At 41.4% G+C, this 72089-nt stretch overlaps 3 protein-coding genes and 1 pseudogene across 11 annotated transcripts; 3 read left to right on the forward strand and 1 right to left on the reverse strand.

The window, feature by feature from the left end:
* The first annotated feature begins 15176 nt into the window (after positions 1-15176).
* Positions 15177-21076, forward strand: LOC145093627 (potassium transporter 10-like). 7 transcript variants are annotated; one of them, XM_079031823.1, is made up of 10 exons: positions 15177-15343; positions 15500-15549; positions 15725-15913; positions 16403-16628; positions 17658-17903; positions 18469-18519; positions 18623-18883; positions 18979-19146; positions 19366-19620; positions 20044-21076. In XM_079031823.1, the coding sequence occupies exons 3-10, from the start codon at positions 15800-15802 to the stop codon at positions 21036-21038; spliced, it is 2316 nt and encodes a 771-aa protein (XP_078887949.1). In that variant the 5' UTR covers positions 15177-15343; positions 15500-15549; positions 15725-15799; the 3' UTR covers positions 21039-21076. The 7 variants fall into 7 exon arrangements, with proteins under 7 accessions (XP_078887949.1, XP_078887951.1, XP_078887947.1 ...); XM_079031825.1 differs by having other exon boundaries at positions 15733-15913; XM_079031821.1 differs by having other exon boundaries at positions 15177-15650.
* A 508-nt stretch (positions 21077-21584) lies between these two features.
* Positions 21585-31259, forward strand: LOC145093629 (protein CHROMATIN REMODELING 4-like). 3 transcript variants are annotated; one of them, XM_079031830.1, is made up of 12 exons: positions 21585-21709; positions 21784-22344; positions 22906-23197; positions 23566-23667; positions 23785-24228; positions 24425-26971; positions 28241-28398; positions 28488-28596; positions 28857-28945; positions 29097-29280; positions 29395-29568; positions 29689-31259. In XM_079031830.1, the coding sequence occupies exons 3-12, from the start codon at positions 22961-22963 to the stop codon at positions 31051-31053; spliced, it is 5409 nt and encodes a 1802-aa protein (XP_078887956.1). In that variant the 5' UTR covers positions 21585-21709; positions 21784-22344; positions 22906-22960; the 3' UTR covers positions 31054-31259. The 3 variants fall into 3 exon arrangements, with proteins under 3 accessions (XP_078887956.1, XP_078887957.1, XP_078887955.1); XM_079031831.1 differs by having other exon boundaries at positions 21590-21709; positions 21833-22344; XM_079031829.1 differs by adding an exon at positions 22544-22626 and having other exon boundaries at positions 21594-22344.
* A 129-nt stretch (positions 31260-31388) lies between these two features.
* Positions 31389-32235, reverse strand: LOC145096057 (protein phosphatase 2C and cyclic nucleotide-binding/kinase domain-containing protein pseudogene; annotated as a pseudogene).
* Positions 32236-66354: 34119 nt separating this feature from the next.
* Positions 66355-67870, forward strand: LOC145096058 (uncharacterized). Its single transcript, XM_079033832.1, has 5 exons — positions 66355-66553; positions 66798-66853; positions 66929-67398; positions 67471-67559; positions 67608-67870. Exons 1-5 carry the CDS (start codon positions 66355-66357, stop codon positions 67868-67870), a joined length of 1077 nt encoding a protein of 358 aa, XP_078889958.1.
* The last annotated feature ends 4219 nt before the right edge of the window (positions 67871-72089 follow it).

Raw genomic sequence — 72089 nt, forward strand, 5'->3', positions numbered from 1 at the left:
ATTTCCGGGTTGACCTTCTTGAGCTTTTCATCAAGGACATACTCTTTATCCTCGTAGCGTGCAATGGTGCGAATGTATCTTATCCATTCGCTAAAGTTTGTACCATCGAAGGTCACCTTTTGGCAAAGACTCATTAACGTTAATGAGTTAGCAGCAGCGTTGTTTGTGTTCGACATCTACAAATAGAAAGGACAAAGTTTGATTAGAATTAAGTCCCTAATTAAACACCCAAAATGAAAAATTAGGGCTAGGACCCAACAACATTATTTACATATTAGAAAAGGGATGTCGTAATCCAACACGCAAATAATTTAAAGGTAAGTGAATGACGATTCACTAATTCTTCACCTTGAAAACATAACCTTAAGTTTTAAACGCATTGAGAATTCCTAGATTTTCTTTGAGATTCATTGAACCTTTCAATGGCATGTTTAAATCTCAATATGCCCCTCTCGTTTGTGACTGGGATGCCGAGGATCACAAAGTGGGTGTGAATAACCATGCAAATCTACATGGTGCCTTCATTGTTACAATCATCTATTCGATGAGCCGATAAACCACACACGCTCCATCGAACTATGATAAACAATGAATCACCCTTTGCCACCTTTTCTTAGAACCAATTAGTGTGCCCGTAAACCACACACGCTCCACTAACTTCTTAGCAAGGGTGCAAAGTGAAATTTCATGGGATTGCATCAATTCACTTTTGCCTAAAGTAACTAGGATTGGGAATTTGAAAAAATTTAGTTACTTTATATATTTATTATACTTATTAATGAGGAGAGAGAGTTGCCCTATCCTACCCGTTCGGCTAACGACCCTCCACCAGTCAAGCAAGCGGTCGGTGTGAGTGTACACCCATTAAGCGCCATTTTATAGGCAGCAACCTTATACCCACCTTATAGACCGGCTTCGTGAATGAGGCCTACTAACAGTAAGACTAGCATTTAATTTTACTTATATATATATATATATATATATATAAAGCTTTTAATAATATAATAGTATAGGGTTGAATTTTAAACTTGTAAAACTCTAGGGGTTGAAATTTAAATTCTTCTAAATTAAACTATTAATCACAAAATTCAAATTTCAAAACTTCGGGATAAATTTTGAACTTTTCAAAACAATAGGGATCAAATAACAAATAATTCAAATTAAACAATTAATTTCATAATTATCTATATTTGACTTAATCCACTTTTAGTAATTAGATAATTACCAAATAATATTAAATAGTCCATATTTATCACATAAATAATCAATATTTAAAAGATTTGAAATTATTTGTATTTATGTCAAAGATAATCATTAAATTAAGTTAAAATTCGGATTTTTACATAATAAAACGATTTAGGTATCAATCCAAGACAAAACAACAATAAAATCCCGAATTATCCTCTGTCTGACGCTGGGACTCGCCGAGTAGGGCCAACTCGCCGAGTCCAAACACTGACTCGCCGAGTTGGGTCGAACAGAGGTGAAGAAAAACGATTTTCAGCAAGCAAAACAGTTAAGCATCACATTCAATTGAAACCAATCATGTCTCTGATACCACTGATGGGTTTTAGACATAAGAACTTTCCTATGTGCACATACAAACCTTAAAGCTTGGATCTAGGTTTCTCTAATTGAACATGCAATATATCCAAGACTTTCATGGCTAGATCTAACAATAAGACATATGAAAAACAGATCTAGAATAATACTTTGAGTTATTTGCTTGAAACCTTCTTCTTCTTGGAGCTTAGAGTCACAATTGTCACTCCTCTAATGGCTTACAAACACCAACTAGCAAGAAGATGATTTGAGAGAGGTAAGGAAGAGGGAAATCGGCTCTAGGGTTACTCCAATAACAAGGGTGCTGATTTCCACAACCCCAAGGGTCTATTTATACTTGTGAGCTCCTAGGGTTTCACCCTAAAACCCTAATTGGATAACTTAGCCTCAAAGCAATCCAACATCCCTTCTTGATAAGGCCTTGGACGATTTCTAGGTGATCCACATCCCTAAAATCGTCCACCCCATATCCATAAGGATTCCTAGCTCAAAATACCACTATCACACATTTGACAGTTTATGTCCCTTTATTCAATTTTTAATCTCTTTAAGTCACCAGATTAATTTCTAATTAATTTATGACTTATATTAATCAAATAATATTATTATTCATTTAACATATTATTCTTATAATACATTAATAATAATATCTCTTCTCTCTTAATCACCCTGTCAAGTTGCTATGGTGAAGGCAACCCAAAAGGACCATGCACAATCGGGTCAAGTACTTACCAAATATAGTTACAACCTTAGACACTAATCCAACAGTATTTTATTCCAACTAAGTTTAATAAGAGAAGGAAAAAAAATTAAAAACACCCCCACTCCCAACATACCCTAACAACATATATTTATATTAGTTCCATCCCTTATTCTCTTTGCTTCGATCCTCTCCATCGTTACCTATGCCTTCCACCACTACCATTTTCTTTATTCACCGTCCATTTTAATCATATATCTTCCATAATTTTCAACTTTTCAGATAAAAAAAACACGTACAAATACTACACACACCATTAAACACATACATATCTAATACACAAATAAAGATTGAAGACATATGGAAATTAGAGCAATGTTGAAGGAACACTTAGAAACGACAAAGGAATCTTTATCTCGCAAGGGAAAATTAAAACCAAGTTTGAAGACACTAACATAAAAAAAAACTAAATCTAAACCGAAATATTAAACTCGAATAACAACTATCACAAGGGGAATTGATTTTTTATATTATATTCTAACAAAGATTAACTAAATTTGCCTTGATGCCATGAGTTATCGAAATACTATAAATTTTTTTGAATAGAAATATAGGCGAGTTACGGGAAAACCACAGAAAAAACTAAAACCACAATAAAGAGCAACTAGGGTTTGGACCGTCCGCGCGATGCTGCGGAAACCCAGTATGTTAAAAAACACAACTCGACATGGATAAGGTTTTTGGAAGAAATTTATGCGCGTTCAGCGGAAAACTTCGTTATAAAGTTAATCATAAAAGTATAAAATAATTGTAACGACGAAATTTTCAAAACAATTTTTCATTTTTCAACAACCAAATTTATATTTAACATTCTCAAAACATATGTTCCACAATAGTTATCGTAATAGCACATATCCCAAGATCACAAGTAAAATCCCATGACTGTGTGTACGGATCACGCTGACGCCTTCCCACGGTCCTCGCTAGTACCTGAAACACATAACACAACAACTGTAAGCATAAATGCTTAGTGAGTTCCCAAAAATACCAAATACAACACATACGCCTTTCCAGGCCATAACTCTGTGGGACCTTCTGGTCCAAGTGTCTCAGGGGACTTCCGTCCCAAATCCCGGTATACCTTCCGGTTCTACCCATATTGACCTTCCGATCCGTAACCTCTTGACCTTCCAGCCCATGTCCTCTTGACCTTCCGGTCCATATCATCTTGACCTTCCGGTCCTTTTCATACATAGCATACATAACACATACATATCACATATCAACATATATAACACATATAAGACCTTCCGGTCACACATAAGTACCCTTCCAGGTACAGTATAGTGAGAAGACTCACCTCGGGTATCTCGGATAGTCTCGCACTCGAACACACTGGTCTAGCCCCCGTCTCAGGAAGAAGCTCCAACCTCTGAAAAGCTCGGATCTACTATTTCCCACAATCTTCTAGCTTCCAAAATGGCCTCTTCTTCTCTTCCACCACCTTGAAATGACACTTTGAAGCTTAGAACACCAACACACTAGCTAGAAACAAAGGAGGACTCTCTATTAGGGTTTCACTCTCTAGAATGGTGGCTGAGGTCAAGGCCATATCATTCCTTTTATAGTGCACAATCCCCAAATTAGGGTTTTCATCTGGGCTCGCGACGCCCAGCGTAACCCTGGGTACGCCCATCGTACCCAGGCGAGCCCGCGTCCAAATTAAGCACGCGAGTATGCGGTGTACTCCTCAGTACGCCCAACGTACTCACTAGCCTAACATTTTACTTAAGGGACTTAATTTGACAACTCGAGAAAAGAAGAAGGGTTAAATAACTTTACCTGAATTTCAGAATGTTACAATTCTCCCCCACTAGAACCAGACTTCGCCCTCGAAGTCTCATGCCGAGGACAACTCCGGATGCTGCTCTCCCATCTCCGACTCTGGCTCCCAAGTCAGCTCGGACCCCCTCCGATGCTTCCACTGGACCTGAACCAAGGGCACCTCCTTGTTCCTCAAAACCTTGATCTTCCGATCCAAGATTGAGATCGACCTCTCAACATAATTCAAATTCGCGTCCACTTGGATATCTTCCAACGGTACCACTGCTGACTCGTCGGCTATACACTTCTTTAGCTGAGACACATGGAAGGTATTATGTATCTGGCTCAACTCCGTAGGTAGCTCCAAACGATATGCTACCCTGCCCACCCTCGCGATCACCCTAAACGGCCCAATATACCGGGGTCCCAGCTTGCCCCTCTTCCTGAACCGAATCACTCCTTTCCAAGGAGACACTTTCAGGACTACAAAATCCCCGACCTGAAACTCGAGCTCGGATCTTCGCCTATCCGCATAACTTTTTTGGCGACTCTGAGCTGTCAACAACCTCTGCCTGACCTGTTATATCTGCTCTGTCATCTAAAGCACTATCTCAGTGCTGCCCTATCTCTCCCCAACAGATGGGAGTCTGACACCTCCTCCCATACAACAACTCAAAAGGAGGCATACCAATGCTCGAATGGTGGCTGTTGTTATAAGAAAACTCAGCCAATGGCAAATACGTGTCCCAACTCCCTTCGAAGTCCAACACACATGCCCGAAGCATGTCTTCGAGCGTCTGAATCGTCCGCTCACTCTGTCCATCCGATTGTGGGTGGTAAGCGGTACTGAAATGCAGCCTCGTGCCCAACTCCTCGTGGAACTTCTTCCAGAACCTGAAAGTAAAACGTACATCCCAATCTGATACAATCAAGTTCGGCACTCCATGCCGCGATACCACCTCCCTCACATACAACTCTGCCAGCCTCTCAGTAGAGGAGCTCTCATTGATAGCAAGAAAGTGAGCGTTCTTCGTCAGCCGGTCGACGATCACCCAAATTGCGTCGACACCCCTCGCGGTCCTCAGCAATATGGTGATGAAATCCATAGAAATATGTTCCCACTTCCATTGGGGAACCTCAAGTGGCTGCAACATGCCATGCGGTCGCTGGTGCTCGGCCTTAACCCTGCGACAGGTTAAGCACCTCTCAACAAACCATGCTACATCCCTCTTCATACATGGCCACCAATAATCCTTCTTCAAATCCAAATACAGATTTTGGTGGCCCCGGGATGGATCGAAAATCTCTATCTATGCGCCTCCTCCATCAAGGTGATGCGCGTCCCGCCTGTATACAACACCCAAATCCGACCCTGAAGGGTCATCAGCCCGCGACTATCGGTAATGAACTCTGACACCTGCCCAATCACCCGCTCTCTCTTATGGTTCTCCGGTCTCATGGCCTCTCCCTGGGCCTCCCGAATGGTGTCCAAAACCATAGTCATCACTGTCAACCGCATACAAATGTCTCGAATCGGGGCGCTCTCCACCCTACGGCTCAGGGCATCAGCTACGACATTAGCCTTGCCCGGGTGGTACAGAATCTCACAATCGTAATCCTTTACCACATCCAACCATCTCCTCTGGCGCATATTCAGATTGGGCTGGTCCATCAAATATTTCAAACTCTTGTGGTCTGTGTAGATGGTACACCGAACCCCATACAAATAGTGATGCCAGATCTTGAGGGCGAACACCACTACCCCCAACTCCAAATCGTGGGTGGGATACCTCGTCTCATGAGGCTTCAGCTACCTCGACGCATATGCTCTCACATGCCCCCTCTGCATAAGTACTGCACCCAACCCCGATATCGATGCGTCACAATACACCACAAAATCCTCCATCCTTTCCGGGAGGGCTAGCACCGGGGCTTCGTAGAATATCTGGCGAAGTGTCTCAAACGAGGTCTGCTGCTTCGGACCCCATGAAAAAGCAACACCCTTCCGGGTCAACCTGGTGAGAGGCACGTCGATCTTGGAGAAATCCCTGATAAATCTCCGATAATAGCTGGCCAATCCTAGAAAACTTCTAATCTCGGTGGGTGATCTTGGCACCTCCCATCTCATAACCGCCTCAATCTTGGCCGGATCGACCAATATCCCTTCCTGGTTAACGAGGTGTCCCAAGAACTGGACCTCTCGTAACCAAAAATCACACTTGGAGAATTTGTCGAAAAATCTCTTCGACCACAATACCCCAAGAATCTCTCTCAGATGCTCCTCGTGCTGCTCTCTAGATCTCGAATACACCAAAATATCATCAATGAACATGATCACCGACCGATCCAGCATCGGCCTGCACACCTTGTTCATGAGATCCGTGAACGCTATCGGTGCATTAATGAGCCCAAAAGGCATCACCACGAACTCGTAATGCCCATAACGAGTTCTGAACGCCGTCTTCTGGATATCTTCATCCCGAACCCTCATCTGATGATATCCCGACCTCAAGTCTATCTTGGAGAACCAAGACGTCCCCTGCAACTGATCGAACATATCGTTGATCCTCGGTAACGGATAACGGTTCTTGACCGTCAACTTGTTCAACTCCCGGTAATCAATGCACATCCGGTGTGAGCCATCTTTTTTCTTGAAAAAAAGGATCGACGCTCCCCAAGGTGAGCTACTCGGTCTAATAAACCCTTTCCCCAGTAGCTCCTGAAGCTGTGAGGATAACTCATGCATCTCTGGTGGCGCAAGGCGATAAGGCGCCTTGGCGATAGGTGATGCTCCCGGAACCAAATCGATACGGAACTCCACTTGCCTCTCGGGAGGCACACCTGGTAGTTCCTCGGGAAAAAATCCTGAAAATCACACACTATCGGAACCTCATCAATCGAACTTGGCCTCCCAGCGGCCACTCGTGTGTCCATCACATAGGCTACGAATCCACTGCAGCCTTGCTGCAAACTCTGTCTCGCCCTGGCAGCCGAACAAAACGCTGACCCACATCAGGTCCCCTCGCCATACACCGTAAGCACTCCCCCACTGGGGTCTCGTATCGTCACCAACTGACGCTCGCAGTCTATAACAGCTCCAAATCGGCTCAACCAATCCATGCCCACTATAACACACACGTCCCCCATCGCAATCGGGACCAGATCTATTGGGAACTCCACACCAAAAATCTCAAGGATACATCCTCGAATCACATCCGTGCATACACCGCTCGCTAGTCAGCTATGGAAACTCGCAGAGGTCGACTCAACACCTCTCGTCAGATACTGATGTACTGACTAAATGCCATGGAAACAAATGACCGACTCGCACCCGAGTCAAATAACACCAAAGCAGGTATAGAATTCACAAGAAAAATACCTACTCATATCATAATATAAGTACAACACCTCAGACTCAACATAAATAAATGAAAGAATACATACCAGCCACAACATTGGGCGCTGCACGGACCTCCTCCGCTGTCAACTGGAAGACTCTCCCGCGAGCCTTCGGTGCCTCGGCCTTCACCGGCCGAACCTCAGTAACGCGCACGGCGGCAGGGGCAGATCCCTGCTGTGCTCCCTGTGCTGTCCCCCGTAGCTGTGGACACTCGGCCTTCCGATTGCCCGTCTGGTTGTAATGAAAACAAACCATGAATCCCTTAGGGAAATCCTTGGCTATATGCCCCTCCTTGCCACATTTGTAGCAAGCACCTGATCGACAAACCCCATTGTGTCCCTTGCCGCACTTTCCGCAAGTGCGACCCTTCTGGCCTCCAAATCTCGAATCGGCGGGCTTTGCCCGCTTGGTTGCCGGTTGAGACTGTGTCGGCCGCCTATCCATCCCCTGAGACTCGGCCTCCTCCCTAGCGTGAGTCTACAACTCAATCTCTCTCTTCCGGGCATTTTCTTGAAGCTCAGCAAATTTCCGGTAAGTCGATTTCGATACAAACTCCCGAATATCCCTCCTCGGGATGCTTAAATATCGGCTCATGCATGCCTGCTCGGTAGACACCTGCTCAAGGCAGAACATCGCCCTCTCATGAAACTTCTTGGTAATCAATGTAACCGAATCAGTACCCTGCTTGAGGGTCAAGAACTCCTGAGCTAACCGCTCCCTCTCCACTGGGGGAACATACTAGTCTCTGAACATGGTGGTAAACCTCTCCCAGGTCACCTCAGAAATCTCGGCAAGAGTGAAGCTCGCCGTCACGAACTTCCACCAGTCCTTCGCTCCCAAGCGAAGCTGGTTCAGCGCGAACCATATCCTCGGATGCTCTGGAAATCAACACGTGTAGAAGCATCCCTCGATATCAGAAATCCATCTCATCGTAGAGATCGGTCATGCGTCCCATCAAACTCCGGTGGCTTCGTGTTGCTAAACTCCCGAAACAACAACGAGTCACCTCCATGAGGCCTGGCATCAGCAACGGCAGCAGTAGCTGCAGCAGCCGCAGCCTCAGTCATTGCTGTGTACCTCTCATCAAAAGTCTCAATCAATGTGGTCTTGATAGACCCAAACATCTCTGGAATCTCGACTCGGATGGCAACAGCCACCTCCTCATGAATCAACCTACAGATCTCCTCCTCGCTAACACCATTGCTCTCAAGTGTGTGGCGTGTCCCAACCATGATGTCTCTCTGAAATACAACATAAAATATCAGAGACCCACTCGAGCATACTCGCACTCGATAACACATCCCTACTTGTTCCCTAGTAACCTAAGGATTCTTACTTGGACTGCGCACTGATACGGTGTCTTCGGTAGTACGGGCCCTTATACTACCGCCCACACCGCATCAGTGTTCACCCCAAGTCATCCTCCTTGGATCCCAGATCACAAGTACTCTACACCTCGCTAGCATAGGCTACCCTTCGGTAGATCTCTCATAAGCTCCTCACTGCTATCTACTCACTCTCAAGCAGTAGAAATCTTCCTAGGCTAAGGCATCACAAATCAGGCCACTCTAGTCCTAATATGAATACCTAGCCTACTCTATCATGCATATCATCTCATAACATATCTCATAACACATAATGTAAGGGTATTTTGGGAAATCACCGTTCGAGCGCTGACTGATCGTACACACTGCTCCGTTATGCCTTTTTTCCAAAATCCTTTACTCTTAGAAAAATTGTTTATTCTATGAAAAACTTTCTCAAATCCTCAGTTTGAGTTCAGATACATCCAAAGTTGCACCAGAATCCCTCAAACCAAGACTCTGATACCAACTTGTAACGACGTAAATTTTCAAAACAATTTTTCATTTTTCAACAACCAAATTTATATTTAACATTCTCAAAACATATGTTCCACAATAGTTATCGTAATAGCACATATCCCAAGATCACAAGTAAAATCCCATGACTGTGTGTACGGATCACGCTGACGCCTTCCCACGGTCCTCGCTAGTACCTGAAACACATAACACAACAACTGTAAGCATAAATGCTTAGTGAGTTCCCAAAAATACCAAATACAACACATACGCCTTTCCAGGCCATAACTCTGTGGGACCTTCTGGTCCAAGTGTCTCAGGGGACTTCCGTCCCAAATCCCGGTATACCTTCCGGTTCTACCCATATTGACCTTCCGATCCGTAACCTCTTGACCTTCCAGCCCATGTCCTCTTGACCTTCCGGTCCATATCATCTTGACCTTCCGGTCCTTTTCATACATAGCATACATAACACATACATATCACATATCAACATATATAACACATATAAGACCTTCCGGTCACACATAAGTACCCTTCCAGGTACAGTATAGTGAGAAGACTCACCTTGGGTATCTCGGATAGTCTCGCACTCGAACACACTGGTCTAGCCCTCGTCTCAGGAAGAAGCTCCAACCTCTGAAAAGCTCGGATCTACTATTTCCCACAATCTTCTAGCTTCCAAAATGGCCTCTTCTTCTCTTCCACCACCTTGAAATGACACTTTGAAGCTTAGAACACCAACACACTAGCTAGAAACAAAGGAGGACTCTCTATTAGGGTTTCACTCTCTAGAATGGTGGCTGAGGTCAAGGCCATATCATTCCTTTTATAGTGCACAATCCCCAAATTAGGGTTTTCATATGGGCTCGCGACGCCCAGCGTAACCCTGGGTACGCCCATCGTACCCAGGCGAGCCCGCGTCCAAATTAAGCACGCGAGTATGCGGTGTACTCCTCAGTACGCCCAACGTACTCACTAGCCTAACATTTTACTTAAGGGACTTAATTTGACAACTCGAGAAAAGAAGAAGGGTTAAATAACTTTACCTGAATTTCAGGATGTTACAAAGGTTTCAAAGCAAACAATTATATATGGATAAGGCGTACAAAATAAAATTTGAAAACGTATCTTAAATCAACTACATTTAATTAAACAAACATATTAAATAATGAATTTGTTGTGTAACATCCCAAAAATACGGGCCAAAAAGTTCATTTTTAATTAGTGATTTGCAAAACATTTGTAACAAAATGTCAGTCAACCATATCATATAATAAAACATGTCTCGTGTCTGTAAACCAAAATGTAAAACATAATAACGTTAGAGTACAAATCCCAGAATTTCTCATAGTGCGGAAAACAAAGAGCGTGTGTGTGATGCGCCGCTACCGCGCCAGCTCCTTCCCATTGACAGAAGAGGTACCTGAAACAACAACTAAAAACCGTAAGCACGAAGCTTAGTGAGTTCCCCCACTGTACCACATACCATATAACCACATAACATACATATATTGTCAGGCATATCTGGGTGCCCGACCAACCCCTTCGGTCCTCTCGACCGGATACTAACTAGCATATTTGGGTGCTGGCCTCCCCTTCGGTCCTCTCGACCGGATACTGACTAGCATATCTGGGTGTTGGTCTCCCCTTCGGTCCTCTCAACCGGATGCTGGGGACTATTTCACCCCTACCACTACCACATAACATATATCATATAATCTATCTAGCATGGCTGGGCATGACTGCCCCTTCGACCCTATCGACCGGTAATCTGGGGACTATCTCCCCTACTGTCACTAGCACATAGCATCATATCATACTAGCACATAAACATATCATAGGTAGTAGCAACCCTAGATGAATATCACAGAGACGATCATCTAATCATACAACTCCTACTGGTGGGCCGACATTGTGGCCGTAGGCCCACTGCTACTAGAAGGTAACTCACCTCGAAAAGTAGCTGCTGACAATCTGCTTGCTAAGCGCCTGACAGCTGAACCGGTAATCCTCCGGCTATAATCATGAACATAGATTAGTCACTCATAAATACCCTTAGGTCAAATGACTAACCCACCCTTGGTCCAAGGTCAACTCCTTGGTCAAAGTCAACTTCCAGTTGATTGGACTCGCCGAGTCATGGCACAGACTCGACGAGTCCCTCTCCTACTAACCCGATCCTACTCGTCAAGTCCCACTTCCCACTCACTGAGTCACCCTTAACTCACTACTTGGGATGATTGGACCGACTCGCGATCCGACTCGCCGAGTCCGAGAACAACTCGTCGAGTCCCCACAAGCAGATCTCCTACTCGCTTCCAAATCCTCACCAGAGCATCCTTTATGAGGATTTGGGTTTCTGGGACTATTGCTACACGTTAAATTGCTAATTTTGCGTGCAGATACGAAGGGTTGGACTTTCAACATTTAAATCCCTCTTACTCAGTAACAGTTCATATGACTCGCCAAGTTTGAAGAACAACTCGTTGAGTTCCAGGCAATCTTCATAGGACTCGCCGAGTTGTTCATCCAACTCGCCGAGTCTAAGGCCATCTTCATAGAACTCGTCGAGTTCCACTTTGGGACTCGCCGAGTCCCTTCGACCTACCTCCCATACAGACCACATATGAGGCATGCAATGCTTCCAAACCATAGATCTATGTTCCTAGGGCATGATTATCACGTAAAGTTGCAAACTTTACGTGCATGCATGGCCCTATAAGCTCCAAAAAGCAAATCCAAGCTCTTTAAGAGGTCATACACTCAATGGGGACCTCCATAACTTCAACCACCAAGACTTTATACTTCTAAGATGCCCCTAAGGTCTAGATCTGAAGTCCTTTCGGATCATAGAGCACAAACACATGGAGTTTGGGGTTTTAAGGCTTGAAAACCACCAATTAGGGACAAAAAATGCATCCCAATGAACTAGTGATCAAGGTAGGAACTTTTCTACCTGAATGGAAGCCTCTTGCAGGGTAGATGTCGGATCTACTTCCTTTCCTTGCACTCTTCCACCTTCTTCTTCTTCTCTTAAGCTTCAAACTACCTCCATAAGGCCAAAATCACTCACAAGAACAATAAGGGGGGCTAGGGTTTGTTCTTCAACTTCTCTGGAAGTGTTAGGGGCAAGGGAGGCCAAGTCAGAGTGTTTAAATAGGGTGCAAACACCTAGGTTAGAGTTTTTGCCCAGACAGGGTCTACTTGCCGAGTCCGGGAACCGACTCACCGAGTCCAAAGCTTAGACCCACGTCTTATCCCGCTTCTACTCGGCGAGTTCGTCCTTCAACTCGCCAAGTCCAAGGCAAAAATGCATTATTTAAAGAATATTAATTATAATGAATACGTAACAGGAACCAAGTGCTACATAATGGTTAAAACCTATAAATTTTGTGGGTTAATATCATAATAAATACCGTAAAAACTTATAACGTTTTAATAAAAGGTAATAATACTAAAAAACAAAATTATAAAAAGAAATTATGTAAAGAACCAAAAATATAACAGAGTACCAAAATCATAAATTATAAAATACTAATAATTAAATTTAAAATTATGTGTGATGAAATTTGTTAGATAAAAAAAATTAAAGGTAAAAAATTATAAATATAAGAATGTATTATGATCAATTCCAAATATTTATTTAAAGAAAACCTATGTACATATTGTATTATATGCCACTAAAGTTCTAATTTGATTTGTTTGTAGGTAACTAAAGATCACGGACGATATATAAAAGTAAAGTTTCGATTGAAACAATTATGTATGGAAGAAGTAGAAAAAAAAATAAGTCTGATATAAAAGAAAAGTTATGTAAGGGACTATTATAGTAAGAGACTTAAATCGTAAATTATATAATACAAGTTTAGTCCCTAAGTTCAAAAAACCTCACAGATGGTCCCTATGGTTTCAAAATTTTTAACATTTGGTCCTTCCCGCTAACTCCGTTACCATTTAGCCGTTAAGTCAGGGGCATTTTTGGCATTCCACTACACAGGGACCATTTATGAGGTTTTTAATTACTTTTTTTTTTTAAATAAATAAATATATAATATTTAATATGCAAGGGGTCCCATCCCATCTATCTATCTATCTATCTATCTCTCTCTCTCATAAAAAAACCCAGCAACCTATATTCTCTACCTTCTTCCTCAAAATTCGATATGCTTACACAAGTTACCGTCTCTGTAGCCTATCATTTCTGGATCTCGACTGCAAAAACTTGGGGTTTCTCAAATACATATCGGATTTTTCATAAATGACTTCACTGTTTCTTGCATGTAAAACAAGAGAATTATCAGTTTTTTTCAACTCCGTGGATTCAAGCCTTGTCATCTGGTGGTTTTGGATTACTAGAGCTTTTTTGTAATCTCTAGACGCGTGATCTTCATCAGCTTCAGAAACGTTTTGACTTTCCTCAGTTGTTGAATCAACTAATTCAATAGGTACTAACTGATTACCACTATGATCAAAGAAGAATTCGAGATCTTGTGGGAAAAAATCAGAAGTTGAATCTTCCTTCTTTTCAAGTTGATTCAATTCTGTTTCAATTTCAAAAGTATTTGAATCCCACATATCTTTCCCGTCATAATTCATCTGAGTCTCTTTTTTGCTCTAAATTTTAAGGTTTTCTTCCATCGAATCTGATCCAAATTTATCATTGGAACTTTTAATCAAACCTTCGCTCTTAGTATGCTCCAAAACATCACAAGAATTCCGAGTCACTACAAAACTATCAAAACTTTTCTTATGAAACTTTAAACCACAACAAGAACACTTAAAGTTCTGTTCATTTTCATCTTCCCCGTTACTCTGTTTCACATGACATTAGAAATCCAGATGAGATGAAAAACAATCTTCACATAACTCTTTGATTTTCTGCCGTTTTTTTGTGATTTGGGCAGAAGCCCAAGATGGAAACCTCTTTGGAATGTAGTTCGTAGAGAAGATCGCGGTGGGAATTGCTGTTTTTGGGTTCTAAGAAACGATGGAGGGTAGAACACCACAAACAGGGTGGCTTTAGGGCAAAGAATTGGGAAATTTTGATGATGAAAAAACATAAGAGAGAGTTGAGGAGGAGGAGAAGTATGAGCGTCCATTCAAGAACAACATAAATGAGAATGAGTGTGATGTTGTTTGTATTCGTGTGCACCATGGTTGCAAATTTGTTGGCTGCCATGGCTGTCGCTAATCAGTGTTTTCTTGCAAGTATTTACACACACACATACACATAGAGAGAGAGAGAGAGGTGAGACCCTTGCATATTAAATTTTATTTATTTAAAAACAAGTAATTGAAAACCTCATAAATGATCCTTGTGTAGTGAAATGCCAAAAATGCCCCTGACTTAACGGCTAAATGGTAACGGAGTTAGCCGGAAGGACTAAATGTTAAAATTTTTGAAACCACAAGGACCATCTGTGAGATTTTTTGAACTTAGGAACTAAACTTGATATTTTTCAAAACCACATGGACCATTTTTGAAGTTTTGTCAAAAAATTATGAAGGTTAAAAACTGTTTGATGAAAATTAATTGAGGGGAAAGAAAGTAAATATGAAAATATGTTATTGTGAGAAACAAAATTTCTATTTCCAAATAAAGAGTAAATATAAAGCTGGTATTTTTTGATGTCAAAGTTGTAATTTAGTTTGAACTTAAAAAATTTGTTCTGGAAATAACATTTGCAATGAATGGTAAATCTCCTTCACAAATCCATTTTGGTATTTAATATATATAATGTGTATAATGAAAAAATTAGATACAAAACATGCAAATCTTAAGAAATCGCAAAGATTTTATACTATTTATATGTAGTTTTTGTTTATTATATAAACAAATAAAAGATATTCAGTGATCTAGGATGACCACACAACCTTCGTTTTCGGATACTATTTTCCCTTTGCCGCATAGCCATAGGCGGTTTCCTTTTTTCTATTCCATTTTCGTCGTCCATATTCCATGCTGGACGCCCAACTCGGAACCTAAAAAAGACTAGAAGAAAATCGACGCTAAATTTGAATCAAGTTCTTTTGGTGAGTTTTCTCGAAGAGATATAATTCAATATTCTTGTCAGAGCTGCTTACCCCACTTGAGAGGAAGTGATAAACTTGAGTTTTGCCATGTCGGTTGTTCAATTCGAGTCTGATCCATTGATAATCAAGTTAATCTGAACCCATGTTTCTGCTCAGGTTACTCGCTAGAGAGAAAGTGGGCAATAAAATTGCGGGTCACTTTGAGGGTTAGTTTAATTTGAGAGATTGAGAATTAAAGTTCAGTTGAATTGGGTTTCAATTTAAACCAACGATTTCTCACTTCGTATTTCTCCTTTTAGTTGCTTCAGTACGTATATATACAGACAGAGTACGCGATAAGACTGAATTTCATTTTGTGGTTTTAATTGAACTCAATTTTAGCCATTTAGGTGAAGTGTGTTCAAGTCCATCGATTTCTTTGTTGGTGTTGCTTCAATCTTGGGTCAGAGAATTGAAATGGATCTGACTGAAGAGATCGAAAACGAAGGTGGCATATGGGCTTTGGAGCAGAAGATCGATCAGCCAATGGACGAAGAGGCTGGTAGGCTCAAGAATATGTACAGAGAAAAGGTAACTTTATGCCACTTTCTTTTTCTCAATGCTTTTGCTTTTTGGGGGTTAATCTCTCTCTCATGAATACAGCTTTCGTAGATTCTTTTAATTTTCTTTTCCATATGGGTCAATCTTGTTTCTGTTTTCGTCATTCCTTGTTCTTGTAGTCAGCAGGTTGATTAGGGATTCAACTCAACTTTTCTTTTCTGCTTGTGTTGTATGAAAGAAAAGCTAGATTCCCTAATCATAATGCCCCTTAAATTCACGTGGCAGAGGTTTGAAGCTTAAACTTTAAACTCATTGGCGTTGAGATTAATTGATTATCAAATGGGTTTTCTGTATTAAGCTTGAGAAAGTCATTGAAGGGTAGCACTATGATTGTTGTAGTTTACACTATTGGTCATATATGTTAAATACCCTACTATTTTAAAAACTGGTCACATACTTTTGACTTTGATTGTGTTTCTTGTTGTAGTTTTTGATGATAAACTATTGTGTCAAATGCAGAAATTCTCAGTTATATTACTTCTTCGACTTGCATTTCAAAGTCTTGGAGTTGTGTATGGAGATTTGGGAACTTCTCCTCTATACGTATTCTACAATACATTTCCTAAAGGAATTGATGATACAGAGGATGTTATTGGGGCACTTTCCTTGATCATATATTCTCTTACTCTTGTGCCACTCATTAAATATGTTTTCATCGTCTGTCGTGCAAATGACAATGGTCAAGGTACCTATTTCTCTACTTTTTATTATTACTTATTTATGTATCTTTTATTATTTTTGGGTTTATGTAATAATTTAAATTTGAACACTATTGTTTGTTTAACTTTGAATTGCACCATTATGACATGCTATGTATACTTTCATGAGGCATAGTAACAATGAACATTGACATATAACATTGTTCCACATCATATTGTTGGTTAAAAGGCCTTGTTGTGGTCCCCACATGCTTGCCCTAGTGGTAAAAGGGGGGTAACCCTACACACAATCTTCCTTTTAGCAGTTTTGTAGAGATGTTTTTATGACTCAAAAACCACAAATACCTTATCATATTTTCATTTGTTGCATAAAAGAGGGTGTGAAAGTATGTGTATTTCTCACTGAATCTGCTTCTTTCCACTTTCTGGACTTCAAATCTTCAATCTGCATTGATCTTGATGGATCAATGGTATTCACTAACAGATTCCTTCGTTGTCTTTGTCTAATCCAAGTGATTTCTTTCATTTCATGAGTCTGAAATCTATTTCTATCCGTTCTTTACTTAACACTTAACAGATTCCTTCTTTGTCTTTGTCTTTGTCTAATCCCGTGATTTCTTTCAATTCCATTCCAACATCTATCCTCATTGGCTCTTTCTGTGATGCTTTTTGCAGGCTAGATTTGAGCTGTGAAAATAACCTAGTTGTTTACTATAATGATTTGGTGTCATAATGCTTCCTTCCTAGAGGTATCTGTAATTCTGTATCTCACCTCCTTAATCTTAATCATCCCTTTCAACTACATTGATTTTATAATCATAAAGTCTTCAAAGTTGAAGAGTTCAACATCACTCCTTATCTCCATGTTGGATTCTACTTGTTTTCCTTCATAGTTGACTTTTCAGCTTTGTATACTGAAAAATAGACATGTGGGTCCTGATCTGTATGGGTTACAAAAGGAAAAAGTCAAAATGGATTAAAGAAATACAAACACTATCCTTTATGATCATGTTGTCTTGACAAGTCAACCACTGAATTTGTTAATTATTTTGTAGGGGGGACTTTTGCTCTTTACTCATTATTATGTCGACATGCAAAAGTTAATACAATTCCTAATCAACATCGAACTGATGAAGAGTTAACAACTTATAGTCGAAACACAATTCATAAGCAATCGTTTGCTGCAAAAACAAAGAGATGGTTGGAAGCACATACATTTAGAAAGAATGCCCTTCTTTTACTTGTCCTTGTTGGCACTTGTATGGTTATTGGAGATGGAATTCTTACTCCTGCTATTTCAGGTAACATTATCATCATACTAATTATTTTCAAAAAGGAAAGTATTTTGCTTTTACTTTTATCTTCATGTAAAACATTTTTGCTTCTCTTCTAGTACTTCTATTTATTAATACGTAATGTTTGTATCACCTTTTAAAATCCGGCTTCTTTTTGATGCAGTTGACCTTAATTAGAGTTAATGCAACATTATTTTTGTAGGGTACACTTTCATTTTTGGCTGAAAGTTGACAAAATAATTGCAATTTTAATTGCTTTAAGAGAATTGAGTCATCTGGAAGATGAAAAACGAAGACTATTATTATGAATTTAATAGGTTTATCCTTAAAATATGCATTAATTTTCCACAAATATTTTCCATCTAGTTTTTTTATTCCATATATATGATATCACCTTTTTTCTAGATAAAATATTTGCGTAGGTTAAAAAGAATCTTTATTTCTGGTTTAATTTTCTTAATTCTGATTTGTTTTTAATGATGATCTGTAGATATAGGAGTTCTTGATCTTATGTATCTTATTTTTTCATTAGTTGTGAAATGTTTTTAACCATAATATGTATTTTCACCAGTTTTATCAGCATCTGGAGGTATCAAGATAGACCACCCTAGGATGAGTAACGGTAGGTCAATATTTTGCTTCTATTTATAGAAAGAATTTTTTGTTACCTTTTTTTTTTCTTCTTTCTAAAAATCTCTATGTTTTCATTTTGTTCTTTGTTGTAGATGTTGTAGTACTAGTTTCTGTTATCATATTATTATTCTTGTTTAGCCTACAACATTATGGTCCAGACAAAGTAGGATGGCTTTTTGCTCCAATCGTGTTGCTTTGGTTTCTCTTAATCGGAGGAATTGGAATTTTCAACATCTGCAAATATGATAAAGGAATTTTGCGTGCTTTTTCACCCGTATATATATTCCACTACTTTAAAAGACGTGGTAAAAATGGTTGGATTTCCCTCGGTGGAATCATGCTCAGCATCACAGGTAGGTATTCAGTTATTCACTCGGGATCGGAATGGAATCGTATTCCATTCCAGTTCCAACCAATTCCATGGAATCTTACGAACCAAAAATTGTAGGGACGGAGGCACTTTTTGCAGACCTTGCTCATTTTCCAGTTTCAGCAATCCAGCTGGCATTTACAGTTGTTGTGTTTCCTTGCCTTCTTCTTGCTTATTGTGGACAAGCAGCCTACCTTATGAAGAACAAAGAACATGTGTATGATGCCTTTTATCGCTCTATACCAGGTTATACATATTTTTTCCAATTTTCTACTATAAATAATCTTAAATTATCCATGTAGCCACCCACATTGTGGGAGTTTTAGTTCCAATGTGAATACTGGCGAAATAGTGGGGTCCTGTGTACCTGATTTACATCTGGACAGTGTGGGTCAGCTCAGGGGTTGCTGATTTTTTTATTTTTTTTTACTGAAACTGTAATAGAAGTTTTTTGTAATAGTGCAGATGGAATATATTGGCCGATGTTTGTTATTGCAACTCTGGCTGCTATAGTTGCGAGTCAAGCTACTATATCTGCTACTTTTTCTATAATTAAGCAGGCTAATGCACTCGGCTGCTTTCCTCGAATCAAAGTTGTTCATACATCAAAGAAATTTTTGGGGCAGATTTATGTTCCTGATATCAATTGGATTCTTATGGTTCTCTGTATCGTTGTAACCGTTGGATTCAAAAATCAAAGCCAGATCGGCAATGCTTATGGTGAGTATGCGTAACAAATGGAGAAACTACTTGGAAAAGCTTTCTAGGGTTATTTTGGATATTCAGACGTCTTTTGCACAGACGAGAGATCAAGAGCGAGTTCTTGTCGCACCTTGTTGGGTTGCAATTTTTTTCCCATTGATATCGGTTCTAAACGCACTACAGGACTGTTTTGTCCTACACATGGCAGGACATGACAAAACAGGTTGTACTGTGTTTGGCGTGCATTAGATTAGACTGGAACCAAAACTGATATCAATGGGGTAAAAATTGCAAGTTTTTGTCCCACCCAAAAAGGTGGGACACGAGCTCTTCCGTGTGTACAAAAGACATAAATGCCCTCGTCATCTTCATCATAACGAAATAGCCCTAGAAAACTAAACTTGTTTCGATTGCCCGCTCACATGTTCCATGTGATTATAGGCACCGCAGTTGTCGTGGTGATGCTCGTAACAACATTCCTCATGATCTTAATCATGTTGCTTGTGTGGCGATGTCATTGGATTCTCGTATTCATATTCACCGCACTCTCTCTCATAGTTGAATGCACCTACTTTTCATCCGTCCTTTTCAAGATCAACCAAGGCGGGTGGGTCCCACTCGTGATCGCCGGAGTATTCCTTCTCATCATGTACATCTGGCATTACGGAACCCTTAAAAGATACGAATTCGAAATGCATAGTAAAATCTCAATGGCATGGATCCTCGGTCTCGGCCCAAGCCTCGGTCTAGTCCGTGTCCCCGGTGTCGGGCTTGTGTACACCGAGCTCGCAAGTGGGGTCCCGCATATTTTCTCACATTTGGTAACAAATTTACCCGCCATCCATTCGGTGGTTGTGTTTGTCTGCGTGAAATATCTCCCGGTTTACACGGTCCCCGAAGATGAACGGTTCCTCGTGAAACGAATCGGGCCAAAAAATTTCCATATTTTTAGATGCGTAGCGAGGTATGGATACAAAGATTTGCATAAAAAAGACGATGAATTTGAGAAGAAACTTTTCGATAATCTTTTCTTGTTTATAAGACTTGAATCGATGATGGAAGGTTGCTCGGATTCCGATGAGTATAGTGTGTTTTCCGGTGGCCAGAAAACCGTGTGTTCGCCAGAAAATGAAACGTGTTCATCGGTTGGTGACTGTATCTTGCCGGAAAACATGGCGGCGGGGATGTCTTCCGGGAGAACGAGCAGTCATACGGAGGTGGATGAGATGGAGTTTTTGTTGAGCTGTAGGGCGGCCGGAGTGGTGCATATAATGGGGAACACGGTGGTGACAGCTAGGCGGGGTTCGAGGTTTTATAAGAGGATTTCGATTGATTATATTTATGCTTTTTTGAGAAAGATTTGCAGGGAGCATAGTGTGATCTTTAATGTTCCTCATGAGACCCTTTTGAATGTTGGGCAAGTGTTTTATGTGTAACACTTATTTCATTAATGAATTTAAATTTAGTTCTAAAATGACAGTTTCATTTATTGTTTTGTAGTTTGTAATTAATTAGATTTATTATTTGGACTTATTAAAACAAAAGTATAATAGACAATTTAAAAAATACAGATTTAATATTGAAATAGCCCACAATCGGTTTTTTCTTTATAAAAGTAGTTCAGTGTGTATGAAATTATAACGCCGATAATAGCATCACCGCTATTCGCAAACCTTATTTTAAAATGACAATTCAGTAATACCGCAAAACCCGATAATAGCATCACCGCTATTCGCAAACCTTATTTTAAAATGACAATTCAGTAATACCGCAAAACACTATAACGCTGCTACAACATATTATCACAACACTTTATCTTCTTTAAAAGACTAAATCTCTTTTTCTTATGTTTTTTTTTTTTCTCTTTTTGTTTTCTGTTGTAAATTTTTTGAAAAAGAATATATAAATATTGATCATATCAATATAAAAATCAAATTCCGCAATAGAAAAACAAAAACCCTAGAGACAAAATCGACAAAACAGGAAGTTAGTTGTAAACTAAATCTCAAACACCAAGTTCGATAACTATGGGTTACCATCCGATTCCAATCCATCATCCATGTCCCAAATCACACCAGAAATAGCTATTCGAGGGTGATAGAAGAAGGTAACCCCACTCCTATGGCTATTCTATATACTTCAAATCCTAATCCAATCCCTAAAAAGAAAAACAAATTTCAGAATACAAAAACTCAAACACAACACATGGACTTTGTGGTGATGATGACAGGAAGAAGCATTCAGGCGCACTTTCTCTCTCTAGTCATGGAAGAAGTAGAAGACGATGAACGTGAAAAATGGGAAGTGGGTGTGTGGGCTCGCGTGAAGAGAGAGAGAGAGAGAGAGAGAGATGAGTCTGGTGGGGTGGGGAGTGATACATCGTCCTGGCGGACCCACGTGGCAGGAGGGGATTGGTTAAAGGAGGAGTCCTTTTCTCTTTCCCCGGAGTCCCTCTCTTCACAACAAAACACACACACACAAAAACCCATGTCAGAGAGAGTGTGTGTTGGGTGTTGTGTTAATTCGAAACTTTCATTCACATTTCTCTATTAATGAGTATGAGATGAGCGATATAAAGACCACCTCAACCCCCGCCGAATCCGTATCATACGCTCTTTCTCTTTCTATTTATTCTCTTCTTCCCCCTTTTCGTCTCGTGCCCTAGCATACCCATACGCACCCGCAAACCTCTCTCTCTTGAATCCATCGACTTCCTGTTGTTCTCCGATCAATTCAAAGGCCGTAAGTTGTTCTTTACTTGTTTTTTTTTTGTTATTTGGTTGGTGATATGTTCAAGACGAGCTGTTTATTGCTTGATTGAAGTGAATTATGCTGTTTTTTGTCCCTAAATTTAATCATCTGGGCTTTCCTAATTAGGCTTTTACTGATTTGGGGTTTTGGGTTTAGTAATGAAACTATTGAATGTATGTGCTTGATATAGAAACAGGATCTACTCAAATTGGCTTTGACCATTCGTGAGAGCTGCTGGCAAGTTTATTAGGATACCTGTTTTCAGATTTCCTTGTGAGTTCTCAACTCTGATATGAAAATGTTTCCATTTTGAAATCATATCCGATACTTCACAACTTGTATATAAGGAAATTGGTTGAAATGTTTGCTTCCTGCCATGGGCGCTTGATGAATAACTAAATCCAATATTTGGTGTTGTTCTATGTGGATGTTCCTTGGTCTCCAAATCAAATTACTTTTCTTTCAAAGCTTGTATCCAATTGCATTGCTCTCACTGCATTTATGTGATCTTTTTTTTTTTTTTTCATTCAATATTATTCATGTATTTTGTAGTAAATGAGAGGTTTAGTAGTGATCTGCTGATGCCTTGTGTCACCCTCAATACAAAATGGAAGATCTGGATCCTAAAATGGAAAATAACGATTTGCCAACTGATGACATCATCAATGGAAACTGGGTTTTGAAGCGAAAAAGGAAAAAGACTTCTTCAGGGTCAGTGAAGTCCAATGGCAACACAACTGATTCTTTAGCATCGGAATCACACACAACTACTTCATCCAAAGGGAAGTTAAAACCAGACACCTCTTCTGATCGAACACCTGTCAAGGAAAAAGGAAACGATGGGGTCAGTTCTCCTTCATATACATTAGGCTAAATGCATGAAATAGCAACACACTTTCATTGATTTTTTTTTTTTAAATTATAGCATTCTACTTTCATTTCTTCCTATTGCAACGTTGTACTCTGCAAAATATACCTAGTTATAACAATGTCATTTTCAATTCTTTAATTGGGTAGACTTTTCAAAGTATAATAAGAAAAAAGTTGATGGATACAATGTTGTATTGTAACAGAATGAAATGAAAGTAGGATTATATAATACACAAATAAATGAACATAAATACCTGGTTCTTTCATTTAGCCCTACATATATGCATGTGTGTGTGTGTCTGTATTTATATTAATATTCGTGAATTTTCATTTTTCCACCAGTACTATTATGAATGTGTTGTATGTGATCTTGGGGGCGACTTGCTCTGTTGTGACAGCTGTCCCAGGACCTATCATATTGAGTGCTTGGATCCACCTCTTAAGGTTTCTATTTACTTTATTCATGCATTTCTTGTAGTGTTTTTTTTATTTAATGATGTCAGTTGTTGGGTGGATATTAATTACTTTATATCTTTTTTCTTGAAACTATTTGTGGTTAAGCAAATACCGGAAGGGAAGTGGAAATGCCCAACCTGTTGTCAAAAAGACAACTCACTCGAGACCACAGACAATCTCAATCCTACCTTAAAGCGAGCAAAAACAAAGGGTAGTACAAGTAAAAAATCAAAAAGTAAAATCAAATCTGCAAAAACCGATAAAGTATCTCAGATAGATGATGAAAAACATGAGGGGGATCAGGGTCACCCTCAAAAGAAGGAAGTTGTTCTTGCTGTAGAAAGTGTCGCTAAATCCCTGAAAAGAAAGTGGAAAGTTCCTTCTGATGATGTCAAAAAGAAGCCTCGAAAACATGAAGCTAAAGAACATTTGGAATCGAGCAGTTCTCAAGTCAAACAAGTCAAAAGCAAGGCAATTAAGCATGCAAAGGCCAAATCTTTGTCAAAAAACATAAGAAGTGAAAATCTTGATATCAAATTTAAAGATGAGGTATTAATTCCTTAAAACTTATTTGCTTTTTCCTGTTGGAATTTATTGGATCTTTTTAGATGTTCTTGAAGCAGTAATATGTTTGAATAGGCAAATAGTTTTCCTTTTTAAGTTTGTATTTTACCTTTTTAAGTTTATATCTTTTTAGATGTTCTTGTAACTACTATATGCCTACATATTTTCATATATTTTGCAGGTTGAACGGGTATTAGGTTGTCGAATTCAAGCCAATGAGACAAATCCTTCAACTAATGACATACCTAATGGGGGCACTGAAATAACTGAGAATAGTGAAGAGAATGTCACAGATTCAATGAATCAAGTCATGGATGATTCCAATAAAGATGCTTCAAATGATTTAGCAAAACCAACAGAAGATGTAGATGGAAAGATTTCAAATGATTTAGCAAAACCAACAGAAGATGTGGATGGAATGATTTCAAATGATTTAGCAAAACCAACCGAAGATGTAGATGGAAAGATTGATGTAAACATTTCAAGTGATTTAGCAAAACCAACTGAAGATATGGATGGAAAGATTCCAAAACCAATTGAAGATGTAGAGGGAAAGGTTGATGTAAAGATTGAAGCTTTTGAAAGCCATGAGAAAAAAGAATCTTTACCCTCAATTTCTTATGAGTTACTAGTCAAATGGGCTGGAAAGTCTCATATACATAATACATGGGTACCTGAATCTGAGTTAAAAGCTATGGCAAAAAGGAAACTTGACAACTACACTGCAAAATATGGAAGAACATTGATAAACATTTGTGAAGAAAAATGGAAAATACCCCATCGGGTGATTGCTCTTCGTTCATCTAAAGATCAATCTCCTGAAGCTTTCATAAAATGGACTGGTCTTCCTTACGATGAATGCACATGGGAAAAGACCGATTCGCCCATAATGACAGAATCCCGTCATCTTATCGATTTATTCAACCAATTTGAGCAACAAGTGGCTGAAAAAGATGGTGGTCCCGCACGCGCACGTGGACCGACCCATGGTGACGTGGCGAGTCTCATCGAGCAGCCGAAAGAGCTTGGTGGGACATTGTTCCCTCATCAACTCGAAGCATTAAACTGGTTGCGAAAGTGTTGGTCAAAGGGTAAAAACGTAATTCTTGCAGATGAGATGGGGCTCGGGAAAACGATATCAGCGTCTGCTTTTTTGTCATCTTTATACTTTGAATTTAAAGCGCGTTTACCATCCCTAGTTTTGGTCCCGCTTTCCACAATGCCCAATTGGATGGCTGAATTCTCGTTGTGGGCCCCGTATCTTAATGTTATCGAGTATCATGGGTGTGCCCGGGCAAGAACCCTAATCCGTGAGTATGAATGGCATGGAAATGATCCAAATGGGAAGAAAAAGAACACAAATAGTTATAAATTCAATGTTCTTTTAACAACTTATGAAATGGTTTTAGCAGATGCGACTCATTTACGTGGGATCCCATGGGAAGCTCTTGTGGTGGATGAGGGGCATAGGTTAAAAAACTCGGAGAGTAAGCTTTTTAGTTTGCTAAATACGTTTTCTTTTCAACATCGGGTGCTTCTAACCGGGACCCCTCTTCAAAACAACCTCGGGGAGATGTATAATTTGTTAAATTTCCTGCAACCGGATTCATTCCCGTGTTTAACTTCATTTGAAGATAAGTTTAGTGATCTGACAATGGCTGAAAAAGTAAACGAATTGAAGAAACTTGTTGCACCTCATATGCTTCGAAGGCTTAAAAAGGACGTGATGCAAAATATTCCCCCGAAAACCGAACAGGTGGTTCCGGTCGAATTATCGTCTATTCAATCGGAATATTATCGCGCCATTTTAACCAAAAATTATCACGTTTTGAGGAACATCGGAAACGGGGCTCCGCGGGGCCCACAGCAATCGATGTTGAACATCGTAATGCAATTGAGAAAAGTTTGTAACCATCCGTATCTGATTCCGGGGACGGAACCGGAATTGAATTCCGGGCCAATCGAGTTTCTTCACGAAATGCGGATCAAAGCTTCTGCAAAGCTAAGTTTGCTTCATTCCATGCTCAAGATTTTGCACAAAGAAGGTCACCGGGTTCTTATATTTTCACAAATGACAAAACTTTTGGATATTCTTGAAGATTACTTGAACATCGAATTCGGGCCGAAAACATTCGAACGGGTCGACGGGTCGGTATCCATTTCGGATCGACAGATGGCGATTGCAAGATTTAATCAAGATAAAAGTAGGTTTGTGTTTTTGTTATCAACCCGTTCTTGTGGGCTGGGAATCAATTTGGCAACTGCTGACACAGTTATAATCTATGATTCTGATTTCAATCCACATGCTGATATCCAAGCCATGAATCGGGCACATAGAATCGGGCAATCAAATCGGCTTCTTGTATATCGGCTTTTTGTTCGGGCTAGTGTTGAGGAGAGAATCTTGCAGCTTGCTAAAAAGAAACTGATGCTTGATCATCTTTTTGTGAATAAGTCGGGGTCTCAAAAGGAGGTTGAAGATATTATAAAATGGGGAACTGAAGAGCTTTTTGATGGTGAAAACAGTGGTGTGGATTTGGAGCAGAAGAATAAGAAGCGGAGTGGTGGTTTGGGTGATGTGTACCAGGATAAGTGCAGGGATGGGAGTAATAAGATTGTGTGGGATGAAACTGCTATTTTGAAGCTGCTTGATCGATCCAATGTTGACTCAAGTTTGACTGATAATGGGGAAGGAGATATGGAGAATGATATGCTTGGCTCGGTGAAGGTATGTACAAAATTTGAAATATATTATGCTTACTTGTGATTTGAATAAGTAGAAAATGGTAGGTTAAATGCGAGAAATAGCAATGTACTTCACTTGATTTGTTTATCATAGGATCCTACTTTCATCTCTTCTAGTTACAGTGCTGTAATTTGAAAAATCTACCCAGTTATAGCAGTGTCATCTTAATACAAACCAATTTTTGACTGCTATAATAAGAAAAATGTTGAGAGCACAATGCTATATTTGGGTAGATTTTTCAAAGTAAACTGTATTAATAAGAAAAAAAGCTGAAAGCAAAACGCTGTAATAGGAAGAAAAGTAAGATGTTATAATAGACAAATAAATAAAAGTATATATAATGTCCTAATAAGAAACAAATTCAAAGTACAATGCTATAATGGGTAGTTAACCAAGTTTTAGTTTTGTTTCAATGTTGTGAATATGTTGAAACATTTCACTGCTATGAACTGACTTAGAGAATGAAATCAAAACAAGAACAAAGTACAAAAGTTTACTGTATTGAAATACTCAAAAGAACAACACAATCAAACCCTAATGATTTTACTAGAATTTTGAGGGTCTAGTTCTCTCCCAAGGTACTAGACCAGATTTCAGGGCCTACACTCATTCCCTCTGCCCTTTTATAAGTCATTGTGGTAACAAACTAAATAGCATAAATCCCCAAACTACCCCCCACACCACTTACAAGATGCTTCGTATTTCTGCTGAATTCCCATAATACCCCTTATCTAAAATATGTGACTGAACTGGATGCATAGCAGTCAGTATTTAGCAACCAAGTTTCACAATTGGTTCCATTGGTATGAAATTTTGTTCCATTATTGCTTTTTAGTATAGATACTCTAATCATCTTTCATGAACAAATATTATAGTTGCAGTTATTTGGTAAATCGTATATATGTTTAAGTTGTGATAAATGTGTATCAAGTACTATGAAAAAAATAATAATGGCACTTACTCAAAATAATTAATTTTAGTTAATTAATTTGTTACACAATAATGCAAACTTAATATATATATATATATATATACACACACACACACACCTTTATAAAAAAAAAGAGTAGCAGATGACAAAATGGATTTAGTTAAAGAAACAAAAAAGAATCATATCCAAGTTTGGGAAATATGATCGCTCATGGTATTATTGTGGCCACATGCTTACTACAAACTTAGAATGCATTATTGTTATGTGTAATGAAATTATTTTATTAATTCTTCTTATGTTTTGATTGTATTTCCAATTAGTCTCTGGATTGGAATGATGAACCAACAGAAGAACAAGGAGGAACGGAATCACCTTCAACAATTATTGATGGTAGCACTGCCCCCCAGAATTCAGAAAAGAAAGAGGATAATAATATTACCACTGATGAAAATGAATGGGATAGGCTTCTAAGAGTCAGGTATGTCATTTGTTTAGTACATTGTCATCGGTATTGGTATTGTTTGCATCTAGTGGTTACTGGTTAGTGTGATTATTGTGGATGTTTAGATGGGAGAAGTACCAGAGTGAAGAGGAAGCAGCTCTTGGTCGAGGGAAAAGGGTAAGAAAAGCTGTTTCCTATAGGGAAGCATATCCTCCCCTTCACCCAACAGATCAGGTACCTACCTACCTAACTTTCTCTTTATTAATTATTTATTTATTTATGTTTGTATCGTATCTATGACATTCTACGAATATTGAACAAAAAGATAAAAATGATTCCATCTTTGGGCATATAATATCTTTATTTAATATATAACCATGTTGACATTCATGTCCGAATTAATTATCTCTTATTTTTCAAAAGTGATTTGAAGTGAACACCTTCACCCTGCTATATTATGATTTATAATTTCAATATTTTTATTATATCTGCAGACTGGTGCGGAAGAGGAACCCGAACCAGAGCCAGAGCCAGAGCCAGAGCGTGAGTATACACCTGCAGGAAAAGCTCTAAAGCTTAAGTAGTGAGTTGTTTATCTTTTAAAACTGAATAATATATCATTTTTTTTTTTACAAATTATTATTATTAAAAACATCTGAAATCTTTATCTTGGGATTATTCATACATTATGGTATAATGAATTGTTTGGTTTGGATTGGTTTTTTTTTTTACAGTTGTAAGCTTCGAGCCAGACAAAAACAAAGACTGGCTCAGATGAAAATATTCAGAGAATCAATTCCTCCTCCTGCACAAGAAAAGAATGGTGTGGGACCAGCCACAGCCATTGATGCAAAAAATGAAGAACACCAACAAGACAAGACATTGGATCCCACCCATCCAAATATAAATCCGGGAAAGGTACATCATTCAGTTGTTGTACGGATATATATATATATATATATATATATATATATATATATATATATATATATATATATATATATATTGTTATTTAATGTTTTTTTATTATAGGAAAAAGAGTTGGTAAAAGAAAAACAAAGTGTTGTGGTTCTGGGGCTATGTGCTCCAAATGCCCCCACAAAGCTGATGGAGTCTTGTTCAAGTAGACCACCGGGGCCCCCCGGCCTTGACTACTTCCCATTTCACTTAGCACCTTGCTCTCAAAACACACCTCCTTTTACTTCGGTATGTATAATAACTCTACAAAACAACCACTTCATTTACTTTCCACTCAAAACTACGTCTTTTTGAGTGGTTTTACTTTTTCGCTTTTGTTAATGATTGATGGATTCTGGTAAAATGTAGCACACCTTTGTTCCACCACTAGGGAAAAGAGTGCAGGCTTCAGAAAACTCTGCAGATGCTTTATATCTTCATCATGAGATGATGATGGCAGCAGCAGCAGCATTGCCCAAATTACCCTTCAATATACCCTCCCAATCCCAACCCCATCTCAAAAACCTCTCTTCACATCCCCAAACGGACTTTCTCGCCAGTTTATCTTTGGGGAGATCAAGTGCCTCTTTCCCCACAATCCCAATGTTTCCAAATTTCAGATTCCATAAAGACAACCTTCAAGAAACGGACCACCCTCCTCCCCCTCCCCCTCCCACCATGTTCCCAGAAAACCACCCAATGTTGCCGGAAAACCACCGCAGGGTTCTCGAGAACATAATGATGCGAACGGGATCAGGATCAAGTAATCCAGTTAAACGGAAACTTGTTAAAGATTTTTGGTCAGAAGAGGAACTTGATTTCTTGTGGATTGGGGTTCGTAGACATGGGCGAGGTGGCTGGGAGGCCATGATTCGGGACCCACGCCTTAAATTTTCAAGATTTAGAACGGCAGAAGACCTGGCGGCAAGATGGGAGGAGGAACAGCTCAAGATCTTGGATATTCCACCGCCAAAAGCTTCAAAATCTTCTGGTTTTCCTGTGATCTCTGATGAAATGATGAAACGGGCTTTGCATAAAATCCGGTTTGCTCCTCCTCCTCCTCCGCCCGGTTTACAGCCCCACCTCACCCAAATGAAGCTGGGATTGCCGGAAAACCACCATTTCATGCAAATTCCGGCGTGGAATCTTGACAGGTTTCCGCTCAACTTTTTACAGCAACAGAATCTGAAAATGCCAAATCAGAAAGGTGAAAATGTTGATGGGGCTGGCGGCAGTGGCAGTGGTAGTGGCTTGCCGGAAAATAAGTTGCCACATTGGCTTCGTAATGCAGTTGGTGATACTGGGACTGGGGGTGGAGGTGTTTCCCAGGCGCCAGAGCCTCAACTGCCGCCAACGGTTTCTGCAATAGCAGAGTCAGTGAGGTTGATATATGGAGATGAACCGCCAACCATTCCTCCATTTATTCCGCCCGGTTTGCCGCCTTCCCGCCCTAAAGATCCCCGCCAGATGTTCAAGAAGAAGAAGAAGAAGAAGCACCGCCAATTGCTGCCAGATGCCACCCATCAACCTGAGGAACAAGAACATGCTGCTGCTGCTTCTACTTCAGGTATCCAACCGGACCTCAATGTACCAGCACCATTACAACCACCACCACCACCTGCTGATCAAGATCCGCCATCTTTGCCACCAGAAAGTAAAAGTAGCTTACAGGAGGAGGTGGTTTCATCAGAAGGGACAGTGTCCGATCATCATGGTAGTGAAGATGAATGTTGAAGAGTTTATTAGGGTTTTTGTAGGCACTTGTTGTGATTCAGAGTAGCAAAACAAAATACAAAGGTTTATTAATTATAGCCTATAAGAGGAGCTTCCAAATCATGTAAAGTTGTCGTCTATTTAGAAGAAAAGAAAAAAAATCATGTAAATGATATAGTGTGAACAAGTTGAGACATATTAAAACCCTTTTGCAGACTTAAGGAAAATGACATACAAATTTTTTAGGGTTTACTCATTTAGTCCCTAAAGCTTTTGTTGGGCTTTATGGGTCCCTAAACTAGGATATGACCTGTTCTTTGCTCTTTTAGTCCCGGCCTGTAATAGCCGGGGTCAGTGACATTTTAGACAAAAAAAACTCATATTGTGTCCCATAAAGCCAAAAAATTAAGTTGAGGGATCAATTCGTACAAACAAAACTCTTTTTCTCCTACAATTTCTGGATTTGCTACAACACCAATTGTTTCAACAATCGAATCACCAATACTTCTTGTAAAAGCTGTTCCAGGGTACATCCCATTTGGGACCCATAACCTAGGAGGATCAACATCATCAACTTCTTCGATGTCCCAACATTGCACATCTGGATTCTTTAACCCTTCAATCTGATTCAATGTAAGAACTCTTGCACCACATAATCTAAACCCTTTCAAGCTCATCTTCTCTAAATGGAGTTTGATATATTGACAAATCAACTGCCACAATTTCTATCCCTCTTTTTTCAGCTATAATAGCTCTTGAATTGCCTGAATTAGCAACATAAAGTGTCTTCCCACGAACTAAAACAGTAATGGCTGTTGTCCCACTCATGCTATCATCTACATTATTGTCTGCGTGTAGTTGAGAATTTGTTGTTAAAAAAGTCGCATGACAGGCTTCAACAGGGTCCACATGAAATCGGCTGTTTCTGAGGAGATTTTCACATAACTTTTGCTTCACGAATTGAGAACATTGAGTACCATATTCACCATGTCCATCAAAAATCCCAAAGAAATGGTCATTAGGGTTTGATCCAAATGGCGTGTGAATGCAAAAACTCTCTTGATTGGCTTTATCAAGGGCGTGAGGGTAGTAGCCTCTTTGAGATAGATACGAATACTGTAACCTGTAATTTCCTGTTGGAATGACAACGATTCTAGACCCATTTGGTGGTAGAAAACTTTGTTGAAACCCTTCGTAACCTTGTTATACCTACTTCGGGATTCTGATTTGCGTCTCCATCGTCTTCTTTGTATGAATATTTGGGTGAAAACACGGCGATTTCTAATGTGCCCACATTATCGGTTTCTTTCACTTTAGGATCTCTAGGTAAACATATATCACCGATTACAGTCTACTGGAAAAGCACAACCCATTACCGGAAACGAGAATGCGCCATCGATCCTTGTTCAACAGTTGGATTAAAACTCATGATCAAGAGTTTTACAGACTCCGTATATAGAAACCAAATGAAGAAGCACTTTGCTTAACTTTCCAATCAGAGCTTGCGAGATTCTTTACTTCATCTTGTGGATTTGTGGGTATTTCTCTCAAGTCTTCAAAAACTAAAACATAAATGTCAAAGTAACAACCGATTAGAATCCAACAGATACCTTATCTGCTGGCGTAGTCTCTATCTAAACCCAAGAATCGAAAATCATTACGTATCTAAATAAAAGCATAAACTAAATCCCTGAATTGATCATTGAATATATATATATATATATATATATATATATATATATATATATATATATATATATATATATATATATATATATATTGGCTTTATAGGGGCTGTGAGTTTTTTTTGGTCTGCTGATAGGACTAGAAGAGCAGTTCATATTTTAGTTTAGGGACTCATCAAACTCGATAAAAATTTTAGAGACTAATATTTTAGTTTAGGGACCCATAAAACCCGATAAAAACTTTAAAGACTAAATGGGTAAACCCTAAATGGTTTATAGAGCATTTATGTCATTTTCTCAACAGACTTATTAACTGAATATGTTATGTGCTTCTAGGCATATCACCAATGATTTCCTTAATCCACCGTCTGCACTAGGGATGAAAGTGGGTCCAAACCTGGACCGGATGGACCTGGACTCGGAAAACCCGGAACCGGTCAACGAGATTTTATAGAACCGGAAACCAGACCGGTATATAGGAACCGGTTCCGGTTTGGTTTCGGGTATGGTTTCGGGTAAAATGAGTTTAGAACCGGAAAACCCGGAAACATCAAAGTGGGTAGGTTGGAACCGGATAAAGTAGGTTTAGAACCGGAAAACCCGGAATTTTTTGGTAATTACTTACTACTTAATGGGTTGAACTTTGAAAATTTTCATATTGATATCCCAACTTTAGGGGACTGTAACTCATTGAATACGAAACCAAAATTAACAAAATTAGAGTTTAAAATCATGTACAAACTCTAAAATACACTCTGGAAAAACCCGCATGTCAATCTGACTTTAAACGAATGAGATATGCTTGTGTTAATATTTTCAGATAATATAAAGTACAAAAACAAATAGCTGAAAATAGGGGTGCAAACAAGCCGAACCGAGCCCGAGCCTGGTCAGGCTCGACTCGGGCTCGTTTAAGTTATGCGAGGCTCGAGCTCGAGCTCGGCTCGATTCGAGCTTCTTGTACTGAGCTCGGCTCTAGCTCGTAAATAATTATACAAGCTCGATTTAGGCTCGGGCTTGGCTCGTTTTTTGTCTGACGTGCCTAAATAAGCTTAAACTCGGCTCGAGCTCGTTAAGAAGCTCGTTTACTAATACCCTAAATCCCTAATCCGTAAATATATTTTATTTTAATATAAAAAAATATTAATAAATTATTTTATATAAAGGCTCGTTTAGGCTTGCGAGCCTAATCGAGCTTAGTGACACAGGCTCCAGCTCGAGCTCGTTTAATAAACGAGTTTAATATTAAGCTCGAGCTCGGCTCGGGATCGTTTAAAATCGGTTTCGAGTCGAGCTTTTATCGATCTGATCCCAAGTAGCTCACGAGTAGCTTGGCTCGTTTGTACCCCTAGCTGAAAAGTTGAAAATTTTCAGTTTTGATATCCTGACTTCGGAGGACGGTAAATCATTAAACCAAAAATGACAAAATTATAGTCTAAACTCATGTACAAACTGTAAACTAGAAGTTGGAAAAAACCACATGTCAATCCGATTTCAAACGAATTAGATATGCATGTTTTAAAACTTTCACCGAATACAAAAAAACTAAAAAACGAAAAACTTCCAGGTTTGATATCTCGACTTTGGAGGACTGTAAGTCAATGAATATAAAACTAAAAATGACAAATTTATAGTCTAAAATCATGTACAAACTCTAAACTACATGTTGGAAAAAACTGTATGTCAATTGGAGTTGAAACGAATACGATATGCGTCTTTTAAACATTTCACAAAAACCGGTTCCGGCCCTAAAAGTGGTTCCGGTTCCAAAAACCGGTTCCGGTTATTAGACCCGGTTTACCCGGACCCAATGGCCCCAAACCCGGATTACCCGGAACTTGGATAAAGCCAATTTTTAAACCCGGAACTGGACCCGGTTCTACATATTCCGGTTCTAACGGTTCCGGTTCTGGTCCGGTTTTTCGGTTCTAAATCTCATCCCTAGTCTGCACCCATATTAATTTTTTTTTTTGGTTTTAATGGTAGAATATATAATTTCTTTTATTTATGTTTTTTCCATGTTTAATTTCAGTCATTTATTGTCAATTTTAACATTCTAAATTTAGCCTTTTGTAGGAGGTACATTGAACGAACGGAATAAAATTTCTACTCGAGTTTCTAACATTTTTGTGTTGTTAGTGACGGTTGAACTCACAAGCTGCTAGAATAATAATTATCTTTTTTTTGTTAAGACTGGTAATTTTGTGTGATATTTTCATCACTACCAGGTTTTATTAGAAAATATAAGCCATGACAAATTTGAACTAGGTCATTGAAAACTAACAAAACGACTAGAATTTTATATTATTGTCAAATAAGAAGTATAAGATATAACCAAGGAAAAGACATAATATGTAGACTAGTTAATTAGGGTTTTCAAGTTGGGCCAACATGGAAATACAAAATAAAACCAAAATCTTATTAGGCTAACATCCTCCCTCAAACTCACAATGCAACAACAATAAGCATTGAAAGTTTGTCAGAAAATGAAATCAAGGAGCAGTCAATGACATCGTTAGAGTATCAACAATCTGCAAAGTGGAAGGAACATAAGGAAGGGAGATAGTGCCCTTCTGGAGATGATGTCGTGTGAAATGACAATCAATCTCAATGTGCTTTGTGCGCTTATGAAAAAAATGAATTATTGGCAATTATTATCGCACTCTCGTTGTCACAATACAAAGGGGTGGACTGAGAGATATAAACGTCCATATCTATAAGAAGCCATCTCAACCAAACAATCTCATAAGTGGCGATAGTCGTGGCTCGATACTCAGATTCTGTAGAAAATTGAGAGACAACATCTTGTTTCTTGCTCTTCCATGATATCAATGAATCTCCAAGAAAAACACAATACCTAGTATTGGATATAGATGGAAATACAAGGGTGCAGAACTGAGTACCACGAAGATATCTCAGTTTGCATCACTTTAGGCACGCAACTCAAGAGAGGATGTAGATGGAAATACAAGGGTGCGGAACTGAGTACCACGAAGATATCTCAAAATACGAAGAACAGTTCCCCACTAAACAGTAGTAGGGGCAGTGACAAACTGGCTAACCACATGAACTGCATGAGCAATATCCGATCTAGTGACAGTCAGGTAAACCAAACTCCCTACAATGGTATGATAAAGGCTTGGATCTGATAAGGGGACACCATCAGTTCGAGAATACTTTGCATTACTCTTTATAGGTGTATCAACTGTCCGATTATCTGTGAGTCGTGCGCGTTCAAACAAATCTGAAATATACTTTGTTTGAGATAAAAGATAAACCTTTGGATACTGAGCAACTTCAATCCCCAAGAAATAACGTAGCAAACCCAAGTTTTTCATAGCAAAATAATGAGCGAAATCACGCTTTAAAGACTACACTATCATGATCATAACAGGTAATAAGCATGTTGTAACATCCCAAAATTCAGGTACAACTATTTAACCCTTCTCTTTTGTCAAGTTGTCAAGATTAGCCCTTGAGTGAAATTTGTAGCAAATGAGTATGCTGGGCGTACTGGAGAGTACGCTGCGCTTACTCATGCGCTTAATTTGGGTGCGGACTCGCCAAGGTACGCTGGGCGTACCCAGGGTTACACTAGGCGTAGCGGGCCCAAATGCAAACCCTAATTTTTGGCTTGTGCACTATATAAGGAATGCTAAGGCTTTATCCTCAGCCACCATATCAGAGAGTGAAACCCTAAGAGAGCATTTCCTTCGTCCTAAAGCTTGTGTGTGAGTGTTTTGAGATAAAAGCGCCTTTGTGTGTTAGTGAAGAAGAATGAGGGGAGCTTGTGGAGGCTAGGTTTTGAAGTTCAAGTTTGGATCTGAGTTCAACAGAGGGAGGAGCTTCATTTAGAGGTAAAAAGCTCAGAACTTTCCTCTTTATTTTGGTTTGGTGTTGCATGGACCATTTCTAAGGTTAAAGTCCCAAAGGTGGAGACTTTATAAGCATAAGGGACTCCATGGACCTCGATCTGTCCCATTTCAGTGATATATGTGTTGTAGATCCATAAAATCCCAACTTAGTCGTTGTTATGCGGTCATGCTTGAGTTATGAGCTTTTCTAGGGTTGAAAAGGGAATGTTATGGGTGTTGGTGACTTTTACAAGCATGCAAGGGCTTAAAGTCACCAACTTTATGGATTAAGAGGCTTAGGGATGGTCAGATCTGAAAGTTGGACGTGTGTCTTAACTGTTTAAGACCCCAAAAGCTAAGGAGTCTGAAACTAGGAGCTACGCGGGGCGTAATCCCAATACGTGCGGCGTAGGGGGTCGCGTTCCCCGTTTCTGTGAGGTCGCCGGGTACGCCCAACGTACAGGTTTGGTACGCGCAGCGTAACCCGGAGAGTTGACTTTTAGGGTTTGGTCAATGTTAGGGTCTTTGAGCCATGAGAGGGGTAAAATGGTCTTTTACCCTTCAGAGAGTGCTAAGAGAGGGAAGACCAGATTTTACCGAGTTCGAGATTACCGAGTTACTCGAGGTGAGTCTTCTCACTATACTTTACCTAGAGTGGTACTTAGAGTTATATGACAGATTATCTTGTATGTTATTTATATGATTATGATGCACCGCATTATTTCTACGTGACTCATGCAGTGTATGTTCCAGAGTTACAGAGTTAGAACCGGAAGGTTCACAGAGTTAGGACCAGAGGGTCCATAGAGTTACGACCGGAGGGTCCATAGAGTTATAGCCTCGACTGGCTATTATGTGTTATATGTGGTATTTTGGGGAACTCACTAAGCATTTATGCTTACAGTGTTGTGTGATGTGTTTCAGGTACTAGTGAGGATCGCGGGAAGGCGTCGGCATGATCAGTACACACATGAGAAGTTTTTATACATTATGATCTTGGGTTGTGTCTTATGGAATGATATGTGATACAATGACATTTTTATAATATTTATGAATGAAAGTATGTTTTTGAAAATGTGAAAAATTGTTTGAAAATTTTGGGCGTTACAAGTTGGTATCAGAGCCTTGGTTTGAGGGATTCGGGTGCACCTTCGGGCGCATCTGAACTCAAACTGAGGATTTGAGAGATTTTCAAAATAAAATCACAAAATTTTCTCAAGGAGTAAAAAGTTTTTGAAAAGAGCAGAGTAGAGCAGTGTGTACGATCAGCCAGCGCCCGAACGGTGATTTCCCAAAATACCTTTATATTATGTGTTATGAGATAATATGTTATGCATGCTAGAGTAGGCTAGGTATTCTTATTAGGACTAGAGTGGCCTGATTTGTGATGCCTTAGCCTAAGGGTTTTGCTGCTAGGAGATGCTTGGGAGTGAGTAGATAGCAGCGAGGAGCTTATGAGAGATCTGCTAGAGAGTAGACTATGCATAGAGAAAGTACAGTACTTGGGACTTGGGATCCAAGGAGGAGGACTTGGGGTGAACACTGATGCGGTGTGGACGGTAGTATTGGGTCAGTACTACCGAAGGCACCCGGATCAGTGTGCAGCCCAAGTAAGAATCCTTAGGGTACCAGTGATCGAGTAGGAATGGGATATCGCGTGTGTGTACACTCAAGCGAATCTCTGATATTTTGTGTTGTATTTCAAAGAGACATTATGGTTGGGTCACGCCACACACCTGAGAGCAGTGGTGTTAGTGATGAGGAGATCCGCAGGTTGATTCACGAGGAGGTGGCTGCTGCCATCCGAGCTGAGATACCAGAGATGTTTAGGTCTATCAAGACCACCCTGATAGAGACTTTTGACGAGCGTTATGCTGCTCTTACTGATGTTGCTTTTGTTGCGACCACTGTAGTTGTCGCTGCTGCAAGGCCACAGGGGGGGTGACTCGTTGCTGTACCGAGAGTTCAACAACACGAAGCCACCAGAGTTTGATGGGACGCAGGATCCGATCGTTGTGATGAGATGGATTTCTGATATTGAGGGATGCTTCTATACGTGTTCTTGTCCGGAGCATCTGAGAGTTCGGTTCGCGCTGAACTAGCTTCACTTGGGAGCGAAGGACTGGTGGAAGTTTGTGACAGCGCACTATTCTTCTACAGAGCTTGCCGCAGTGACCTGGAGAGGTTCACCGCTATGTTTCGTGATGAGTACGTTCCCCGGTGGAAAGGGAACGTTTAGACCAGGAGTTCTTGACCCTCAAGCAGGGTACCGAGTCTGCTACAGTGATCACCAGGATGTTCCATGAGAGGGAGATGTTCTGACCTGAGCACGTGTCTTCCGAGCAGGCACGCATGAGTCGATATTTGAGCATCTTGAGGAGAGACACTCGCAAGTTTGTGGCGAACTTGTCGTACCGGACATTTGCCGAGCTTCAAGAAAATACCCGAAAGAGGGAGATTGAGCTCGAGACCCAGGCCAGGGAGGAGGCGGAGTCTCAGGGGAGGGATCAGCGACCGGCACAGTCCCAGCCGGCATCCAAGCGGGCCAAGCCCGCCGATTTGAGATCAGGGAACCAGAAGGGGCGCACTTGTGGCAAGTGCGGCAAGAGTCATGAGGGGGTTTGTAGAGTAGGTGTAACAACGCAAATTTTCAAACAATTTTTTTCATTTTAAAAAATATATTTATTTCCATTCAAAACAAGGCATAAATAGTTTAAGTAATCTGCCAAATACAAATAGTCAAAATCCCAAGATCATAAAAGCAGTCTTCAGTGTGTATCGATCACGCCGGCGCCTTCCCACGGTCCTCGCTAGTACCTGAAATACATGTACAACAACTGTAAGCATAAATGCTTAGTGAGTTCCCCAATATACAACTTACGCACATACGCCTTTCCAGGCCCGACCTTCCGGTCCATGTGTCTCAGGGGACTTCCGTCCCTGCTGGGTAAACCTTCCGGTCCTACCCACGCCGACCTTCCGGTCCATCACACAACATATCGCCTTCCGGCCCGTAACATATTGCCTTCCGGCCCATAATATAATCGCCTTCCGGCCCATAACATACATAGCACATATAACAAATAACTTACCACATATAGCATACATATCACATATCACATCCGACCTTCCGGTCACACAGTCAAACCCTTCCGGGTACAGTATAGTGAGAAGACTCACCTCGTAAAGGCTGAACGCTAAAAAATCCCGAAATGACTCGTGCACAACCGACGGGCTACAACCTTCCTATAACATCACATATCTCATTAACACTTATATCTTCTAAGTGTGACTATCCCTAAGAAGTCAGACTTAGGTCAACTCTGATCAACGGTCAACTCGACCGGACTCGGCGAGTACCATGGCGACTCGGCGAGTCTAGACGTCCTCCAACCTTCTGAGATTCTTATCTACTCGTCGAGTATCCTCCTCGACCCGACGAGTTACTTCTGGAAGAATCGCGGGGCCACCCCGACTCCACTCGCCGAGTCTGAAGAACAACTCGGCGAGTCCCAGTAAATCTTCAAGCTACTCGCCGAGTCTGAAGAACAACTCGGCGAGTCCATGCCATGTAGACGATCAACTGCTTCCTGAATTACGTATGGTCCCGAGATATACAATCATGGGACTTTCTGGACTTCTAAACACCTTATTACTGGGGTATAAACGTCTGGGTAATAACATAATAACCCATCTAATCACTAAATGGGTTTCATAAACCCTAGGTTCGTATACACATCAAAATAACATAAAGGAATCCGAAATATTACCTGGAATATGCCCTCTCTGTGCCTCCAAACCGCATAACTCGAATCCCTTGCTGTTCCTTTAGCCAAAACCCTTCTCCTCCTTGCCCAACAATTTCTTCAAGCCCTAATATCCTCCAATCTTGCTCTAGATGCCCACAGCCGTTTAGGGTTCCTCTCAATCGACTAAAGATGGACAATGACGGCATATAAGAGCATTATATACGATCCAAAACCGAACGGTTAGGGTTTCTGCTGAACAGCGTTGACTCGCCGAGTCCATATCTGGACTCGTCGAGTCCAGTCGCGGACCCGCGACCAAGTCTGCGATCCTACTCGGCGAGTCTAGGCTCCAACTCGCCGAGTCCCCTCTTAACTCACCCCAAAAACATAATTAAACAATACCTGAGATTTCGGGCTGTTACAACTCTCCCCCACTTGGATTAGACTTCGCCCTCGAAGTCTCACTCTGCAAATAGTTCCGGATGCTGCTCCCGCATCTCGCGTTCCGGTTCCCAAGTCATTTTCGATCCCTTACGGTATTGCCATTGAACCAACACCAGAGGTACCTCCTTGTTCCTCAGAACCTTGATCTTTCGATCTCTGATAGCCACCGGTCTCTCCGCGTAATCCAGGCTCGCATCCACCTGAATATCCTCCAATGGAACCACTGCCGACTCATCGGCTATGCATTTCCTCAATTGTGACACATGAAAAGTGTCGTGGATCTGTCCCAACTCCGCTGGCAACTCCAACCGATAGGCTACCCGGCCTACCCTTGCAATCACACGAAATGGCCCAATGTACCGGGGCCCCAATTTGCCCCTCTTCCTGAATCGAATCACTCCTTTCCAAGGAGAGACCTTCAGGAGAACGAAGTCGCCGACTTGAAACTCAAGCTCGGATCGGCGCCTGTCTGCATAACTCTTCTGTCGGCTCTGGGCGGTCAATAACCTCTGTCTAACTTGTTGAATCTGCTCTGTCGTCTGAAGCACGATCTCTGTGCTACCCATCACTCTCTGTCCCACTTCTCCCCAACAAATGGGGGTCCGACACCTCCTACCATACAACAGCTCAAAAGGTGGCATACCAATGCTCGAATGATGGCTGTTGTTGTAGGAAAACTCTGCTAAGGGTAAATATGCATCCCAGCTACCCCCGAAGTCTAACACACACGCTCGAAGCATGTCCTCCAGCGTCTGAATCGTCCGCTCGCTCTGACCGTCTGTCTGGGGTTGGTATGCGGTACTAAAATGCAATTTAGTACCTAGCTCCTCATGGAATTTCTTCCAGAACCTGGAAGTGAAGCGCACATCACGGTCTGACACAATCGAGATCGGCACCCCATGCCAAGATACCACCTCTCTCACATATATCTCCGCCAACTTCTCCGCTGAAGAACTCTCACTGATGGCAAGGAAGTGTGCACTCTTCGTCAACCTATCCACAATCACCCAAATTGCGTCAACTCCCCTAGCGGTCCTCGGCAATTTGGTGATGAAATCCATAGTGATCTGTTCCCACTTCCACTCGGGGATCTCCAATGGCTGCAACTTGCCATGCGGTCTCTGGTGCTCGGCCTTAACCCTACGGCAGGTCAAGCACCTCTCAACGAACCATGCCACGTCCCTCTTCATACAGGGCCACCGATACTCCTTCCTCAAATCCAAATACATCTTTGTAGCACCGGGATGGATCGAGAATTTCGATCTATGAGCCTCTTCCATCAAAGTAATACGCGTACCGCCCACGAACGGTACCCAGATCCGACCCTGAAACGTCATAAGCCCTCGACTATCCTCAACAAACTCTGAAATTAACCCCACAACCCGCTCTTTCTTCTGCATTTCTGGTCGCACAGCCTCTACCTGTGCCCCACGAATAGTGTCCAATACTGGAGTCATCACAGTCAGTCTCAAGCATACATCTCGCAATGGAGTGCTCTCCGCCCTGCGGCTCAACGCGTCGGCTACCACATTAGCCTTGCCTGGGTGGTACAGGATCTCACAATCGTAATCCTTGACCACATCCAACCACCTCCTCTGACGCATATTTAGGTTGGGCTGATCCATCAAATACTTCAAGCTCTTATGGTCCGTATATATCGTACATCGAACCCCATACAGGTAGTGACGCCAAATCTTGAGAGCGAACACTACTGCTCCCAACTCTAAATCATGCGTAGGGTATCTCGCCTCATGAGGCTTCAGCTGCCTCGACGCATAAGCTATCACATGACCCCTCTGCATCAACACTGCACCAAATCCCGAAATCGATGCGTCGCAATATACCACAAAATCTTCCATCCCTTCTGGAAGAGCTAATACCGGGGCTTCGCACAACCTCTGGCGAAGTGTCTCAAAGGAGGTCTGCTGCTCGGGCCCCCATGAGAATGCAACACCCTTCCGGGTCAATCTGGTGAGTGGCACTGCGATCTTGGAGAAATCCTTGATGAATCTCCGATAATACCCTGCCAACCCCAGGAAGCTCCTGATCTCAGAAGGTGACTTCGGCACCTCCCAACTCATTACCGCCTCAACCTTGGCCGGATCGACCAATATCCCTTTCTGATTGACAACATGTCCTAGAAATTGGACCTCTCGCAGCCAGAAGTCACATTTGGAGAACTTTGCATAAAGCTTCTCCGACCTCAATACCTCAAGGACCTCCCTCAAATGCTCCTCATGCTGCTCTCTAGATCTAGAATACACCAGAATGTCGTCGATGAATACAATCACTGACCGATCCAACATCGGTCTGCATACCCTGTTCATGAGATCCATGAACACCGTCGGGGCATTGGTGAGTCCGAAAGGCATCACCACAAACTCATAATGCCCATATCGCGTCCTAAACGCTGTCTTCTGGACATCCTCCTCCCGTACTCTCACCTGATGGTACCCTGACCTCAGATCGATCTTGGAAAACCAAGTTGCTCCCTGCAACTGATCGAATAAATCATCGATCCTCGGCAACGGGTAACGGTTCTTGACCGTCAACTTGTTCAACTCCCGGTAATCAATACACATCCGGTGTGAACCATCCTTCTTCTTGACGAACAGAATAGGTGCTCCCCACGGCGAGCTGCTCGGCCGAATGAATCCCTTCCCCAACAGCTCCTGGAGCTGCGAGGACAACTCTTGCATCTCTGGAGGTGCAAGACGATAAGGCACTTTAGCAATAGGCGCGGCCCCCGGAACCAGATCGATACCAAACTCTACTTGCCTCACAGGAGGTACTCCCGGCAGCTCCTCGGGGAAAACAACTGGAAACTCACGCACCACAGGGACCTCCTCAACTGATTTCGGTCTCTCGGGAACCTCCCGCGTATCCATCACATACGCCACAAAACCCTTACAGCCCTGCTGTAGACACTGCCTTGCCCTAGCGGCCGAACAAAAAGCTGATCCCGAACGGGTACCCTCGCCGTACACCGAAAGGACTCCCCCACTATGGTCTCGTATGGTCACCAACTGACGCTCACAGTCGATGACAGCGCCGAATCGGCTCAACCAGTCCATGCCCACGATGACACAGACATCACCCATCGCAATAGGGATCAGGTCAATCGGGAATTCAACCCCGAAAATCTCTAGTACACATCCCCGAAGAACCTCCGTGGCACAAATCACTTTCTCGTCAGCTATAGAAACTCTCAAAGGTCGACTCAACGACTCACGACTAACGCTGATATGCTGACTAAAGGCTAAGGACACAAAGGACCTACTCGCACCCGAGTCAAATAACACTAAGGCAGGCACAGAGTTCACAAGAAAAGTACCTACGCATATAATAACATAAGCATAACATCCCGACATTAAAATAATTACATGAATTACAACATACCTGCCACAACATCGGGCGCAGCGCGGACCTCCTCCGCAGTCAGCTGAAAGGCTCTCCCCCGAGCCCTCGGGGCCTCGGCCTTCACCAGTCGAGTCGCAGTAGCTCCGGCAGCAGGTGCAGATCCCTGAAGAAGCTGAGGGCACTCGGCCTTCCTATGGCCGGTCTGGTTGCAATGAAAGCAAACCGTAAATCCCTTGGGACACTCCCTAGCAATGTGCCCCTCCTTGCCACACTTGTAGCAAGCACCAGATCGACACGCCCCCTCATGACCCTTGCCGCACTTTCCGCAAGTGCGGCTCTTCGAACCTCCCGTCCTCGCATCGGCGGACTTGGTCCGCTTGGCTGCCGGCTGGAACTGAGCCGGTCGCCGGTCCACCCGCTGAGACTCGGCCTCCTCCCTGGCCTGGGTCTCCAACTCGATCTCGCGCTTCCTGGCATTCGCCTGAAGCTCAGCAAAAGTATGGTAGGTGGAGTTCGACACAAACTCCCGGATATCCCTCCTCAACACTCCCAAGTACCGGCTCATCCGAGCCTGATCAGTGGACACCAGCTCGGGGCAGAACATCGCCCTCTCATGAAACTTCCGCGTAATCACCGCAACAGAATCAGTACCCTGCTTGAGGGTTAAGAACTCTTGCACCAATCGTTCCCTCTCCACCGGGGGAACGTACTCATCCCTGAACATGGCAGTAAACCCCTCCCATGTCACTGCTGTAGTCTCTGCCAAAGTGAAGTTCGCCGTCACGAACTTCCACCAGTCCTTCGCTCCCAGGCGGAGCTGGTTCAAAGCGAACCGTACCCTCAGGTGCTCCGGGCATGAACACGTGTAGAAGCACCCCTCTATGTCCGCGATCCACCTCATCGCAGCAATCGGATCCTGCGTCCCATCGAACTCCGGTGGCTTCGTGTTGCTGAACTCTCGGAACAGCAGCGAGTCACCTCCCTGTGGCCTAGCAGCGGCCACAGCTGCGGTAGCTGCAGCGGTTGCAGCCTCAGTCAACGCGGCGTACCGCTCATCGAATGTCTCCATCAGGGTGGTCTTAATAGACCCAAACATCTCCGGGATCTCAGCCCGGATCGCGGCCGCCACCTCCTCGTGAATCATCTGACGAATATCCTCGTCACTCACACCGCTCGTACTCGCTCCGTGGCGTGGTCTAACCATGATGTCTCTGAAATACAACATAAAACTATCAGAGACTCCTCCGAGTATAATCGTACTCGATACGCAACCCTACTCAGTCCCCGATATCCAGGGATTCTTACTTGGGTCTCCCACTGACCCGGTGTCCTCGGTAGTACGGGCCCAATACTACCGACCACACCGCATCAGTGTTCATCCCAAGTCCTCCTCCCCAAACTCCGGATAGTGAGTACTCTACTGCTGATATGCACTATCTACCCGCATGCTAGCAACGCATCTCATATAGGCAAATTTCCCTAGACTAAGGCATCACAAATCAGGCCACTCTAGTCCTATCATGGATACCTAGTCTTCTAGCATGCATAACAATTCATATCATATAATATTGTAAGCTATTTTGGGGATCTTTACCGTTCGGGCGCTGACTGATCGTACACACTGCTTCTTTCTTGCTTACCACAAAACCATTTACAAAAGTTTATGCCTTTATTTAAAAAGTTTCCTCAAATCCTCGGTTTGAGTTCAGTTACCCCCGAAGGTGCACCCGAATCCCTCAAACCAAGGCTCTGATACCAATTGTAACAACGCAAATTTTCAAACAATTTTTTTCATTTAAAAAATATATTTATTTCCATTCAAAACAAGGCATAAATAGTTTAAGTAATCTGCCAAATACAAATAGTCAAAATCCCAAGATCATAAAAGCAGTCTTCAGTGTGTATCGATCACGCCGGCGCCTTCCCACGGTCCTCGCTAGTACCTGAAATACATGTACAACAACTGTAAGCATAAATGCTTAGTGAGTTCCCCAATATACAACTTACGCACATACGCCTTTCCAGGCCCGACCTTCCGGTCCATGTGTCTCAGCGGACTTCCGTCCCTGCTGGGTAAACCTTCCGGTCCTACCCACGCCGACCTTCCGGTCCATCACACAACATATCGCCTTCCGGCCCGTAACATATTGCCTTCCGGCCCATAATATAATCGCCTTCCGGCCCATAGCATACATAGCACATATAACAAATAACTTACCACATATAGCATACATATCACATATCACATCCGACCTTCCGGTCACACAGTCAAACCCTTCCGGGTACAGTATAGTGAGAAGACTCACCTCGTAAAGGCTGAACGCTAGCAAATCCCGAAATGACTCGTGCACAACCGACGGGCTACAACCTTCCTATAACATCACATATCTCATTAACACTTATATCTTCTAAGTGTGACTATCCCTAAGAAGTCAGACTTAGGTCAACTCTGGTCAACGGTCAACTCGACCGGACTCGGCGAGTACCATGGCGACTCGGCGAGTCTAGACGTCCTCCAACTTTCTGAGATTCTTATCTACTCGTCGAGTATCCTCCTCGACCCGACGAGTTACTTCTGGAAGAATCGCGAGGCCACCCCGACTCCACTCGCCGAGTCTGAAGAACAACTCGGCAAGTCCCAGTAAATCTTCAAGCTACTCGCCGAGTCTGAAGAACAACTCGGCGAGTCCATGCCATGTAGACGATCAACTGCTTCCTGAATTACGTATGGTCCCGAGATATACAATCATGGGACTTTCTGGACTTCTAAACACCTTATTACTGGGGTATAAACGTCTGGGTAATAACATAATAACCCATCTAATCACTAAATGGGTTTCATAAACCCTAGGTTCGTATACACATCAAAATAACATAAAGGAATCCGAAATATTACCTGGAATATGCCCTCTTTGTGCCTCCAAACCGCAGAACTCGAATCCCTTGCTGTTCCTTTAGCCAAAACCCTTCTCCTCCTTGCCCAACAATTTCTTCAAGCCCTAATATCCTCCAATCTTGCTCTAGATGCCCACAGCCGTTTAGGGTTCCTCTCAATCGACTAAAGACGGACAATGACGGCATATAAGAGCATTATATACGATCCAAAACCGAACGGTTAGGGTTTCTGCTGAACAACATCGACTCGCCGAGTCCATATCTGGACTCGTCGAGTCCAGTCGCGGACCCGCGACCAAGTCTGCGATCCTACTCGGCGAGTCTAGGCTCCAACTCGCCGAGTCCCCTCTTAACTCACCCCAAAAACATAATTAAACAATACCTGAGATTTCGGGCTGTTACAGTAGGGTCTTGCTACAAGTGTGGTAAGGAGGGGCACATGGCCAAGGATTGCCCCAAGGGGTTTACAGTCTGTTTTAACTGCAACCAGACCGGACACCGGAAGGCTGAGTGTCCGTAGTTGCGGGGGTCAGCACAGGGAGCATCACAGGGGTCTGCCCCTGTTGTCGTACGAGCTATGGAGAGTCGGCCAATGAAGGCCGAAGCTCCAAACGCTCGCGGGAGAGCCTTCCAGTTGACAGCGGAGGAGGTCCGCGCAACGCCCGATGTTGTGGCTGGTATGTATTCTTTCATCTATTTATTTTGAGTTGTGGTGTTATGCTTATATTATGATATGCGTAGGTACATTTCTTGTGAGTTCTGTACCTGCTTTGGTGTTATTTGAGTCGGGTGCGATTCGGTCTTTTGTGTCGTTAGCCTTTAGTCAACACATCAGTATCTGTCGAGAGGCGTTGAGTCGACCTTTGCGAGTTTCCATAGCTGACAAGAGAGCGGTGTATGCTAGTGATGTGATTCGACGATGTGTACTCGAGATCTTCGGTGTTGAGTTTCCGATTGATTTGGTCCCGATTGCGACGGGAGATGTCTGTGTCATCGTGGGCATGGACTGGTTGAGCAAGTTTGGAGCGGTTATCGACTGTGAGCGACAGTTGGTGACCATACGAGACCCTAGTGGGGGGAGGAGGGTTCTTAAGGTTTATGGCAAGGGTACCCGTTCTGGGTCAACATTTTATTCGGCCGCTAGAGCGAGGCAAAGCCTACAACAGGGCTGTAGCGGGTTTGTGGCTTATGGGGTGGATACGAGAGTAGATGCAAAAAGACCAAGGTTGGTCGATGAGGTCCCGATAGTGCGTGAGTTCTCGGAAGTTTTTCCCGAGGAGTTGTCGGGAGTGCCTCCCTAGAGGCAGGTAGAGTTCCATATCGATTTGGTCCCGGGGGCAGTGCCTATTGCCAAGGCGCCCTATCGCCTTGCGCCACCAGAGACGCAAGAGTTATCCTCACAGCTGCAGGAGCTGCTGGGGAAGGGGTTTATTCGGCCGAGTAGCTCGCTATGGGGAGCGCCGATCCTTTTTTTCTAGAAGAAGGATGGTTCACACCGGATGTGCATTGATTACCAGGAGTTGAACAAGATGACGGTCAAGAACTGTTACCCCTTACCGAGGATCGACGATTTGTTCGATCAGTTGCAGGGAGCATCTTGGTTCTCCAAGATTGATCTGAGGTCTGGATATCATCAGATGAGAGTGCGTGATGAGGATATCCAGAAGACCGCGTTCAAGACTCGTTATGGGCATTACGAGTTCGTGGTTATGCCTTTCGGGCTCGCCAATGCACCAGCGGCGTTCATGGATCTCATGAACAGGGTGTGTAGGCCGATGTTGGATCGTTCGGTGATCGTGTTCATTGATGATATATTGGTGTATTCGAGATCCAGAGAGCAGCATGAGGAGCCTTTGAGGGAGATCCTCGGAGTTCTGAGATCGGAGAGGCTTTACGCCAAATTCTCTAAGTGCGATTTCTGGTTACGAGAGGTCCAGTTCCTAGGACACCTCGTCAACCAAAATGGAATATTGGTCGATCCGGCCAAGATTGAGGCGGTGATGAGTTTGGAGGTGCCGAGATCCCCTTCAAAGATCAGGAGTTTTCTGGGGTTGGCTGGTTATTATCGGAGATTTATCAAGGATTTCTCCAGGATTGCTGTTCCTCTCACCAGGCTGACCCGGAAGGGCGTGGCTTTCAGTTGGGGCCCGGAGCAGCAGGCCTCATTCAAGACACTTCGCCAGAGATTATGCGAAGCCCCAGTGTTAGCCCTTCCGAAGGGGATGGAGGATTTTGTGGTATATTGTGACGCGTCGATATCAGGATTGGGTGCGGTGCTAATGCAGAGAGGGCATGTGATAGCATACGCATCGAGGCAGTTGAAGCCTCATGAGACGAGGTATCCTACTCAGGATTTGGAGTTGGGGCTGTGGTGTTCGCCCTCAAGATCTGGTGTCACTATTTGTATGGGGTTCGGTGTACCATATACACGGACCACAAGAGCTTGAAGTATCTGATGGATCAGCCCAACCTGAACATGCACTAGAGGAGATGGTTAGATGTGGTAAAAGATTATTAGTGTGAGATCCTGTACCACCCGGGCAAGGCTAACGTTGTAGCTGATGCCTTAAGTCGTAGGGTAGAGAGTGCCCCGATACGGGATGTTTGTATGAGGTTGGCAATGATGACTCCGGTGTTGGACACCATTCGGGAGGCCCAGGTAGAGGCCATGAGACTGGAGAACCGCAAGAGAGAACGAGTGATCGGGCAAGTATCTGACTTCCTTGCCGATAGCCGAGGGCTTATAACCTTCTAGGGTCGGATTTTGGTGCCATTTGAGGGCGGGGCACGTACCATTTTGATGGAGGAGGCGCCCAAGTCGAGGTTTTCGATCCATCCTGGGGCCACTAAGATGTATTTGGACCTGAAGAGAGACTATTGGTGGCCCTGTATGAAGAGGGATGTGGAGTGGTTTGTAGAGAGGTGCTTGACCTGTCGCAGGGTTAAGGCCGAGCACCAGTGTCCGCATGGAAAGTTGCAGCCACTTGAGGTTCCCCAGTGGAAGTGGGAACAGATTTCCATGGATTTTATCACCAAATTGCCGAGGACTGCGAGAGGTGTCGATGCAATTTGGGTGATCGTTGACCGGCTGACAAAGAGCGCTCATTTTCTTGCTATCAGTGAGAGCTCTTCCGCAGAGAGGCTGGTGGAGGTGTATGTGAGGGAAGTGGTATCGTGGCATGATGTACCGATCTCGATTGTGTCAGATCGAGATGTGCATTTCACTTCCATGCTCTGGAATAAGTTCCATGAGGAGTTGGGTACGAGGCTACATTTCAGTACCGCTTACCACCCACAAACGGACGGACAGAGTGAGCGGATGATTAAGACGCTCGAGGACATGCTTCAGGCATGTGTGTTGGACTTCGGAGGGAGTTGGGACATGTATTTGCCATTGGCTGAGTTTTCCTATAACAACAGTCACCATTCGAGCATTGGTATGCCTCCCTTCGAGTTATTGTATGGGAGGAGGTGTTAGACTCCTATCTGTTGGGGAGAGGTAGGGCAGCGAGTGATGGGCAACACTGAGATAGTACTTCAGACGACATAGCAGATACAACAGGTTAGACAGAGGTTGTTGACGGCTCAGAGTCGCCAGAAGAGTTATGCGGATAGATGACGATCCGAGCTTGAGTTCCAGGTGGGAGACCTCGTGCTCCTAAAAGTGTCTCCTTGGAAAGGAATGATTCAATTCAAGAAGAAGGGTAAGCTGGGGCCCCGGTATATTGGGTCGTTTAGAGTGATCACGAGGGTGGGCAGGGTAGCATATCGTTTGGAGCTACCTGCGGAATTAAGCCAGATTCATGATACCTTCCACGTGCCTCAGCTGAGGAAGTGTATAGCCGACGAGTCGGCAGTGGCGCCGTTGGAGGATATTCAGGTGGACGCGTGTCTGAATTATGTTGAGAGACCGATCGCGATCTTGGACCGGAAGATCAAGGTTCTGAGGAACAAGGAGGTGCATCTGGTTCAGGTCCAGTGGCAACATCGGAGGGGGTCCGAGCTGACTTGGGAGCCGGAGTTAGAGATGCGGTAGCAGCATCCGGAGTTGTTTACAACATGAGACTTCGAGGGCGAAGTCTGGTTCTAGTGGGGGAGAATTATAACATCCCAAAATTTAGGTACAACTATTTAACCTTTCTCTTTTGTCAAGTTGTCAGGATTAGCCCTTGAGTGAAATTTGTAGCAAATGAGTACGCTGGGCGTACTGGAGAGTATGTTGTGCGTACTCATGCGCTTAATTTGGACGCGGACTAGTCTAGGTATGCTTGGCGTACCTAGGGTTTCGCTGGGCGTAGTGGGCCTATATGCAAACCCTAATTTTTGGCTTGTGCACTATATAAGGAATGCTAAGGCTATATCCTCAGCTACCATATCAAAGACTGAAACCCTAAGAGAGCATTTCCTTCGTCCTAAAGCTTGTGTGTGAGTGTTTTGAGCTAAAAGTACCTTTGTGTGTTAGTGAAGAAGGAGGAGAGGAGCTTGTGGAGGCTAGGTTTTGAAGTTCAAGTTTGGATCTGAGTTCTTCATAGGGAGGAGCTTCATTTAGAGGTAAAAAGCTTAGAACTTTCCTCTTTATTTTGGTTTGGTGTTGCATGGACCATTTCTAGGGTTAAAGTCCCAAATGTGGAGACTTTATGAGCATAAGGGACTCCATGGACCTAAATCTGTCCCATTTCAGTGATATATGTGTTGTAGATCCATAAAAATCCCAACTTGGTCGTTGTTATGGGAGCATGTTTGAGTTATGAGCTTTTCTAGGGTTGAAAAGGGAATGTTATGGGTGTTGGTGACTTTTACAGCCATGCAAAGGCTTAAAGTCACCAACTTTATGGATTAAGAGGCTTAGGGATGGTCAGATCTGAAAGTTGGACGTGTGTCTTAACTGTTTAAGACCCCAAAAGCTAAGGAGTCTGAAACTAGGAGTTACGTGGGGCGTAATCCCAGTACGCGCGGCGTAGGAGGTCGCGTTCCCCATTTCTATGAGGTCGCCGGGTACGCCCAACGTACAGGTTTGGTACGCGCAGCGTAACTCGGAGAGTTGACTTTTAGGGTTTGGTCAATGTTATGGTGTTTGAGCCATGAGAGGGGTAAAATGGTCTTTTACCCTTCTGAGAGTTCTAAGAGAGGGAATAGTCTAGCCTTGAGAGTTGTATTGATTAGAGTGCTTATTCCATGTGATTAGGCGGAGGCTAGACCAGATTTTACCGAGTTCGAGATTACCGAGTTACCCGAGGTGAGTCTTCTCACTATACTTTACCTAGAGTGGTAATTAGAGTTATATGATAGAGTATCTTGTATGTTATTTATATGATTGTGATGCACCACATTATTTCTACGTGACTCATGTCGTGTATGTTCCAGAGTTACAGAGTTAGAACCGGAAGGTTCACAGAGTTAGGACCAGAGGGTCCATAGAGTTAGGACCGGAGGGTCCACAGAGTTATAGCCTCGAGTGGCTATTATGTGTTATATGTGGTATTTTGGGGAACTCACTAAACATTTATGCTTATAGTGTTGTGTGATGTGTTTCAGGTACTAGTGAGGATCGCGGAAAGGCGCCGGCATGATCAGTACACACATGATGAGTTTTTGTTGGATTAATGTCTAAGTCCATTACTATAATTGGTAAGACTTGAACCGACCCGACATTGTCCATTTGGGTTGCATGGCATCATGCATTTGGATAGACTAAAATGAGAGAAATAACACTTAAGGTTTATTAATATATTATAAGATCAAATATATTAATAAGATTATTTAATTATTATCGATCAAGAATTAATCTAGAATTAATTAAGTGATCAAAAGAAGACTAATTAGATATATGGGTTGATTATGTAAATCATCCATACTTGTATAGTGGGCTAATGCTCCATGGATTATCAAGTTCAGCTAAAACCCATAAGATGCTCCATGGATGCTCCATGGTATATTTGAACCCATGGATCCAAGGAAATGGAAAGCCATGACAATTAGGGTTTACCCTAATTGTCACTAACTATATAAACATCTTATTGTTGACAAAATCGGCGACTAGTGTATATGTGAAAGGGCTAGCCGATTTTCATGAAGTGTGGATTTCTCTCTAATCTATTCCAAGTGTATTTGGTGTTGTGTGAACCATTTGAGGTGTCACACTTGGGGAACTAGGCACTCAAGCTTCATGAAGACATTCTACATCAAAGACGCATGTAATTCTAACTTGATTTATTCATATGAATCAATGTTATTATGCTAGTTAGGATGAACACATTGGAAAGTTCATATTTGCATGTATAATAGAGAAAACATAGATCCAAGGTATTTAGGGTTGCATGTACACTTAGGAGTGTTAGAATGCTCAAAACCCAACAGTTTTTATACATTATGATCTTGGGTTGTGTCTTATGGAATGATATGTGATACAATGACATTTTTATAATATTTATGAATGAAAGTATGTTTTTGAAAATGTGAAAAATTGTTTGAAAATTTTGGGTGTTACACATGCCATCAACATATAAAGAAAGAATAATCCAAGCTGCACTCTTACATCGGACAAATAGAGCCGGGTCATGGTTACTTGGTTAAAAATCAAGCGAAGTAATCATCGTAGAAACTTTCTCAAACCAAGCATGGGGGGATTGTTTGAGGCCATATAGTGCCTTCTGAAGTCAACAAACTTCACCTGGTTGGTGAGCAATACTAGGGGGAGGAGATATGTATACTTCCTCATGAAGATCACTATTCAAGAACGCATTCTTAACATCCATTTGATAAGTCTTCCATTGGCGAATGAAAGAAACTACAATCAAGGTGCGAACAGTCATCATTTTTGCAACATGAGCAAAAGTCTCTTCCTAATCCATATCATACTTTTGCGTGTACCCTTTCACAACAAGTCTGGCTTTGTAACGCTCAACTGATCCATCAAACTTTGTTTTGATTTTATATACCCAACGACAACCAATCGTGTGCTTTCTGAACTTTGGAAACCTCTAGGTTTATACCTTTCTAAGGACTACTCGCACACATTCATATGATTTTTCTACAGTTTATGACGATTTTTACAAAACTGCCTATCATTTCAGAAATGATTTCAGACCAGTCTGTGAAGATGAACATTTTCACACAAGTTAGAGACCACTAAAAATCATAATAAAAATTATGAACAAAGTAGACTCATTTTATAAACTCTCAGAGTTTACGGATCCTGATTTCGAGCTTCGATGATTTTTCTAAATATTTTCTAAGAACAGTAACATAAAAGTTAAAACTAGAAAAATGGTTAACAATTTCATTAACACTTTGTAACATGTTGATCAAAGTGTGTTATTATATAAATTGCATGTTGATTATATTTCATGTTATTTCACCTTCATGAGAAAGTAAACACCCTACTCACAAGGGTTTTCTTTACAACAAACATTAAAGATAAACTATAATAGGTATAGTTTATGATTTATTTGCACTACAAACTCATTCCAAAAAGGGTTTTCATTTTTCATTACACGTAAACTCTTTAAATCAAATTGTGTCACAGCCCAAAATCGGAACGGCGGAAACGTTCTGGGGTGGATGACGTCATGTCAAGTATCACAACATATGTAGTATAGTAATCAAAGCACAACAACCATTGCATTAATAGTAATAGTTTTACATAGTTTACATTGTATAGAATCATCAAAGTAATACAAGTAATAATATAGGTGCAGCTTGGTACAAAACTGTCTTCATCAAAAGCTCATGGAATTTACCTGTCTAATGCTGACCTGAGAATACAAGTTATTTGAAAAGCGAGTATCAACATTTTTACAAATGCTGGTGAGTTCATAAGTATGTAGTGTCATTTTATACAAATAACTTTATATAACTAGTAGTTTTCAAGTATACAGTGAAATAGAGTCCTTTCCAGAAAATCCTATATTTTCTAATTAAAAGCAGTCTTCTACCAAGACTGGTCAGAGTTATGTGGTAAAAAGTAGTTTTCCCTTAAACACTATCATTATCAAAATACGGTGTTTGATTTTTAATGAAAGTAGGAGAATATAAGGGAAAATAACATATGCCTCAGCAGTGAAGACTGCTGACTATGGCAAATAAAATCAAAGACTCCAGGAGAGTACCGAATGAACGGTACGTCTGGCTCAGTCTAACAAAAGGGAGACACAGACCCCAGATGGTATCAAATGAAAGATACGTCTAGTAAGGTCTAAAAACAGTGAATACAGACCCCAGCCAGTATCAAATGAATGATACGTCTAGCAAGGTCTAAAAACAATGAATATAGACCCCAGCCAGTATCAAATGAATGATACGTCTAGCAAGGTCTAAAAACAGTGAATACTGACCCCAGCCAGTATCAAATGAATGATATGTCTAGCAAGGTCTAAAAACAGTGAATACAGTGAGTATAGTGAACACAGTGAATACAGTGAACACAGTGAATACAGTGTATAAAACCCGTTACCTTAAAGCCATGAATTATAAGGTAACCCCGAGATCTATACACACAATGTCCGCTCTCCCTACAAGAGACTCTGGTTACCAACTTGACAACGGAGAAGGCCGTGTACTGAAGATGTATCTCGTGTAGTGAGATTTGATGTAAAATACTGGACTAATGATAGAGACTCACAACTGAACTGACAAATGTAAAACCTATATGTCTATGCTTGTATACATAATATATAACTAATGATCAAACGACCTTCGGACGGACATCCGATCCCACCAGACCACAACTCAACGAAGAAAAGGAAATAGGGCGAACAAGCCTTCCTAAGTCCTTCAAACATTATTTATATGCATGTATACAAGCACATGCATACATCTAACTATGTTTAAGTGTTTAACAAGTAGAAGTGTATCATGAGGTAGAAGCGTATCGTGAAGTATAAGCGTATCGTGATGTATAAGCGTATCATGAATGTATAAGCGTATCGTGATGTATAAGCGTATCGTGAAGTAGGAGTATTAACAAGTAAAAGTGAAGTAAAAGCGTGGATAAGTATAAGTGAAGTAAAAACGTTAATAAGTAAGAGTATAAAAACATGGAAGAAAACCTTGATGAAAACTTTGGAAAACCTTTATACTTAACAAAGTCACAACTTGGTATTCGTTTGTAAATAAGTTTGAAAACCTTTAGAAATCCTTTGGGACCCTCTCATAAACAAGTTTTAAACGAAACTTTGATAAAACATTATAAGTAAAAGTTGAGCAAGTAACGATGTTTTAGAAAACCATTTACAGTATCATTCTCGGTAAAACAGTTAACAGTGTAGTAATTCCTTGTGCATGCGGGTTATCAATCACATGTGATTGATATGATAACTGGCATGTTTAACTTGTATTCCCCCCCCCCATAAAATCATGTAAAAACATTTAAAAGGTTCATTCAGGGGTATGAACTCACCTGATGTAAGTGGATCCGACGAAGGTGCCGGTTGGGTGCTCGGTGTCAAGTAAAGACTTGAACACACTTAGTGACCTATTAACATATGATAACATATGTTTACATACAATTAGTACATATAATACCAATTAAACAAGTATACACATCCTAAAGTGCGGAAAACACTTTGATTAAGTGCTAGGGGTGTCCCGGGTAACATCTAAGGGTGTGTATGGCCTAGATAGGGAGTTTACTCTTCAAGAGTAAACTCTTTATAGAGTTCACGGCCCTAAGACCATGTCCCCATGAGTTTACGGCCGTAAACTCATGGTAGGAGTGTTCTAGGATGCTAAATGACCTTATATCAATTGTGGAATTACGCTAGGTCCAAATACAAAGTGTATGAATGGATTTAAGGCATCAAATGGACGATTTGAGGAGTTTACGACCCTAAACTAGGAGTTTACAGCCGTAAGCTCCTATACACTCATTCTTTTGGTGTTTTCAGGTCTTAAATGGTAGAGAATAAAATCCTATGCATTTTTCTAAGTCAAATGGGGAGTTTAGGGCACCATTTGGGCACTTAATGGGAGTTTACAGCCCATGAACCAATTCTATGGGAGTTCACGGCCGTAAACTCCTATTCCCTTGGTTTTATTGAAGTTTAAAGCCTTTACAACAATGGAATTGCTTCAAGACATTTTTCCAAGGCCATAGGAGGTGTTTGGGGGCATTTCTAACACATGGAATTGAGTTTACTCCCCATGAAGGGGAGTTTACGGCCCAAGCAAGTTCTTGGGCAGTAAAATCAAGTTTACTCCCCAAAATGCTAGTTCAAGGTGTTCTAAGTCCGATTCCATAAGCCTACAAGTCATATCTAAGCCTTAGGGGCAATTTGGAGGGGTTTTGGGGCTTTAAAACCCCATTAAATGGTGTTCACAGTCCAAGAGTGTTCTTGGGCCGTAAACACATGAATCTACCCCTATTTGATGTTTTAAACACTAATTTGCATGCTAGATAAGCTATACAACAAGTTAGGGTAGATGGCTTACTCGTTTGGGGCTTGAAACGAACGATTTTTGGCTCGAAAAATAAGTTGTAGAGAGAGAGAGAGAGAGAGTAAAAAGGTGGAAATGGAGTTTACTCTCCCTTATATAGGGGTTGGAGTTGGGGCTCAGTGGAAATCTACCCGATACTGCCGTTAAACGGGGCTTTTGGTCGCACCCGATTTAGTGGTCATATTTTGACTTGGTTGAAACTAAAATTTTTCAAAGGAAAATTTTGGGGTGTTTCTAACTTGTTTCAACCCTTACCAAGTCATTATAAAAGTCCTAATTTAATTAACCTCTTCCAAAAGGTTAACGGACGAATAATTAAAGTGAGGCTTATTAACGGAAGGAGGTTTAAAAATGACGGAATAAATTTCGGGTTGTCACAAATTGTGAGGTAAGTCTTCGAGTATACATGAGTGTACCCACCAAGTCCTATATTATAACCAAAGTCTCTTGTAGGGAGAGCATGATACTTGTGTGTAAATCTATATTGGGATTGACAATCCCGCACCTAAGTTGCATGCAACAGCTAGACCGGCAGGTCTGGGGTTACAAATGTCAAAACATTCCGACGCCTGAAGAATGTCGTAGCAGGCCATCTCTAGCATTAACACGGTTGTAATAACTCACATAGGGAAATAGCGATACATAAAGTTTATGGGGATTTCTTTCATTTAAACGAATTTATGTCTGTTTAAAATTTGCATATGCTATTATAAGTATGGAAAATACTTGTACATTTCGATCTTTGGGTTTAAGACTACAACTCATTTCAAAAGGAAAATATTGGATTTTCTGGAACAAACACTACTTTTACAAAGCAAGGATGTCAACTCTATATACAAAAACTTATGAACTCACCACCTTAATTGTTGACACTCTTTCAAAATTACTTGTAATCTCAGGTAATCCATAAAACGAAACCAACAGCTTTTGAGAATGGGACGCTAAGACGTCAAATATTTCATTTTTGGTCTTCATAATGTAATTGATTTTGAAACATGTAACTCATACTATGGTGTAACTTTTTCAATTATATTTATGATGGTTGTGTTTGCTTTGGTCACTATTATACTCGTTGTTATGATATTGTACATGAAATCAACCCATCCCCGGACGTTTCCGCCATCCTGGTGTGGGGGTGTGACAGATTGGAATCAAAACATTGTTTATAGTGAACTAGGTATATCAAACTATATAAAATATACAACTATAAATGCAATGGGACTACAACTCTCTGACAAATACATTTTTTTGTACAAGCATATTATAACACCCGGTTCCTGGTATGTATTTAAATTAAAGTATTTTTCATGTTTTTCCCTGGGACTCAGCGAGTTGGAGGCCCAACTCATCGAGTAGACTCGATTTTGACTCGAAGGTTTCGTGACCTACTCGAAGAGTAGGAGCTGTCTGGATGAAACCCTAATGTTAGGGTTTACACCCTATTTAAATGTCTTATTCTGCCTCAACCCAACCCCCATTGTTCCTCCTAGTCCAGAGAAAACCCTAAATCGAACGCTAAGCCTCTTTTGAGTGATCTTGAGCTTTTTGGTGATTTTTATGTGCATTTCAAGTTGGAAGAGAAGAAGAAAGCTTGGGAGTTCAAGTGGAAGCTAGTGGATCCATAGGTTTTGCTTCATTCTCAGTTCATTCAAGGTAGAAAGCTTGAACCTTGACCATCTATCTCTTAGATCTTGTTTTGGGGCTATTTTCTACCCCTTTTATGAGCATATGAAGTTATAATCGGATTTTTTGAGTATGCTTAGGGTTACAATTCAGATCTGGAACCATTGGGGGTTCCCATAGCATAAAGGTGCCAACTTTATGGCCATGCGAGACCCATGCTTCTTATATACCTCTTTCTATGGCATTTTGAGTCAAAAACCCCATGCATGGACGTCAAGTTTGGAACTTTACGTATAAAATGGACCTTAGGAGGTCAGATCTATATTTTTGATGCATTAAGACCCATTTTAATCGACTGAATAGTTTTGGACAAAGAGGGACTCGGCGAGTCGCTTTAGTGACTTGGCGAGTTGGGTTGCATTTCCCCCCGAATGTCTTCTGGAATGGTCTTTGGTTGAGTGGAAGGAACACTCAGCCTGTTAGGGGTTTGTCATGGACTTGAGTATCGAAGGACTCGGCGAGTGGATGAACAGACTCGATGAGTTCAAGGAAATGTCCCAAACACATGAAGACGGACTAGACGAGTTCAAGGAGAACTCGGTGAGTCTTAGACTGAACACCTTCATACGGATGAAGATGAACTCAACGAGTTCAAGGATGAACTCGGCGAGTCCGCTGAAGAAGGTCCCGATGTTTTGTTGAAGGTAAAATCGTTGAGCTCTTGCTAGACTCGACGAGTAGGGACGGAGTTGTAGCTTTTTGGGAACGTGGGGACTCGATGAGTTGGTGAACCAACTCGGCGAGTCTAGTCAACCAGATGTTGACTTGACCAAAGTTGACTTTGACCAGGGTTTAGACCTTGACTTTGACCCTTGTGAGGGTTATGAGGATAAAATGGTAATTAGAAAGGTTGTTGTGTAGGGATTGAGGAGTTGAGAAGAGTTGATCTCCATACCGAGAGCAGTACAGACACTACACGATATTGAGGTGAGTTATCTTCTAGTAAGAGTGGGTTTAAGGCACCAAGGTCGGCCCACTAATAGTTGATTATAGCTGTGATGATTGTCTTTGTGATATTTGTCTGGTTTGCTACTACATGATATGTTTATGTGCTAGCATGATATGTTATATGTGATAGTAGTAATAGGAGGGGGATAGTCCCCGAGTTCGGTTGTTAGGACCGAAGGGTAGGTCAGCACCCCAGAACTGCTTGAGATGGGTAGGTCAGCACCCTAGAACTGCTTGATAGGGTAAGCCGACACCTCAAAAAGGCCGGACAGGGTAGGTCAGGTACCCCATAGTTGCTCGACAGTATGTATGCTAAGTGATTGTATGGTATGTTGTATGATGGGGGACCTCACTAGGCTTCGTGCTTACAGTTTTCAGTTTTGTTTCAGTTACTTCCTCTTCGAGGGGAAAGGAGCCGGCTTGACTGCAACGCATCACACCAGGATTTCCGCACTTATGTTCCTTGGGATTGTACTCTGACATTATTTTCTTACGATATGGTTGTTATTTCATACAATGGTTTTGATCATGGCTTGACACTTCTATGTTTTCAAACAAATGTTTCTATAAATGATATATTAGAAATGAAATTTTTTGTTATATATGGTTTTTGGGATGTTACACATACTTTTAAATATAGAAATATTTTCATAAAAAGTAAAAGTACATGCATACATACTAGGTCTGTGTCATAACTAGGGCAATACAAAAGTAAAATGATGAGTTGGACATTACGAGTAATGCCTTGGGTATGTAATCAGACTTGGGATGAATATAGCATGATCAATTCTATTTATCCGAGGTGTGACTAATGTATGTCAGAGAATGTTCATAGTGAGCATCAAGTCTAAGAATTTCCCATATAAGAAAACCACTAAGAACCAAACATAACGTCTAAAATACTATAGGAGTATTTTATAAATCTATGACATGAACTTCTAGTTTCATTTTGTATCTCTTACACCCCTATTCTTGCACAGACGTCATCGCAGGATTTCACTTACCGAGAGACCCCTACTTCCCCAACCAGGGGAACGGGGGATGGGCGGAGGAAGAACCTGAAGAAATAATCGAGGATGATCCTGAAGAAGATCCTGAAAAAGAAGAAGAAGATGAAGAAGGAATGGAAGATGACTCCGACGAGGAGCCTGAGGTCTACGATCCACTCCCTACCCACGCTCCTGGACGAAACTTCCAAGGCCCGACACCCCAATGGGCAATGAATTTAAGATTATGGAGTCGATAACAGGGCCAACGCCCTCCTTACGGTATGGACAGGGATTTCTACAACCTCAACAGAGGAGGCTCGGCAGACACGGCTCTCCCTGTCATAGTTCATCACATTGCTCACCAGGATGAGCAAGCTAGGGCATCCGCCAACCAGATTTTGAAGGTAGGTGCAACCGCGGAGGTCACTGCAGTTCGCCTTCGTCGCTTAGACGCGGATCACGACCGTACTAGATGTGACATCCCCATTTTCACAGCCAGAAAATACCAATTTTGTTTATGCTTTATAAAAATCAGAGTACTTCTTTTAATAAAAATGTTGCGGAATTTGTTCCAAGAAAAACATGATAAATACATTATCAAAGCATTTCCGAATAAATGTATTTTATTCCTCTTAAAACTTTGGGATGTCATCGTCAATACATAAACATAAGCATAAACAGAACTTACATTCATTTACACCAGTGATCTACGTCTCTTTTAAATATCTCAGTGTAAAGTAGCTTCATATCGACACCTGTGATACAAATAAGCTGGAGTGGGTCAGGTTGGGAAACCTGGTGAGTACATAGGGTTTTCAACCCACAATAATATAATTATTATATGTAATCATTAAACAATCAACCTAATTACCCATCCCCATTATCTTCTTTATTCTACCCTAAGAATCAGCTATTCCTCGTTCATTTATTCCTAAGGATTATCCTAAGGAATCGGCACGAAGTCCATCGTTGCCATGGTTTACTCAACAAGCACTAAGTCTCATAGTCGCCAGGGTTTAGGCACCAAGTCTGCATGATCGCCAGGGTTTAGGCACTAAGTCTCATAGTCGTTGGGGTTAATCTCGTTTATTGACAGTATCGTTTCCGAGACTCCTCTCGTAATACATGTCAATGTGTCTAGGCACTACTTCGCATAGTCGCCAGGGTTAATCTCGTTTATCGACAGTTTCGTTTCCGAGACTCCTCTCACAATACATGTCAATGGGTTTTTAGAGTACAACGAGTGAATATCTCATTCACTACACCTACAGGTTGCGAGTCTGCTAGTGTTCCACTGGACTTTCCAGACTAGTCCGTGGTTGTCATCCATACTCTGCTGAATAATGGGGCTAATACTTGGGTAAAAGGCTTCTCTCATGGTTCACCTCTCACCCTTATCTCATGGTCTATATCACCTGTCATCTCATCATCCAACTCATATTTTATCTACCCATGTTTTACCCAACATATTTTGTAGATATAAAATACATATACAGTTTAAAACATTTGAAACATGTATAAAATCGTTCATCCAGCATAGATAGTGATGATATATGGTCCATTAGCATGGCCTAGACTACTCTAGCGCGCCAGCATGGCTTGGCGCGCTCCTGCCAACCCTGCCCGACGTTCCCTTGCCAGCCTTGCTGGGGACTCTCCCGCCGGCCCAGCCTGACGCTCCCTTGCCAGCCTTGTTGGGGACTCTCCTCCTGGCCCAGCCTGACGCCCCCTTGTCGGTCTTTCCTGGTGCGCGACCGTCGGCCCTGCCTAAGGCGCGCCCGCCAGCCCTGCCCGGCGCCTCCGGGCGGCCTTGCCCAGCTCCTTGCTAGTTGGGCCTGAATTGGGCTGTCCCAAGGCCTGACCTAATTCTCCTTGACCTAGTTGTCCCCTATAAATAGAATAGTGCCTCCTCCATGAAGGAGGACTTTTCCCAAGGGACTCCCCCAAGGACCTTGGTCCTAGGACCTTTCCTTTGGACCTTTCCCAAGGACTCTTCCCCCATGGTTCAGCCACTACACTATACTCCGGTCGGGTGGCTCAGCCGCCACCCGCCGCTGTCAGCTACCATACACCACCACTAGCGCCAAGATGGTTCTCTCCAGCTATGGAGGACCATCTTAGATCTATCAGCTGATCTAACTTGATCATCGGCGTCCGATCCCGGGGCACAGTCCCTGGGGCGGTTCTAACAGCCTTGTTTGTTGTGACCTCGGAGATCCGTCTCTGGCATAGAAGCACATCCTCAGAGCAGGTTGTCGGAGCCGATGTCGCATCATTTGGCGCCATCCTGGATTCGAGCAAGTAGCAAAAGCCTCAGTTGGTTCCAAGCTCGTTTTTCTCTCAGATCTGTTCAGATCTGTTGTGCTTTAGCTCAGGTTTGCTCAGATCTGTTCATGTTTAGCACCATTTGGTTCAAATCCATTTGGATTCTACCAATATATGTTCAGATCGACTTGGTTTTTGCCAAGATCTCTTCAGATCTGTCTAACCATCATTCAGATCTCTTTATTTGCTTAGTCTTATGCACAAATTTTTTGATTTGCTTGTTTTTTCGCTCAGATCCTTTGATATGTTTGAGTTTTCTCGCTTAGATCTTCAGATCTGCCTTGTTTTTGCTCACATGTGAAGATATATTTTGTTTTAGTTCAGCTGAGCAAGTCTCAAGTTTTAAAAGACTTTATAAGATCTCATTTTCTTCTATGTTTTGATGTGTTCTTCAGCAAGTAGGGAATAGAGAATTTCTTATGAGTTCTTAACCCATTTTCATTTTTAAGTTCAGATCAATGGATCTATATGATTTCCTTCACTCAAACACTCCCCAAGTTTGAAAAAATCTTCTTAGAATCGTTTTTGGTTCATATTCTAGGGGTTTCTTGAGTAGCATGAAGAGAAAAGAAAATTTATGAGTTTTTCGTTCAAATCTATTGATCTGCTTAGTTTTTCGTATAAATCTTTTGACGAGCCTATTTTTTCGCTCAGATCTCTTGATCTGTTGAGTTTTCTTGTTCAGATCTGAAGATCTGTTGAGTTTTTGCTCAAATATGTAGATATGTTTCGTCTTAAAAACTCTCAAGCTTTAAAACACATTCTCAGATATAATGATAATCTATATCTTGATGGGTTCTTCAGCAAAGCGGTGAAGAAAGAATTTCTTATGAGTTCTTAACCCATTTTCGTTATTATTTTGGTGTTTTATCAAATAATTTGAGAAGAAGAGAAATTGTTATGGTTATTTACCTTTTCTCCGGTTGATTTTATTAAAGAAACCACTCTTAGTTTGCAATTTTATGAGTAAACTTCATTCAAGTTATTTATTTGCTGCTTTCTTTAGAAGCATAGAGATGAAAAACGAATTTCTCACATCTGTGTTTTGGCTTCTTGAGCAATCTAAAAAAAGAGGTTTTACAAGTCCTTCTCAAATTCGTTTTTGTCTATATTCTTGTGTTTGTTCAGCAAGCTTGAGAAGAAAAGAAGTTTTTACCTCATTTTTAGTTTATATGTTATAAAAAACGGTTTTTATCTACATCTTATGTATAAAACTTCAATCCTTGAAATAACTATTTGTCCACTCAGCCATATGGCTTGTACATTTTATAAAACCCTCATAAAGAAAAAGAGAAGGGGTGAGAAGTTTTGATGGGTCCTCACCACTTTCAGTCCATGTATTGTTTCTGAAGATCTCATTTAGTTTATGGTCTTCAAATTCACTCAAGTTGTCTAAAAACTTGAAGGAAAAATAAATGAACTTTTTATCTTCTTAAACTTCCAGAAATCTCATAACAGTATTTTCGTATGCTTTTCACCCGCCATGTATTTATTTTTAACCCACTTTAAAGTTACCCCTACTTTTTAATTACCATTTCAATAAATGGTTTTCAAAAAATATAAGCATATAAAAAAAATGTATATTCACAAAATAAAATCTTTACAACTCTCCTGTCACAATCTCAAAAAGAAAAAAAAAAAAGGGAAAATGCCACTGTAGCCCCACTAACTTACAAGTTTTGGTTTAAAAGGTCTCTTATTTTATTTTTTGGCTTTAAAAGGGCATAAACTAACATTTAACCAGCTAATTTGGCCATTTTTTATAAAGTGAAGGGGTCACCCGGTGACCCCAATCCCAATCAGCATTATTTCTTGGACATGTCATTAAAAGAAAGCCATGTCATTAAACTAAATCATATGCCACGTGTTAGTGTATCGATAAATGACACCAACCCTTCCTCTCCAAGTAATTTTCGTCTTTAATCGGTTTCATCTACCAATATCTTCTTTTTCTTCTTCTGTTCATCCAAAAATCAAACCTGGATTTTTTCTATGGCCGTCTACATGAAGATAGATCTTCATTTTGCTGGTTTGTTTACGAGGTATCCAATGATCAGTTACTCAGATGGAGTGGAGCAAAGGTTTGAGGATGTGGATTTTGCTGGAATGGACAAAAACGAATTTCTATTGTTCATTTAGAGATTCGCAAACGAGATGTGTGTTGATGTGTACTTTTGCATGCCCGATATCGAGTTCCCTAAAGGACTGAGGATAATAGCAACTAAGAAAGACTACCAGGAGTTTATCGAAGTAGGGTATGATTCTGGCTGTGTAATTTCTGTGTACATGGATCATGTTGGTGTTCATGTTCATCAATGGATTATTGATGAGATGGTCGAAGTATGCACCCCCGAGGACAAGTTTTCTGGTGTAGGTGAAGTAGTAGAAGAGTTGCATGTTGAGACAGAAGGAGGCATTGACCTAGATGAAGTACAAGTGCAAGGTGATTTGGACGACAACTTTGAAGATGGAGATTGCATTCCCATGAACAAGACCTTGAATGATGTATTTTTGAACAAGCTCTGCCCCAAGGAGCAACCAACTCCAGACACTGCACCTCAAGAGGATCCATCTCATGAAGATCCATTTGATTAGATGGATGACCACGACCCAATTCATGAGGAGGTAACAACTTTTAATGAAAATGTTCATTGGAAAAAACAAAAACCTGTGTTAGGAATGAGATTTGAAAATCCTAAACAATTAAAACATATGTTGTTGCTAAAGGATATCAATTGTGCTACAAAAAAATGATAGTAGGAGGCTTTTAGTTAAATGTTGTTCAGGGCAATGCAAGTTTAGATTGTGGGCTTCATGGATGAGTGAGGAAAATTCATTTCAGATTAAGTCTCTTATAGATGACCATAATTGTGCTAGAAATTTTAAAACGGGGTTAATTGTAAGCTATGCATGGATTGGTAGCCATTTCACATCTAAATTTTTACAAAAACAAAAAATGAGTGTTAGGCTACTAAAGGAAGAAGTAAAACAAAAATTTGGAATTGATGTGAGTATGGGACAATGTAGAAGAGCAAAGAAATATGCAATTGAACTTATTGAAGGTACACTAGTTGAGCATTATGCCAAGCTTTGGTCATATGGTGAAGAGATAAGAAGATCCAATCCAGGATCAACTGTCAAATTGGATGTCAACTGTATGCCTTATGGGAAGACATATTTTAGTAATTTACATATGCTTTGAGGGGCTGAAACAAGGTTGGAAAGGAAGTTGTAGAAGAGTAATAAATCTGGATGGTTGTTTCTTAAAGGGATTATGTAGTGGAGAATTGATATGTGCTGTAGGAAGAGATACTAACAAGCATATTTTCCCAATAGCATGGGCAGTTGTGTGTGTGGAAAATAAAGAAAATTGGAAATGGTTTTTGGAGAATCTTTAAGATGATCTACAAGTTGATGATGGTAGTGGTATCACCCTGATGTTAGATCAACATAAGGTATATCACTTATTATACTTCATATTTCTTGTTAATAAAATTCCATTTCTTAACATATAAATTTAAATTGTATAGGGGCTATTGGAGGCTGTGAAGGAAGTAATGCCTAATGTTGCACACAGACAGTGTGTAAGGCATATTGTTGCCAACTTTAGGAAAAGGTTCAGTGGTGTGCATTATGAGAGGATGTTTTGGAAAGCTTGCAAAGCATCAACTGAACCTTTATTCAATGCAGCAATGAAGGAAATACAAGTACTAAATCCTGCAGTATTTGACTACCTTATGGAAAAGAACCCAAAATCATGGAGTAGAGCTTTCTTTAGAGAGGGGAGGATGTGTGATGCAGTTGAAAATGGATTATCTGAAAGCTTCAACAATATCATTAGAGATGCAAGGAAAAAACCAATAATCACAATGTTAGAAGAAATTAGGTTGTATGTTATGGAGAGGCAATTCAATCTCACCATCAAAGGTTGTTCATGGCCTGATTTGAAACCATGCCCAACCATTACAATCCTATTGAATCAGTTGAAAAGAGCTCAAAGGTTTTTTCTTTTCTATTAATACTTTATTTAGTTTTTCCACTATACACCCTAACTTTTATACCATTGCATCAGGTATTGGCAGGTTTTACCTACTAGTTTAAACCAGTTTGAAACAAGGAATTTGGCAGAGTCTTACGTTGTGGATATGGATAGGAGAACTTGTTCATGTAGAGTTTGACAACTAAATGGGTATGGATGTGTGCATTCAGTTGCAACAATCTCATACCTTAACAGTGATGTTGGTAATTATGTGGATCCAATGTACTATGGAGCAATTTATAAGACCACCTACAAGTATCCTATGCGTGGGATGAATGGTAGCAACATGTGGCCACCTACTGAATCCATTCCACCTTTGCCACCATTGAAAAGAAAAATGCCAGGTAGACCTAAAGTTAATAGAAGAAAAGATTCAAGTGAAAGGGGTGCTAGACATACTGTGTCAAAGGTTGGGAAAAAAGATTATGTGTAGTGTATGCAAACAAGCAGGACATAACAAGGTTACATGTTCTAAATCTGAAAAGCCAACAAAACTAGAGGTAAGGAAAGGGAAGAGATCAGATGTTATTGATGGGGAGGGGTAATAAGGACATTAATGGAAAAGTTGGGGAAGGAAGCAGTGTTAAGAAGGCAAAAGGTATGACAGATGAGGAAGGAGGGAGGGGTAATAAGGGCATTAATGGAAAAGTTGGGGAAGGAAGCAGTGCTAAGAAGGCAAAAGGTATGACAGTTGAGGAAGGAGGGAGGGGTAATAAGGGCATTAATGGAAAAGTTGGGGAAGGAAGCATTGGTAAGAAGGAAAATGATGTTATAGATGATAAAGGGGGGAGGGGTAAAAAGGGTAGTAATGGAAAAGTTGGGGAAGGAACCAATGGTAGGAACACAAGAAAGAAGTCGGAAAGAATTTTGAAGAAAAAACTTGGTACACGGGTTGAGGGTAACAATGGGGAAGGCAACACTATTGACAAGCTAATGGAACTAGAATAGGTTAAGTGTGGTCAATGTCGTTATGTAGTCAATGTGTTTATGACAACTGATTTCGGGTTAAGTGTTTTAATTTGATGTTTTCTACTCACTTTGGTCATGCTAAACAATGTTGGATTAAGTGTTTCGATTTTATGTTATGTACTCACTGTGGTGTTATGTAGTCACTATGCTTATGCTAAACAATTTTATGTTGTGTACTCACTATGGTGTTATGTAGTCACTATGCTTATGGTGTGTTGTGTTTATGGACGTGCATGGTATTGGGGTCCATTATTTACATTAGTGCTGGATATATATGGTCTCATTTACTCTAGGTGAACATGGCATTGATGTCTATTATTGACATTAGTGATTGAAAGTCATTACAAGGATAATGTAAATAACCATAACAATTTCCTTGACAAGGACATAAAAAACTGCTACATACGAATTACAACTTGTACACAATTATGCCAAAGAAAATAATCCAACTTAGAACTAAATACATCTTTAGTTTCCAAATCTTTAATTCAAGCTTCTTTTTCGACCTAGCTAATCCTGCAATCATAACTGCTTCAGCACTCATATTCTTAGTGTCTGCTTCTTCTACCCAACAAATAAAACCATTACGAAGTCCCTAACAAAATCAATTTAGAAGTTAGAAGTGTAGAATGCAAAGATAAAAACAAATAAATTAGGGATACAGTGTCCTGATAAAGAAAGTCAAACAAACTTTAGTGGGGCAAGCATAGAATGGTCTTCCAGGGTTTGATGGAGTGGAAGACATTCTGATTATGGCTAAACATCCACATGAGCATTTCACCATTTTTGCTTCGTTATTTCCGAGAGCTGCTAATTTCAAAATGCAAACAAGAACATGTACAAAGAAATGAGATCTACTGCCGAGTAAATGAGGTAAAGTACTTATAAAAAGCAAATGACGAAAATATCCCAGCCGAGTAAGGAAGTAAGTTCTTAAAAATTGTAAATTCCGAAAATACCCCTTGACGAAATTACCCCAATGTTTGATCTCATTAACATCTGTCACAGTTGGTGTACCAACAACAATTAATTTTCATTAATTAAGCCAACCAAGTGTCCAAATCGTTAGTCTTAATCAAGAACATTGATCCCAACAAATCAAAACGCATTCAAGGTGTTTACATTTCATCAAGATAATATCAAAATGCCTGTTACATGTTCCCAGGACTTCAAAAAACATCCGTAAACAGCCACCACTAGATTACCACAAACATCATAGACGATTACCACAAACACAAACGAACACACACAATCCTAATAACATATATTACAATAAAAACCTTAAACATAATAGATGATTAAGACGAACACTAGATTTTCCTACCACTACTATTCACCTCCTTGAGAATCACTTGCTGACTATCAAGTGAATGATGAAAATCATTAGCAGGAGCATCACCACGACAAGACCCACAACCAACAACGCAATAGCTTTAATCTGCTTCTCAACTTTGTCGAACCTTTGCTGCATGTTCAGGACGTCAACCCTGGAATGAAGGTAATCGCGACCCATCTCCTCCTTCATGCGCTCCACCTCACCTTTTTGCTCGGCTATTTTATCACCACAGTCGGAGAAAATCGTGTGCAAATCGTTCAAGTATAGCCCGTCTCTTGAGCTAATCGAGTTGTCGGAGTTTATAGTATCTGGTGATGGTGGTGGGGTAGGCTCCATGGAAGACAGTGAAAGGGAACACGAGTATTCTATTTTCGTTTGTCGGGTTGTGTTTGGCCGGAAGTGGTAACAAAGTGTTAGAGTTTTGTCCAAGAGACCATCCATTTATATAGTAGGGGACCACCTCACCCTTAGTGCCCAAGTAAGTGAACTCGGTGGTGAGTCGATGACGTGTAAACCGAGTCGTCTGAGTTGACTCTGTAGGTTACTTGGATGATGACATGGCAAGCAAACCGGTTGAATTGGATCATAATCCCAAATTAACCGGTTAAATGTTAGTTTATGTCCTTCTAAAACCAAAAAATAAAATAAGAGACCTTTAAACCAAACCTTTTAAGTTAGTAGGGCTACAGTCACATTTTTCAAAAAAAAAAATAAAAAAGAGGAGAAATGATGTGTCCAATATGCACCACAGAATATATATATATATATATATATATATGCATTCGAGATGAATGTTTTCTTTCAACATCAGTGTCATGAGCAGCGTCAGGCTACTTCTCTTGAAAAACCCACATGACACAAAAGACTACGAAGGTGAGTCCCACCAAGCCATCTCTTCCCAGATGTAATCTCTCCCGACAGTAGAGTCTGCCGGAATCCTTCAAACCCCATCTTTATCTTACCAGCAACAACCAAGTGGACCACCTCTAGTCATCATCGACCGGAACCCAGCTCTAGCTGTTCCCAGCTAGCTGATCGCCAGCTCAGACCAAGCAATACACCATCGGTCCCTGTTTCTTGATTCATCGTTGGGGAAGCGGAGATGCAACATCACCAGTCGACTATTTCCTCTAGCTGGTCGGTCGGCGACCTCTAGCCCCCCGAGCAAGCATAATCGTTGGAAATCAGAACACGACTCTGTCACCGGACACGTTCACCTAATGGCACACGGTCGCCTCCAATATCCCTACCAGCAACTGGAACCCTTCGATCTTTCTACAACAGCAGCACTACCTGGCACGTCGGATTCCGACGACTAGAACCTGGTCGTCATCACCGGTCATCTCTACTCAGAACTGCAACGTCACTCGTCGACCTACAACGGCAGCGTCAACGCCATCATCTCCACGGTACCATATCCTGCCGCCAAACAACTTCAGTGAGCCACCAAACAGGCATGCACCGCCGGCGAGGTTTGCTCCCCCATCGCCGGTTGCTCCATCTTCGAGAATCACCATCACTGTCGGAACACGCAGCAGAGTGACGATGCCTACGAGATCGCATCTATGATCCCCAACTACAGATGATGAACACCAACAGGGAATCGCCAAAATCAACACCGTTGTACCACCTCTCGTTGCCGAACAACTGCAACCACCAACCGGAGTTACACTGCCGACCATCGACATCTCTGGCCATTCTCAAACTTGACGCTGCTTCGATTAACTTATGCAGCGGGCAACCTCCAAATCTTGACAGGAGAGCCAAAAGAAAAATGAAAATGAAAGAAGAAGAAAGAATATATGTGGCTGGCGTTTCGCTTCCCTTGGCGTCTTTGTGAAGCCACAGCTCGTACCAGTGCCCTAACACGTTACACAAAGACATTGGGATTAAAACTTATAAGTGGGCCGACAATCCTAGAATCACACTCAACAATCACATTTTGGGCTCCAACAATGGGCTCCTCAAATCAGTATTTTTTATGATAATGGGCAGCTCAAAATTTAAAGTGGTTCACTCTTGCAAGACAATAGTCAGCAATTTAACGAGAGGCATACCGCAAACCATGTTCAACAAATTTGAAATTACGCATTGAAAATACGCGTTGCGGCCTTGACCACTCAACATTTTCAGAAAAAAAAGTAAAGTAAAACAAAAATATGTTTTTAAAAGACAAGTTGTGGCACCACTCGACACTTCAAAAGAAAAAAAAAATAGGATTTGGGCTAACGATTCGACATTTGGGCTCATTCAAATGGGTTGCTGCAATTTTATTTTATTTAGGGCTTCTTCCATTTTGGACCATTTGGACTATCTTAACAATTAAATGAGTCTCTCTTGCAAGACA

The sequence above is a fragment of the Lactuca serriola genome, chromosome 3 (genome assembly GCF_051521515.1).
Source record: "Lactuca serriola cultivar US96UC23 chromosome 3, Lser_US96UC23_V15, whole genome shotgun sequence".
Taxonomy (NCBI): domain Eukaryota; kingdom Viridiplantae; phylum Streptophyta; class Magnoliopsida; order Asterales; family Asteraceae; genus Lactuca; species Lactuca serriola.

Coding starts and splice junctions, on each gene's coding strand:
- LOC145093627 (XM_079031821.1), top strand. CDS start 15,800: ATGGATCTGACTGAAGAGATCGAAAACGAAGGTGGCATATGGGCTTTG. Junction 16,629..17,657: donor TGCAAATGACAATGGTCAAG/GTACCTATTTCT, acceptor ATTATTTTGTAG/GGGGGACTTTTGCTCTTTAC. Junction 19,147..19,365: donor CTTTTATCGCTCTATACCAG/GTTATACATATT, acceptor GTAATAGTGCAG/ATGGAATATATTGGCCGATG.
- LOC145093629 (XM_079031830.1), top strand. CDS start 22,961: ATGGAAGATCTGGATCCTAAAATGGAAAATAACGATTTGCCAACTGAT. Junction 26,972..28,240: donor ATATGCTTGGCTCGGTGAAG/GTATGTACAAAA, acceptor ATTTCCAATTAG/TCTCTGGATTGGAATGATGA. Junction 28,946..29,096: donor AAAGCTCTAAAGCTTAAGTA/GTGAGTTGTTTA, acceptor TTTTTTTTACAG/TTGTAAGCTTCGAGCCAGAC.
- LOC145096058 (XM_079033832.1), top strand. CDS start 66,355: ATGAGTGTTAGGCTACTAAAGGAAGAAGTAAAACAAAAATTTGGAATT. Junction 66,554..66,797: donor TGTCAAATTGGATGTCAACT/GTATGCCTTATG, acceptor AGAATCTTTAAG/ATGATCTACAAGTTGATGAT. Junction 66,854..66,928: donor TGATGTTAGATCAACATAAG/GTATATCACTTA, acceptor TAAATTGTATAG/GGGCTATTGGAGGCTGTGAA.